General features: G+C 43.0%; 1 protein-coding gene, 1 long non-coding RNA gene and 1 pseudogene across 3 annotated transcripts; 1 reads left to right on the forward strand and 2 right to left on the reverse strand.

Annotated features, from left to right (window-relative positions):
* Window positions 1-21,138: 21,138 nt before the first annotated feature.
* On the reverse strand, window positions 21,139-27,770 carry LOC123427740 (probable ubiquitin-conjugating enzyme E2 25). Of its 2 annotated transcripts, XM_045111869.1 has the most exons (7): window positions 27,661-27,770; window positions 27,477-27,570; window positions 23,717-24,127; window positions 23,581-23,644; window positions 23,081-23,220; window positions 22,688-22,999; window positions 21,139-21,682 (listed from the first exon to the last, which is right to left on the reverse strand). In XM_045111869.1, exons 1-7 carry the CDS (start codon window positions 27,672-27,674, stop codon window positions 21,329-21,331), a joined length of 1,389 nt encoding a protein of 462 aa, XP_044967804.1. In that variant the 5' UTR covers window positions 27,675-27,770; the 3' UTR covers window positions 21,139-21,328. The 2 variants fall into 2 exon arrangements, with proteins under 2 accessions (XP_044967804.1, XP_044967796.1); XM_045111861.1 differs by having other exon boundaries at window positions 27,477-27,689.
* A 1,915-nt stretch (window positions 27,771-29,685) lies between these two features.
* On the forward strand, window positions 29,686-30,720 carry LOC123427757 (annotated as a pseudogene).
* A 5,181-nt stretch (window positions 30,721-35,901) lies between these two features.
* On the reverse strand, window positions 35,902-38,426 carry LOC123427766. The gene is made up of 5 exons (XR_006622433.1): window positions 37,984-38,426; window positions 36,872-36,986; window positions 36,313-36,368; window positions 36,142-36,188; window positions 35,902-36,039 (listed from the first exon to the last, which is right to left on the reverse strand). It is a non-coding gene; the product is annotated as an uncharacterized LOC123427766 (long non-coding RNA).
* Between the last annotated feature and the right edge of the window lie 33,663 nt (window positions 38,427-72,089).

The raw sequence follows: 72,089 nt of genomic DNA on the forward strand, positions 1-72,089 counted from the left end.
CTATAACTGTGAGGAAACCAACCACTTCTCCAACGACTGCCCTTATGAGAAGAGAGAAGACAAACCAAGGTTTCCAAAGACCTTCGTAAACAAGAAGTTACCAAACCCTATGAACTCCAAGTCCAAGAGGACAGATGGAAGAGCAATGGTTGCTCAAGAAGAATCAGATCCAGAAGATGTTGGTGGAGTTGCCGGAGTAGCTCAAGATACACAGAGTACTTTGAGGCTAGTCAACAAAAGTGGTGATGTTGTTCACTACAACTATATGAAGGACTACAAGGGCAACACTCACAAGTGTCTGATGGCAAAGACTGCCATGGGAGATGGGGAAGACCAAAGCTCCCATGATAAGGTTAAGGTAACCCCACGGCTAAACTCTTTTAGTCTAGCTTCTACCCCTTTTGATGAGTATCTTGATGCGGAAGATCATTATGAGGATAATGATTTAGATCATCCCATGTTTGCTAAAATGAACAAATTTATGGGCTCTCTCAAAGGAAAGAAGCTCACTATGTTTCGCATACTTATGGAAATGGTGAGTAAGCACACCAATACCATCAAGGAACTCGAAACCCTCGTCACTGAGGAGAAGGAGAGAAATGAACTCCTTGAGCAGAAAGTCCTTTATGAGGAAGCACAAAATGATGCATTATGTTCAAAAGTAGGTGAAAATCTTGATAAACATGCTAATGATCTTGCCTCCTTGAAAAAGGATGAAAATGTGTGCAGAGAATTACTAAATGATAAAGACCGACTTGTGAACTCTCATGCTTCTCTTTCTAAGGACTCTGAGCGTCTATCCTTGTCTCTCAAAGACAAGGAAGAGAAACTCACTATTCTTACAAAGAGCTTTGAGGCACTTAAGGTCACTTATCTTGACACTCTAGCTAAGGCCTACTCCTCACCTATTATCGATGTTGATACCTGCACTACTAACTCTAGTAGTGAACTGACATCTATCCGTGAGGAAAACTGTTCATTAAGGGCACAGCTAGACAGAGGTCTCATGACATGTGCACAAGGACAAAAGACTCTCAATGAGATCTTAAGTCGACACAGTGGAGGTGTCGCAAAGGAAGGGTTGGGTTCAACCCAAGTACTGCCAAGAAAAGTGCATCTCCTCTGAAGAGTATGTTGGAAATATGCCCTAGAGGCAATAATAAAATAGTTATTATTATATTTCTTAGTTCATGATAATCGTTTATTATCCATGCTATAATTGTATTGATTGGAAACACAATACTTGTGTGGATACATAGACAAAACACTGTCCCTAGTAAGCCTCTAGTTGACTAGCTCGTTGATCAAAGATGGTCAAGGTTTCCTGGCCATAGGCAAGTGTTGTCACTTGATAACGGGATCACATCATTAGGAGAATCATGTGATGGACTAGACCCAAACTAATAGACGTAGCATGTTGATCGTGTCATTTTTTTGCTACTGTTTTCTGCGTGTCAAGTATTTGTTCCTATGACCATGAGATCATATAACTCACGGACACCGGAGGAATGCTTTGTGTGTATCAAACGTCGCAACGTAACTGGGTGACTATAAAGATGCTCTACAGGTATCTCCGAAGGTGTTCGTTGAGTTAGTATGGATCAAGACTGGGATTTGTCACTCCGTGTGACGGAGAGGTATCTCGGGGCCCACTCGGTAATACAACATCACACACAAGCCTTGCAAGCAATGTGACTTACTGTAAGTTGCGGGATCTTGTATTACGGAACGAGTAAAGAGACTTGCCGGTAAACGAGATTGAAATAGGTATGCGGATACTGACGATCGAATCTCGGGCAAGTAACATACCGAAGGACAAGGGGAATGACATACGGGATTATATGAATCCTTGGCACTGAGGTTCAAACGATAAGATCTTCGTAGAATATGTAGGATCCAATATGGGCATCCAGGTCCCGCTATTGGATATTGACCGAGGAGTCTCTCGGGTCATGTCTACATAGTTCTCGAACCCGCAGGGTCTGCACACTTAAGGTTCGACGTTGTTTTATGCGTATTTGAGTTATATGGTTGGTTACCAAATGTTGTTCGGAGTCCCGGATGAGATCACGAACGTCACGAGGGTTTCCGGAATGGTCCAGAAACGAAGATTGATATATAGGATGACCTCATTTGATTACCGGAAGGTTTTCGGAGTTACCGGGAATGTACCGGGAATGACGAATGGGTTCCGGGAGTTCACCGGGGGGGAAACCCACCCTGGGGAAGCCCATAGGCCTTGAGGGTGGCACACCAGCCCTTAGTGAGCTGGTGGGACAGCCCAAGAGGGCCCTATGCGCCTAGAGAAGAAAATCAAGGAGAAAAAAAAAGAGGAGGTGGGAAGGGAAGGAAGGACTCCCTCCCACCAAACCAAGTCCAACTCGGTTTGGGGGGGGAACCTTCCCCCTTGGACTCGGCCGACCCCCTTGGGGCTCTTTGAGCCCCAAGGCAAGGTCCCCTCCCTCCCACCTATATATACGGAGGTTTTAGGGCTGATTTGAGACGACTTTTCCACGGCAGCCCGACCACATACCTCCATGGTTTTTCCTCTAGATCGCGTTTCTGCGGAGCTCGGGCGGAGCCCTGCTGAGACAAGGTCATCACCAACCTCCGGAGCGTCGTCACGCTGCCGGAGAACTCTTCTACCTCTCCGCCTCTCTTGCTGGATCAAGAAGGCCGAGATCATCGTCGAGCTATACATGTGCTGAACGCAGAGGTGCCGTTCGTTCGGTACTAGATCGTGGGACTGATCGCGGGATTCTTCGCGGGGAGGATCGAGGGACGTGAGGACGTTCCACTACATCAACCGCGTTCACTAACGCTTCTGCTATACGATCTACAAGGGTACGTAGATCACTCATCCCCTCTCGTAGATGGACATCACCATGATAGGTCTTCGTGCGCGTAGGAAAATTTTTGTTTCCCAGGCGACGTTCCCCAACAGTGGCATCATGAGCTAGGTTCATGCGTAGATGTCTTCTCGAGTAGAACACAAAAGTTTTTGTGGGCGGTGATGTGCGTTTTGCTAGCCTCCTTAGTCTTTTCTTGATTCCGCGGTATTGTTGGATTGAAGCGGCTTGGACCGACATTACTCGTACGCTTATGAGAGACTGGTTTCATCGCTACGAGTAACCCCGTTGCTCAAAGATGACTGGCAAGTGTCACTTTCTCCAACTTTAGTTGAATCGGATTTGACCGAGGAGGTCCTTGGATGAGATTAAATAGCAATTCATATATCTCCGTTGTGGTGTTTGCGTAAGTAAGATGCGATCCTACTAGATACCCATGGTCACCACGTAAAACATGCAACAACAAAATTAGAGGACGTCTAACTTGTTTTTGCAGGGTATGCTTGTGATGTGATATGGCCAACGATGTGATGTGATATATTGGATGTATGAGATGATCATGTTGTAATAGTTAATATCGACTTGCACGTCGATGGTACGGCAACCGACAGGAGCCATAGGGTTGTCTTTATAACTAACGTTTGTGCTTGCAGATGCGTTTACTATTTTGCTAGGACGTAGCTTTAGTAGTAATAGCATGAGTAGCACGACAACCCCGATGGCGACACGTTGATGGAGATCATGATGATGGAGATCATGGTGTGACGCCGGTGACAAGAAGATCGTGCCGGTGCTTTGGTGATGGAGATCAAGAAGCACGTGATGATGGCCATATCATGTCACTTATGAATTGCATGTGATGTTAATCCTTTTATGCACCTTATTTTGCTTAGAACGACGGTAGCATTATGAGGTGATCTCTCACTAAAATTTCAAGACGAAATTGTGTTCTCCCCGACTGTGCACCGTTGCTACAGTTCGTCGTTTCGAGACACCACGTGATGATCGGGTGTGATAGACTCAACGTTCACATACAACGGGTGCAAAACAGTTGCGCATGCGGAACACTCGGGTTAAGCTTGACGAGCCTAGCATGTGCAGACATGGCCTCGGAACACATGAGACCGAAAGGTCGAGCATGAATCGTATAGTTGATATGATTAGCATAGAGATGCTTACCACTGAAACTATTCTCGACTCACGTGATGATCGGACTTGAGATAGTGGATTTGGATCATGTACCACTCAAATGACTAGAGAGATGTACTTTTTGAGTGGGAGTTCTTAAGTAATATGATTAATTGAACTAATTGTCATGAACATAGTCTAATGGTCTTTGCGAATTACGATGTAGCTTGCGCTATAGCTCTACTGTTTTTATATGTTCCTAGAGAAAATTTAGTTGAAAGTTAATAGTAGCAAACTTTGCAGACTAAGTCTGTAAAACCGAGGATTGTCCTCGTTGCTGCGCAGAAGGCTTATGTCCTTAATGCACCACTCGGTGTGCTGCACCTCGAGCGTCGTCTGTGGATGCTGTGAACATCCGACATACACGTTTCTGATGACTACACGATAGTTCAGTGCAAAATACTTAAATGGCTTAGAAGCAAGGCGCCGAAAACGTTTTAAAACGTCACGGAACATAAGTGATGTTCTAAAGAGATGAAATTTTGATTTCATGCTTGTGCCCTTGTTAAGAGGTACGAGACCTCCGACGAGATTCTTTGTCCACAAAGTAAAGGAGAAAGGCTCAATCGTTGAGCGTGTGCTCAGATTGTCTGAGTACGACAATCGCTTGAATCAAGTGGGAGTTAATCTTCCAGATGAGATAGTGATAGTTCTCCAAAGTCACTGCCACCAAGCTGTGAGAGCTTCGTGATGAACTATAACATATCAAGGATACATACAATGATCCTTGAGTGATTCGCGATGTTTGACACTACGAAAGTAGAAATCAAGAAGGAGCATCAATAGTTGATGGTTTGTAAAACCACTAAGTTTCAAGAAAGGCAAGGGCTAGAAGGGATACTTCGTGAAACGGCAAAACAGTTGATGCACTAATGAAGAGACCCAAGATAAAACCCAAACCCGAGACTAAGTGCTTCTGTAATGAGGGGAACAGTCACTGAGGCGGAGCAACTCTAGATACTTGGTAGATAAGAAGGCTGGCAAAAGTCAAGAGAAGTATATTAGATATACATGATGTTGATGTGTACTTTACTAGTACTTCTAGTAGCATGAGGGTATTGGATACCAGTTCGGTTGCTAAGTGATTAGTAACACGAAATGAAAGCTACGGCATAAATGGAGACTAGCTAAAGGCGAGGTGACGATACGTGTTGGAAGTGTTTCCAAGGTTGATATGATCAAACGTCGCACGCTCCCTCTACCATCGGGATTGGTGTTAAACCTAAATAATTGTTATTTTGTGCTTGCGTTAAGCATGAACATGATTGGATCGTGTTTATTGCAATACGATTATTCATTTAAAGAGAATAATGGTTACTCTATTTTCTTGAATAATCACCTTCAATGGTTTATTGAATCTCGGTCGTAGTGTTACACATGTTCATAATATTGGTGCCAAAAAGATACGAGTTAATGATGATAGTACCACTTACTTGTGGCACTGCCGCTTGAGTCATGTTAGTATAAATTGCATGAAGAGGCTCCATGCTGATGGATCTTTGTACTCACCTGATTTCGAATCACTAGTGACATGAAAACCATACCACATGAGCAAGGCCTTGTTTTCATTGAGATGAAATGAGATAGTAACTTGTTGGAAGTGATACATTTTGATGTATGTAGTCCAATGGGTACTGAGGCACGCAGTGGATATCATTATGTTCTTACTTCACTGACGATTTGAGTAGATACAGGAGTATTTACTTAATGAATCACAAGTCTGAAATGTTGAAAAGTTCAAATCCGTTTCAGAGTGAAGTTCGTCGTAACAAGAGGATAAACTGTCTACGATATGATCATAGAAATGAATATCTGAGTTACGAGTTTTGGTACGCAGTTAAGACAATGTGGAAATTGTTTCGCAGTTGATGCCACCTGGAACATCATGGTGTGATGATGTGTCTGAACGTCATAGCCACGCACTATTTGGTATGGTGCATACTATGATGTCTCTTATCGAATTACCACTATCGTTTATGGGTTATGGATTAGAGACAACCGCACTCACTTTAAATAGGGCACCACGTATTTCCGTTGAGATGACACAGTATAGACTGAGGTTTAGAGAAATCTAAACTGTCGTTTCTTGAAAGTTTGGGGCTTCGACACTTATGTGAAAAAGTTTCAGTCTGATAAGCTCGAACCCAAAGCGGATAAATGCTTCTTCATAGGGTATCCAAAACAGTTGGGTACATCTCCTATCTCAGATCCGAAAGCAAAGTGTTTGTTTCTAGAAATGGATCCTTTCTCGAGGAAAGGTTTCTCTCGAAAGAATTGAGTGGGAGGGTAGTAGAACTTGATGAGGTTATTGAACCATCACTTCAACCAGTGTGTAGCAGGGCGCAGGAAGTTGTTCCTGTGGCGCCTACACCAATTGAAGTGGAAGCTGATGATGGTGATCATCAAGCATCGGATCAAGTTACTACAAGCCTCGTAGGTTGACTAGGTCGCATACTACTACAGAGTGGTACGGTAACCCTGTCTTGGAGGTCATTTTATTGAGCAACAGTGAACCTACGAGTTATGGAGAAAGCGTTGGTGGGCCCAAATTCCAACAAATGGCTGGAAGCCATGAAATCCGAGAGAGGATCCATGTATGAAAACAAAGTGTAGACTTTGGAAAAGAACTACTTGATGGTCATAAGACTATTGAGTAAAAATGGATCTTTAAAAGAAGACAGACGATGATGGTGATAAGTCACTATTAAGAAAAGCTCGACTTGTCGCAAAGATGTTTTCGACAAGATCAAACAGTTGACTATGATGAGACTTTCTCACTCGTAGCGATGCTAAAGGTCTGTTAGAATTATGTTAGTTGTTGATGCATTATTTATGAAATATTGCACGTAGGATGTCAAAACATTGTTTCCTCGACGGTTTCCTTGAGCAAACATTGTATGTGATACAACCAGAAGGTTTTGTCGATCCTAAGGATACTAACAAGTATGCAAACTCCAGCAATCCTTCAATGGACTGGTGCAAGCATCTCGGAGTTGGAATAAGCACTTTGATGAGATGATCAAAGATTTTGGGTGTGTACAAGGTTTATGAGAAACTTGTATTTCCAAAGAAGTGAGTGGGAGCACTATAGAATTTCTGATAAGTATATGTGGTTGACATATTTTGGATCAGAAGTAATGTAGAATTTCTGTAAGGCATACAAGGTTGTTTGAAAGGAGTTTTCAAAGGAATACCTGGATTGCGCTACTTCAACGTTGAGCATAAAAGATCTATGGAGATGGATCAAAAGCGCTTAATGAAAGTTTCAATAAGATGCATGCCTTGACAAGTTTTTGAATGAGTTCAAAATAGATCAGCAAAGGAGTTCTTGGTTGTGTTGTAAGGTGTGAATTTGAGTAAGACTCAAAACCCGACCACGGCAGAATAAAGAGAATAGACGAAGGTCGTCTTCTATGCCTTAGCCGTAGAATCTAAAGTATGCCATGCTATGTACCGCACCTGATGTGTGCCTTGACTCAAAGTCTGTTGAGAGGTACAGAGAGTGATCCATGATTGAATCACTAGCAGCGGTCAAAATTTATCCTTAGTAACTAATGGACTAAGGAATTTTTCTCGATTATGGAGGTGGTTAAAGAGTTCGTCATAAAGGGTTACGTTGATGCAAGCTTTGACACTAATCCGAATAACTATGAGTAGTGAAACGGATTCGTATAGTAGAGTAGATATTTGGAGCATTTGCGAATAGCACGTAGTAGTAGCATCTATAAGATGACATAAAGATTTGTAAACAACACACGGATCTGAATGTTTCAGAACCGTTGACTGAAACCTCTCTCACGAGCAAGACGTGATCAGACCCCATAACTATATGGGTGTTGGATTCGTTGGAATCACATGGTGATGTGAACTAGATTATTGACTCTAGTGCAAGTGGGAGACTGTTGGAAATATGCCCTAGAGGCAATAATAAAATAGTTATTATTATATTTCTTAGTTCATGATAATCGTTTATTATCCATGCTATAATTGTATTGATTGGAAACACAATACTTGTGTGAATACATAGACAAAACACTGTCCCTAGTAAGCCTCTAGTTGACTAGCTCGTTGATCAAAGATGGTCAAGGTTTCCTGGCCATAGGCAAGTGTTGTCACTTGATAACGGGATCACATCATTAGGAGAATCATGTGATGGACTAGACCCAAACTAATAGATGTAGCATGTTGATCGTGTCATTTTTTTGCTACTGTTTTCTGCGTGTCAAGTATTTGTTCCTATGACCATGAGATCATATAACTCACGGACACCGGAGGAATGCTTTGTGTGTATCAAACGTCGCAACGTAACTGGGTGACTATAAAGATGCTCTACAGGTATCTCCGAAGGTGTTCGTTGAGTTAGTATGGATCAAGACTGGGATTTGTCACTCCGTGTGACGGAGAGGTATCTCGGGGCCCACTCGGTAATACAACATCACACACAAGCCTTGCAAGCAATGTGACTTAGTGTAAGTTGCGGGATCTTGTATTACGGAACGAGTAAAGAGACTTGCCGGTAAACGAGATTGAAATAGGTATGCGGATACTGACGATCGAATCTCGGGCAAGTAACATACCGAAGGACAAGGGGAATGACATACGGGATTATATGAATCCTTGGCACTGAGGTTCAAACGATAAGATCTTCGTAGAATATGTAGGATCCAATATGGGCATCCAGGTCCCGCTATTGGATATTGACCGAGGAGTCTCTCGGGTCATGTCTACATAGTTCTCGAACCCGCAGGGTCTGCACACTTAATGTTCGACGTTGTTTTATGCGTATTTGAGTTATATGGTTGGTTACCGAATGTTGTTCGGAGTCCCGGATGAGATGACGGACGTCACGAGGGTTTCTGGAATGGTCCGTAAACGAAGATTTATATATAGGATGACCTCATTTGATTACCGGAAGGTTTTCGGAGTTACCGGGAATGTACCGGGAATGACGAATGGGTTCCGGGAGTTCACCGGGGGGCAACCCACCCTGGGGAAGCCCATAGGCCTTGAGGGTGGCACACCAGCCCTTAGTGGGCTGGTGGGACAGCCCAAGAGGGCCCTATGCACCTAGAGAAGAAAATCAAGGAGAAAAGAAAAAAAAGAGGAGGTGGGAAGGGAAGGAAGGACTCCCTCCCACCAAACCAAGTCCAACTCGGTTTGGGGGGGGGACCTTCTCCCTTGGACTCGGCCGACCCCCTTGGGGCTCCTTGAGCCCCAAGGCAAGGTCCCCTCCCTCCCACCTATATATACGGATGTTTTAGGGCTGATTTGAGACGACTTTTCCACGGCAGCCCGACCAAATACCTCCACGGTTTTTCCTCTAGATCGCGTTTCTGCGGAGCTCGGGCGGAGCCCTGCTGAGACAAGGTCATCACCAACCTCCGGAGCGCCGTCATGCTTCCGAAGAACTCTTCTACCTCTCCGTCTCTCTTGCTGGATCAAGAAGGCCGAGATCATCGTCGAGCTATACGTGTTCTGAACGCGGAGGTGCCGTCCGTTCGGTACTAGATCGTGGGACTGATCGCGGGATTGTTCGCGGGGCGGATCGAGGGACGTGAGGACGTTCCACTACATCAACCGCGTTCACTAACGCTTCTGCTGTACGATCTACAAGGGTACGTAGATCACTCATCCCCTCTCGTAGATGGACATCACCATGATAGGTCTTCGTGCGCGTAGGAAAATTTTTGTTTCCCATGCGACGTTCCCCAACAGTGTACCACTCCTCTTAAGGAAATATTTGTACCAGAGGGACACACGGAGAAAGGTAAGGTTGTGAGTGGATCGGCCACTAGGGGTCCGTCTGCTCACAACAAGACAACCGAATTCATGCCGCCATCCTATGTACTACGCAAATCAAAGGAAGGAGAGGTATATGCTAAATTCGTTGGTCCCCGTAATGCATTTCGATTCTATGCTATTTGGGTCCCTAAGACTCTTGTAACTAATGTGAAAGGCCCCATGACAAAATGGTACCTCAAACCAATTCTTAATTCTTTACAGGCTATTTTCTCCGGTGGAGCAAAATGGGTGATCGACAGTGGATGCACCAATCATATGACCGGAGATAGTAACTTGCTCTATGACTTCATGCAAACCATTCGACCATACATGAGCATTGTATTTGGTGGAGGGTCGAAAGGGCAGGTAATTGGGTTGGGCAAGGTGGCAATCACTAATGACATGTCTATTGCAAATGTCATGCTTGTTCAATCTCTTCAGTATCATTTACTTTCAGTTCGCCAATTGGCTTCCGTCGGTTATGACACACTATTTGGACTAACGGATGTGAAAGTCTTTAAGAGAGACACTCTTGAAGTGGCTTTTGTTGGAGAGTTGGATGGCAACCTTTACACGGTTGATTTCTCGAAAGAGAGCACTTTCCATACAACTTGTCTAATGGCCAAGGCCGACATGGGATGGCTGTGGCATCGCCGGCTCGCCCATGTTGGCATGAAAAATCTTCAAAATCTCTTAAACGGTAATCACATCCTTGGACTAACAAATGTATCTTTTAAGAAAGATCGTGTGTGCGGTGCATGCATAGCTGGGAAGCAACATCAATCAAGACATCCACCCAAGAACGTTGTATCCACTTCGAGGTCGTTAGAGCTCCTTCATGTGGATCTATTCGGGCCTCCTTCATGGGCAAGTCTTGGAGGGAAAAAGTATGGCCTAGTCATTGTTGATGATTACTCAAGATATACATGGGTGTTCTTTCTCAAGTCCAAGGACGAGACAAAGGTCACTTTCATTGATTTTTCCAAACAAGCTCAGTGGAAGTTTGACAAGGACATTAAGGCAGTAAGAAGTGATAATGGCTCTGAGTTCAAGAACTACACCCTAGAAGAATTTCTGAGTGATGAGGGGATTGAACATCAGTACTCCGCACCCTACACTCCCCAACAAAATGGTTTGGCAGAAAGGAAGAACCGGACACTTGTGGAAATGGCAAGGTCCATGTTAGATGAATACAAGTCACCACATAGCTTTTGGGCTGAGGCCGTCAACACAGCATGTCATGCATCAAACCAGCTCTTCCTCCGATCAATATTGGAGAAAACTCTGTATGAGCTCCTAACTGGGAACAAGCCCAATGTTAAGTACTTTCGTGTGTTTGGATGCAAATGCTTCATCCTCAACAAACGGGAACAGTTAGGGAAATTTCAATCCAAAACAACTGAGGGGATTTTTGTTGGCTATGGATCAAACTCTCAAGCCTACAGAGTCTACAACAAATCCACTCGATGTGTTATAGAAACCTGTGACATGACGTTTGATGAATTTAACTGCTCCCATGGGGAGCAAGTTGATCTAAATGATGCAGGTGAAGAAGACTCTCCACAAGATATCTTAAACATGGGTGTAGGTGCACTTTTTCCTATGGAACAAAGACCCCATGATGATGATGAAGATGATGAGAACATCACGCATCCTCAAGACGGTTCACTACCCGTACCTCCACAAGATACTAGCACACCCATCATGCCAGTTGTTGAGGATCAAGTAGGAGATGACACTCAAGAACAAGTTGATCTTCAAGAGGTAGACCAAAGTATGGGTATGCTTGATGATGAACCTCAACAGGTGCAACGCAAAGAGGAATATCTTCCTCCGCACATAAATGATCCATATGTTGAGGACATTGATGATGGAAACGAAGTTGAACCTCGTGAAACCTTGACCTCCATCATGCCACGTGTGGCCGGTCGTGTTGATATTGATCAAATCCTCACAGGCGTATCGGAAGGTAGAGTGACTCGCAAACAATTAACAGACTTTTGTGCTCACTTTTCGTTTGTCTCTAGTACCGTGCCACACAGGATTCAGGATGCACTATGTGACAACGACTGGTTACTTGCTATGCAAGAAGAGCTAAACAGTTTCACACGCAATGAAGTTTGGTCATTGGTAGAACGACCAACTGAAGAACATAATGTTATTGGAACTAAATGGATTTTCAAGAACAAGGAAGATGAGAACGGGACTGTTCTACGGAATAAGGCAAGGTTAGTAGCACAGGGGTACTCCCAAGTTGAAGGTTTGGACTTTGGTGAAACTTTCGCCCCTGTTGCTCGTCTTGAGTCCATTCGCATTTTATTGGCCTATGCTGCTTTCAATGGTTTTACCTTGCATCAAATGGATGTGAAAAGTGCTTTTCTTAACGGTCCTCTACAAGAAGAGGTATATGTATCACAACCACCTGGGTTTGTTGACCCTCATCACAAAGACCATGTATATAAACTTCACAAGGCACTTTATGGTCTTAAACAAGCACCCCGTGCTTGGTACGATCATCTTAAGAAGTTCCTACTAGATGATGGCTTTGTGGTGGGGGTGATTGATCCCACTCTTTTTACTAAGAGGGAAAATGGTGATTTGATCTTATGCCAAATCTATGTAGATGACATCATTTTTGGTTCTCCTAACATCCATTTGTGCAAGAAGTTTGCGGCCTCCATGACCAAGACGTTTGAGATGTCACTCAACACGGACTTGAAGTTCTTTCTTGGTTTTCAAATACAACAATTTCAAGAAGGGATTTTCTTGTCCCAAACTAAGTATCTCAAGGACATTCTTGAGAAATTTGATATGACAAATGCTAAACCAATGAAGACACCCATGGCCACTGATGTGGTTCTAAATGAAGACTCAAACGGTATCCCTTTTGGCCCATCTACTTATCGCTCCATGATTGGTTCGCTGCTTTACCTTTGTGCATCTAGACCGGACATCATGTTAAGTGTAGGAATATGTGCTAGATTTCAAGCTTCCCCTATGGAAAGCCATCACACGGCGGTTAAGCACATTCTTAGATACCTTGTTCACACCCCAAAGTTAGGCTTATGGTACCCTAAGGATGCAAAGTTTGATCTTATTGGGTATTCTGATGCGGATTGGGCCGGTGATAAAGTGGGACGGAAATCCACTTCCGGTGCATGTCAGTTTCTTGGACGCTCTTTGGTTTGTTGGTCCTCGAAGAAGCAGAACTGTGTTTCTCTCTCCACGGCCGAGGCCGAATATATTGCAGCCGCAAGTTGTGCTACTCAATTGCTATGGATGAGACAAACACTGAAGGACTATGGTATCATGTATCGACACGTTCCTCTTCTCTGTCATAATGAAAGTGCCATAAAGATCTTCGTAAACCCCATTGATCATCCTCGCACAAAACATATTGATATTAGGTATCATTTCTTGAGAGACCATGTGCAAAAGGGTGACATTGATATTACCCATGTGGGTACCGACATGCAGTTAGCCGACATTTTCACCAAGCCACTTAGCGTAGCTAGGTTCTGTCAACTTAGGCGTGAACTTGGTATTTTAGAGCTTGACAACATATCTTGAAATCTTGCACACATACATACACTCACATTATGGTTGTGTCTTGATGTGCGCATATATTTAGGGGGAGTGCGTCGTAAGTCTATGTGTTTTTAAGCTTACAACGTACGCACAGATCATTTCATGCATGTAATGCTTCTAGAAAAACACTGCTCAAGTCATCATCATCACAACAAAATTACCAGAACTGCCCCCCCCCCTCCTCTCTCTCTCGGACGTCCGGCTCATCTCGGACGTCCGGCGCCAGAAAACCCTCCGGACGTCTGACGCCTCTCGGACGTCCGGCGCCAGAACATCCACCGGCCGTCCGACACCTCTCGGACGTCCGACCTCCGGACGTCCGAGGCCTCTCGGACGTCCGACGCCTCGGGGCCCCTATATAAAGTTGGGCGCGGGGCTGGGCCTTTTACCCTAATCCCGTGCGCCCCACTTCCCCCAGCCGCCGCCGCCAGCCCTGGGAGCAGCTCGAGGAGCTCCTCCCCAACGCCGCCCTCCTCGAGATCGAACCGATCTCCTCCGTGGATCCCCTTCTCCTCCATCCGTACCCTTCACGGGATCCCTCTCAGGTTGCTCCTCCGTCTTTTCTCGCGTGGATTTGATTTATCCCTTGTCTCTCCTTGTTCGTTCCTCATTTGGGGATTCTTCATCCACGTAGGGCTCCATGGGCAAGACCAAGCACACCGCTCGGAAGACCGTGGACGGCTCATCCTCTCGCATCCCTATGAACACGGGGTCGGAATCGGATGAGCCACACCATCCCTTCAAACGGGCTGCCCGGCGTCCTCCGCCCCGGCAGTCGCCGTCTCCATCACCGTCTGATGATGCTGACCCCGACTTCGAGGAGGAGATTGCCGCCGAGGAACTTCCTCAACCCGTCGCTCGAAGGTCCAAGCTCGGGTCTCGCAGGGCATCCTACATGCCATAACCGCCTCCTGCCCAGCCTGAAGGTGAAGCTCGCCGCATCTCCTTAGAGCCCCCTGCCACGTTAGGTCGTGATATTACCACCTTTACCACTCTTGGGGCAGCTTCCTATTTTACTTTCCGCCGCGACGTAAATCAATACGAGGTTGGCAGTGATTCTACGGATTCACGTTTTCACACAAACGTCCAGGCTGACGTCTTTTCCACGGTCATAGTTCCTAAGGGGTTATCCAATCATCTTTACATTGATATTGAGCACATTCGCAAGCATCCGGTGAAATATCCGGGTGCCTTTGAGCTTATTGAGTCTTCGGGGCTTGCCGCCCCGTTTGCTTTTTATTGCGACTATAATGCTGCTACCATTCACCAGTTCTATGCCACGTGTCATTTTGGCACCGACAACACTGTCACCTGGATGACCTCTGATGTTCGCCTCAAAGCCACTTATGCTACTTTTGTTGCCGCTCTGGGTTTTCCCCATTCCGGTCATAAAATACATAAGGATGATCCTAACCATGCACCTAAGAACATTGAAGTGTGTGGACACCTCCTCAAACCACTAAGTGAGCTTGATGAGGATGAGCACCAGAAGGACCTTAACCAGGTATCTATCTGGCGCTCACCCTTCTTCATTATCTTTCAGTGTGTCATCCGCACAATCTATCCCAAGATGGGTGATAAGGGTTCTTGCAGTGGCTATTGCATGGATATCATGTACCACTTGTTCGAGAACCCCAAGACCAAAATCAATGTGCCCCATTTCCTATGGCATGAGATTCGGCTTGCTAGCTTTCAGTACAAGCGAGCATTTCCTCATGCTCCTTTCATCCAGGCTCTTATTAACCACGTTGTTGATTTCTCTGTGGCTACCACTCACATCCATCGCAAGTGGAAAATTCCCGCTCACATGGCGAATGATTTTGCTCCCAAGGGCGCCCCTTCTTCCTCTACCACCACTCGCCGCACTGTTGCACGGGCCGCCACCCCTTCATCTAGATCCGCGTCTCTCGGTCGCATTGCCAAATTCCTTGGCAAAGCTCACTCTGCCTTGATGAAGGTTGTCTCCTTTCAGTGTGGTCAAACCCATGATGTGGTTTCCCGCTTAGTTTCCTCTCAGAATGCCCTCAAGGCTCGTCTGAGAGCCTCGGGCGATCTTACTGTGAGTGATGATGAGGCCCCTCCTGCTGCTCCTTCCATTGATTTTGGCTTCCCTTCTGGTCCTGAGTGGTCTGAGTTCTTTGACGAGGCTGGGGGCAGTGGTTTGGCTGATGATGTTGATGATGATGATGAGCTCTGAGCTTGGTTGGTGTTATTGATGGCTCCCTTTTTGGTACTTGGTGACAAAGGGGGAGCAATGTATCGTAGTTAAAATTTTATTCTCGTCATTTTTAGTCTTTGGAGATTTAATGTAATGGATACAATTCATGTATGGCTACTTATGAATGGTTGTGATTTGCTATGATATCATCATAGACTATTATGTCTTGCTCTTTTATTTCTATGATGATCTATTATTCTTCCATGTTGATCCATTTGGAGCTTCGATTTCTTTATCATGCATATCCTAAGGGGGAGCTCCGTACTAAAATATCTCCTAGACTATAATGTATGGTTAATATTTTTGAGACCTATGTATATGTTGTCATCAACTACCAAAAAGGGGGAGATTCAAAGTGCATGATATGCCCCTAATTGTCTTTTGGTGTTAATGACAGCACATACATAGGAAACTAATCCTATTTGTTGAGTGTATCTCAGGACGGCAAGTACTTTAGTAGATCAAGATTTCTGTGCCAAAGGTTGCCTGAAAAGATTGGTGAGTTATATTTCGAGAAGACTCGGGATTAAGAAGAGATGTTGTAGAATAGTCTTTTGAGTTTACTGATATTGAGTATAGGGATCCCGCACTATTAAGAGGGGATCACAGGATTTGCGAGAAACTTGCTCATACCACATCTCTACAACCGTATCAAACATCACATATTATCCACTCTCTACAATTCAACATATGTCCAATCTCCTCGGACATCCGGCTCCCTCCGGACGTCCGAGGGCCGGACATCCGGCTAAGCTCCGGAAATCCGGAGGTCAACACCAGTAGTTTGTGTGCACTATATCTCGGAAATCCGGCTCCCTCCGGACGTCCGAGGGCCGGACATCCGGCCAAGCTCCGGAAATCCGGAGGCCAACACCAGTAGGTTGTGTGCACTATATCTCGGAAATCCGGCTCCCTCCGGACGTCCCAGGGTCGGACATCCGGCCAAGCTCCGGAAATCCGGGGGCCAACACCAGTAGGTTGTGTGCACTATATCTCGGAAATCCGGCCCCCTCCGAACGTCCGAGCTCCGGATGTCCGACCCCCGTCGGAAATCCGGAAGCCACCACCAGAATAAATTGTGTTGGATAACACGGACTTCCGGGTCACTCCGGACGTCCGGCTGCTGATGAATTCGAATAGGTTCAGGCTCACCTACAGGCCTCGGACGTCCGACCCCTGTCGGACGTCCGGCCGCTGATAAATTCAGTTGAGCTCCAGTCATGCCTACAGGTCTCGGACGTCCGACTCCCTCCGGACGTCCGGTCCCTCACGGACGCCCGGACTTCCGACAAGTGTCGGACGTCCGGACCCTGTGTGACTTATTGCACCTCCAACGGCTGGATTTCACTCCACACTATATATACTCTTCTCCCACCTCGAGAAAGGGTGTTCAACACAGCTAAGATACATCCAAGAACACCTTTCCTCTCACTCACTCTTGTCTACACTAAATCCTAGATCCCAAGAGCATTTGTGAGTCCTTTAGAGTGTTGTTCCAATCAAAAGAAAGATCGTCTCCCTCTCCTCCTTCCCACCAAAGTGATTTATGATTTGAGCAAGTTTTGAGCAATCCCCGTGATCTTGTTACTCTTGGAGGTTGGAGACTCCTAGGCGGTAGGAGTCTTCGGAGAGGAATCAAACCATTGTGATATCCCCCAGAAAATTTGTGAAGGTTTGGAAGCCACCTCAAGGCTTACCACTAGTGGTTGAGAAACGCCTTCGTGGAGTTATCTCAAAGGGAGAATAGGGTGAGCCTTCGTGGCGTTGGTGTGCCTTCGTGGTAACATCCGCCCCTCTAACGGTGACGTAGCTTCCCTCCAAGGAAGTGAACATCGGGATACATCCTTGTCTCTCTCGGAGTTTCGGTTATTCCTAACCCTAACTCTCTACTTGTGTTAATCCTTATTACATACTTGTATTTGCTTATTGCTTACCGCTTGCCTTGCTTCACTCCTAATAGCTTACTCTTTGTTATAGCAATTATTAGGCTTACACTTATATTCCGCACTTTAGCCTAAAATTGCTAAGTAATTGTTAAAATTTGGATTTATACCTATTCACCCCCCCCCCCTCTAGGTCCATCTCGATCCTTTTCATCCTCCTTCATGGAACGGAAGCACGGCGCTCTCTACGATTCTCTTTATTTGAGTCATAGGAAAGCCGTACTATTAAGAGGGGAACCGTAGTGGAAAGGTTTGGGTGGAATCTATCTTTGCACGCACACACTTCACATATTCTCCCTTACCTTCATCGTTGGAGCGGCCCCCGCCACTTTGTTTCTTTCTTCCTTACAAAATAGTCCCCAGCGGTAGTACCGCTGGCCCTAGCGGTAGTACCGCTGCAGCCAGCGGTAGTACCGCTGGCTAGCGGTAGTACCGCCCCTGGTCAGCGGTAGTACCGCTCCAGGAGCTTAGTACCGCCTGCCTAGCGGTTGTTCGTGGATGGACCTTTTTGCGAAGACTTTCTTGGCGGTGGTAGTGCTTTTGCACTACCAGGGGCCCAGCGGTAGTACCGCTGGGGCGAGCGGTAGTACCGCTGCATCCAGCGGTAGTACCGCTAGTCGGCGGTAGTACCGCCCCTGGTCAGCGGTAGTACCGCTGGAGTGCCAGTGGTAGTACCGCTGCAGCCAGCGGTAGTACCGCTGGAGCTCGGGCAGAGGGTGGGAAAACGGTCTGATTTTTTTCCCCCACTATATAAAGGGTTCTTCTAGCTGTGGAACCTCATCTCTTACCCTCCCAAGCTCCATTGTTGCGTCCTAAGCTCAAAAGTGCCCGATCTCTCTCCCTAGCCAATCAAACTTGTTGATTCTTTAGGGATTGGTTGAAAAGGCCTAGATCCACACTTCCACCAAGAGAAAAGTTGATTCCCCCACCAATCCCTTGCGGATCTTGTTACTCTTGGGTGTTTGAGCATCCTAGACGGTTGAGGTCACCTCGAAGCCATAGTCCATTGTGGTGAAGCTTCGTGGTCTAGTTGGGAGCCTCCAAGCTTTGTGTGGAGTTGCCCCAACCTTGTTTGTAAAGGTTCGGTCGCCGCCTTTAAGGGCACCTATAGTGGAATCCTTGCATCGTGCGAGGGCGTGAGGAGAATACGATGGCCTTAGTGGCTTTTTGGGGAGCATTGTGCCTCCACACCGCTCCAACTGAGACGTACTTCCTGTCAAAGGGAAGGAACTTCGGTAACACATCCTCGTCTCCATCGGTTCCACTTGTGGTTATCTCTATCCTTTACTTTGTATTTGCTTATACTTGTATTAATAGCTCTCGTTGTTAGCTTCTTTAGGGTTCACCTCATTGTCGTATTATTTGTGAACCCGTATGTTGTTTACCTTAACTTGCTAAGATTAATTAAAAGTGGTTGTTGTCTATTCATCACCCCCCCCCCTTCTAGCCAACCATATCGATCCTTTCAATCACCAAATTTAACACTAACTTTCTCCCTACCGCAATTAATTTCAGCATTCACGGTATTCAAGAAAGGTCTACCGAATATAATAGGGCAAAAATCATCTTGCGGTGATCCAAGAACTAGAAAATCGTTGGGGTATTTGATCTGAGCACGCAAGACTTCAATATCTCTCACAATCCTAAGTGGTGAATTAGTATCTCTATTGGTAAGCTTAATAGTAACTTCAATATCTTCCATTTCCACATGCGCAATATCATGCATAACTTCTTAATATAAAGTAAATGGAATAGCACTTACGCTAGCATCCATATAACGTAAACCATGATAGCACTGATATCCAATCTTAACAGAAACAACAAGCATGCCAACCACACGTTTGCTCTTATCTAATTTATCTTGTTTGGTATTGACCTGTTTAGCAATCCTAGTTGCCTCCTTACAGAAATAAATGACATGTCCATCAATATTATCAACAAAGAGATCTTTAACCATTGCAATATTAGGTTCCACTTTAATGGAGGTTTAACATTACTCTTATGCACTACAGTTGTAGCAAGATATGGATGATAAGTGGACTTGGTCATGGGACCCCAAAGGCGAGTTCACTATGAAATCGTTTTACATTTCTCACTTTAGCGCGTCAACCATTTGCAACAGAACTTGGACAATGTGGAGGTCTTGTGCACCTTTAAAATGCAAGTTTTTCCTCTCTTGTGCTCGCGAGAGGGCGTGTTTGGACAGGTGATCGCCTGGCTAAGCGAGGACTTCCACACAATAAGTTTCTATGTTTTTGCAATGTGGTTCAGGAACCGCACACCACTTGTTATGGGACCGCAACGTAATCTTAGTTTTATGGGGTTTGAATGATGCTTCATTGGGCTGGGATAAAGGATTGGACTTCCGCGAGATCGTTGGCAAGTTGCCGGAGCTACAGTTCAGGGAACCAAAAGAAACTCCTTGAAACCTTGGTGGCGTTGGTCACCTAGAGGATATGATGGGGTCTTTGAGAATCATCACACGTCAATGATGAAGATTTTTTTATCAAGTCATTGTCATCAATGAGCATAGGCGAGCATGTGTCGTTTCGTTCTGCACTAGTTGGTGAGTTTTGGTCGTTTGTTGTGTTTGTTGCTTCAGTTCTATTTTGTTGTTGTTTGAATGTTGTAAGCTGGATCATCTTGAGTGTTGGTCGGTTGTATTTTCTCTCTCTATCTCTATTATCTTAATACAATACATAGTCCTTTTGCACGGTTAGAAAAACAAATGAAACCAGCAGTGCCGAGAACAACAAAATAACTCTAAAATTACAAGTATCTTTTTACGGAGTTACGTGGATTAACGGGTCAAATACCATTTAGAACCACAAGTATTATGATATAATACCATTTAGAACCACAAGTATTGTGATATACGACGTGCGAACTAAAACAACCAGCATGTAAATGATGTCGGCTAGTTGTGCTCTTGGTCATTTCAACAAACACCTTGCTTGCGCTTTAGGCTTTGTGGAATTTAGATGCAATTTAACTGCACGGCAACAACAAAAATAGACAAATTTCTCTATAAGTAATAGCTTTAAAAGATATTATCCATACGCGGAATTTTCTATTCCTATCTATTGAAATGTAGATCCAGTATCTGCGAAAACTATTACTCCCTCCCGTCCATATTACTTATCACTCAGAAGATGTATCTAGCAAGCCCTCTTGATTCCTGCATTGGCATCTGCTATTGACTAGCAGGAACCAATGTTTCTATCCTCTTGATTCCTGCATTGGTATCTGCTATTGACTAGCAGGAACCAATGTTCTATCCTTCAAAATGTACTGACATGCCCTCTTGATTCCTGCATTGGTATCTACTCCCTCCGTTTTTAAATATAAAACCTTCTAAAGATTAATACGGACTGCATACGAATGTATATAAATGCATTTTCGAGTGTAGATTCACTCATTTTGCTCCCATTGGGAGGATCTCGTGAACAACTAAATCACGACAGTATGGACATGTAGCCTCACGTACTAGTAGCTCATTAGCAAACGATATCCTCCAGAGCATCTAGGATAAAATGTTAGGATCTCGTGAACAAGGGGGTGGATACTTCAGTTAGCATCTAAAACCATTACTTTTTTTTCCAGTTCCGAGTCCACAGGATCAGTACAGCAAAGGGCGCAAAAAGAAAGAGCTATCTACATAGCATTCCTATAGTTAGGCAAGAAATGAAACCATCATTTTATGGACTTCACTCCTATTTATGGAACCACCACAGATATCTGGTGCTGCAGCCGCGGATCCTTCAAGCAGCAGCAGGCTGACTCTTCTTCAACTTCTCGGCACAGAACTTCTTGGTGTCAGCACCCTTCACATTGAACTCCATCAGGAGTTCTTCAAACAGAACCTCCATGTTGGTCTTGAAGGATGCAGGGCGAACTACACCTGCGCCTGCACGCAAATCTACCTCATTATTCTTTGGCTTCACTGCACTGCTGGAGCTGGATCCTTCTGCATTTGCGGTTTGCAGCTCCTTGTCCTCATCGTCCTCGTCAGGAACTACGGACCCAACTGTGTTACCCTCCATGTAATATTTGCATGCAGCCAGAATGGCACGGCCGCGCTCACGGAAGTGGCCGGCAACGAGATCTTCGAAGTGCTGAAACAAGCAAAGCAACAGCCAACAATAAAGGTTATTCGATTTTCTGGTATGGTGGCTATGTAATCTAAAAGCTACTCGGTGCACTGCACCCTACAGAAGATAATAACAATTTCCATACTACAACCAAATTAAGTGCCAAATTTGTGCTTGTCATACTGAGGTACACTGGGCAAACTAGATACGGAATCAAGCAACCTTTACTGATTCTAGCAAGATTTTGCTGCTATGCTGTCTTTGCTACCAAAAAGAACTGTCATATCAGAAACAGGGAGAAAACAAAATATTTTCAACCTTGAATTCTTGCGTGGATTCAGGATAACACAAAAACAGAGCCCAAGCTAACGTCCAACTGGAGGGTCTTCTACCTTCTAGCCCACAAGAGTAACCTCGTGTCACTCCATCATGGTTCAAATGTTCAAAGTCAAATTGACGATGTTCTCTTCTAGAAAGAAGTCCACCATTCAACTCTGAACGCGGGCACAAGTTCACTTTTGAACAGTAAAACTAAAACCGTCTGGCTCACAAGCTATTGAAATAGTAAAAAAAATCACCCTAGAGTAGTTTCACAAGTAGTTAAGTAGTTTTTGATGACATGCATGTCACATGTGCACCACATCACTGCCATGTCACCAAATTCTGTTTACTGGTCTGTTTTATCAATTTTTCTCTTCCATTTCTAGCGTTTCTTGTGAAAGATATTTATACAAATGGTGGAACTTATTTTAGATTGTTAGGTCCTGGCTGTGACATGGTGGAAATGTGGTATCCACATTAACAAACGGACTATTTGTGAAATCACCCGAGGGCAAAAATCGGATGGTTTCAACAGTTTGATGTTACAGTTCAGTAGATTATTTCTGTTGTCTATCTTTCCCTTCGAACAAAATAGCATCATATACGTCCACATTTAGCAAGTTATATTTTGGACGAATCTTCGGAACTGTGAGTACTTGTGCACCCATGTCCGGAACTGCGAGAGCCTGATAATTAGCAGTATGTTACCTGTGGAGCCCTGCGAAGCGAGTACAACATTGTCCTACATGAGTACTGAAATGTTGTGTCATTATACTCCAAGGCAGTCCTCTGCCCACTAGCATTGTTGGCATATGTTTCATATCCTGGCTCATTGAAGTATGGCTTCTCATTCAATACGAGAGCTTGAATGGAGATTAGCACTTGTAGCATGGTCGAGTGAGCTGAGTTCCACTTCTCACAACCATGACCTTCCCAGGTGCCTAGGAGGCTAAGGCAGACTTTTCCACAAGCATACAAGTTTGGATTAAGCCGAAGTCCTCCAGAATGATAGTACACAGTCTGCAAAAGCACCAGAACGGGTATTTCACTCAAAATATGGAAATACATTACATAAGAAGTTATCAGAATGTCGACACTTACTGGAGGAGTTGCAGGATAACTAGAAGTAAATTGAGCATCAAAGAAGAAAAGGCCATCATGGTAGGGTGTTCCCTGAGGCCCAATCATCACAGCCCTGAGAAGGTCCATTCGATTCTCTGAGACACGGACGTATATGGACACTGCACAGAAGAACAATAATTCATGTAAATAGTACAAGAAAGCGTGTTTCTAAGCTTTAGCAATTTTAAACCAGGATAGTCAGCAGTGAGCTGCAGACTTTGTAAAAAAATGTAGGTGAAAGTATACAATAAGATGATTAATTTAAAACACATTAAAAAACACTATCGATAGAGCTTTCTTCTAGAAGACAACATATGGCCTCAGAAGAACAAAATTTGCACAAAATTCAAAGAAAAACTGAGTAATGTAGAAGTGGGTGGTTCAAATCAGATCCTCAATGTGCTTCAAAATTTATGTCTATCACTTGCGGGGAGAATTTTAAGCACATATTTATATTTTCTTTCTTGGATATAGCTGACCTGGTAAATCGTTCTCCAGGAGTTTCCAGTCGTGCTGAATTCTTTTTGTCCACGCTTTCCCTGCCTAAAGTGGTGTTAAAGAACAAATAAGTATCCGAGTCGAAAAGAACGTACAAAAAAAAGCATAGGGTTTTACCTTTCCAACAGGTTTATTAGCATAATGATGATCAGAGAAATCCTCAACAGTGTCAAACTGTTTAAAAAACTTGTATTTCTTACCAATGTCATCCTCTATTTCTGACATTGACTTAAAATTGCCAGGGCCATCATCAGTTGCAGCTTTCTGCAACCATGGTACAGTAGCCTCCACACCTGGAGGCAGATCTAAATCGTCAAATTTATCAGCCAGCTGCTGGTTGAAATCACTTTCATCAAACTCATAGTCAGATCCTTCATTGTCATCATCGTAGCAGCCTTCGTCTTCATCATCCATATCATAATCTTCTTCTTCAATTTCACCAGAGTCAAAATTCTGTAGCTCAGTTTCAGATGCTTCGAAGGAGTTATTTTCTGTACAGGATCCAACTTTATCACTGGATGATGATCCCTGTAAAATATGCCAATGTAGTTATAATCAAACACAGCTTTTCCACAATAAATACAAACTTCCACAGGTAGTTGTAAATTTAAGTCACATATCATGATCCACTGCTCTTCTCTACCAGCATTAGATATGAAGTATATGGCATGAGGAATCTACAATGTTTTACCAATAGTCTCCACAAGACCTCTTTGGAAACAAAGTAACTAGCAAAAAATGCCCCCAAAAGACAAAACATTGTGGTGCTACTGTCTAGTCGGCGGCATAATTTAAAAACCTTATCCAGTGATTAAACCATTGGGATGGTTCATCGGTTCGCTTATCGTATTATTAGGTGTGATGGTACATAAATCAGGTACGAGTAAGTTATCTTTCCATCCTAAGTAACCAAACAACATCAGTCCAGGTGGTTACAATAGTCTGTCGCTTCACCAAGGAGCCTCGAGGTACTAGGTCCAATCCCAGCCCACGCAAATATATTTTTCCAGCACGGTGACACTGCAGCAAGAATTACGAGTCTAGCCGAGGTTGACACTCATAGACTAATCGTGACTACTGCTGGACTAGTCGGCATGGTACTGTAGTACTCAACTTACAGTACCCAGCTACTAATACATAGCATGTATTATATACTATATATTACCATAAAGTATACAGTAAAAATTGAATGCATTGGAAGTGGATGAAGGACCTGGGACCTGTGCCAACTGTAATATCCAATGGCCAGAGCCTTCATCACATCGCCACGAACCAAGAAGGCAGGGGAGAAATCAAACCCAAGAAGAATGGAAGGAGTTTAGGGAGAGAATAGTAGCTAGAACAGCAGAGGACTGCTTGCTTGTCATCGCCGGCGGATCCACGAGGAGCACAGCAGAAGAAGGGCAGATCCAGTGGAGGAACACAGCAGCAGAGGAGGACAACAAGAGAGGAGCACAAAAGCAGAGGGGCGGATCCAGGGGAGGAGGAGAACAAGCAGAGAGTGGAGCAGAGTGCTCCTGGCCACCGGTGGCGGCAGCCGTGGGCGGCGGTGGCCTGGTCCCAGGTGAGGCTGTCAGGTGCTTGTTGTGGAGGAGCCTGGAAAGCTAGGATTGCAGATTTTCCCTCCCGAGGGCTGCTCACTTATCCCTAAAAGATTGAGCCGATCGGCTCAAACACGATGACTACTGAACTAGTCCACGACTAGTTGCTTCACCCCTCGACTCACAGAGCTAGTCTACACGAAGAACCTAGTAGACAATCCGTCTGAGACTACTAGACTAGTTGCGCGACTAGTCAAGACTAGCTGTTCAACTCATAATCCTTGCACTGCAGGCCAGCTGGACAGAGAAATATGTTTGTTGGAAAACCAGATTCTGGCTGGGTCAGTTGCAGGACGGCCTTCTCACTGAACCAGAGCTGAGCAGGCTGCATTTTTTTTCTTGTTGAACCACCAGTTACCTCTCAATTTTTTAAACTAGGATAAGTGGAATGGTGGTGGTGAGGGTGGGGGGTCCCTGTCTTGTCTCCACAGTGTCCATATTTATTGTAGACTAAAACATCCTATAAAATTGACTTTGCAATAATATACGACCTAAAGTTAATTTGGTAATTTTTAAGTTACTGTTTTGTCCACAAAACAAGCAATGCCCGTTAGAGAGGGTATAAAAAATCACTTGTTCAACAAATAAATAAACAAGTACAAAAGCTCAAGATCATCACAACTTTTCAATTTCTCTCCCTGGCGGACAAACAGCTAGCAGAACACAAGCAATGCCTTCATCCACATCAAACTAAGAAATGTCGAGCATGCTGTAGTATTAATTTAACAGGCAAAGAAGGGCTTCTTTGATTCAAAGGATTCTCAAATGAATTTTGGAGGATTTTAATCCTTAGGAATTTTTCCTCTATGGGTTATTTGATTCATACGATTGTAAACCATAGGATTTTTTCCTTAGATTATTTGCACTAGATTTCATAGGAAATTTTCCATCCACTGCAACCTCCTTGAAATAATCCTACATTTTTCCTGTGCACAAACAAGCATCCTTACGTTTAGAGGTGCTTTGGCAAATACAGTGGCATGCCACTCTATTCCTGTGTTTTTCTATTCCCACATTTTGCAAATCCTGTGAATCAGAGAGGCACAAAGTTCAAACATGCGAAAATTTATTCAGTAATAATTAACACATAAATCTAAAAAGTGCTACGGAAACCATGATACTCCAAAACCTTCTCATTTCCACAATGGTACTAGAATATCCCAAGGGGAATTGCCCTCACGTTCAACATGAGACGTTGTGGCCTGCCACAAGTGTCTTGCGTTGCTAGATCACTGGCCCCCAAAAAAATCATACCTCTATAGCTCACACACCTGCATGCTCTGCTAAAAGTTCATGTGTACAACTGCTCAAACTCCTACCAGCTTACCACTAGAGCATCAAAATTCACGCATAACGAATTTAAGAGACACCTATCATGGCGATACAGTCATAAGATTATACTCCCTCCGTTCCAAAATATAAGACCTTTTAGAGATTTCACTAGAAGACTACATACGGGGCAAAATGAGTGAATCTATATTCTAAAATATGTCTATGTACATCCTTATGTAGTTCATAGTGCAATGTCTAAAAGGTCTTATATTTAGGAACGGAGGGAGTATAAAATATGAGTGAGATGCTCGAGGTAGCTAGATTAGCCACACAGACACTTCCATGGTCAAACAAATGTTTCAAGCTTATTAGCAATACATGGACATTCTAGAGACACGCCATCGATTGAATATGCTAGAATGTATACCTTGCAGTTTTCATTACCATGTATATTTATGTACTCATCCGTGTGTAAACAAGATTTACAAGATCAAAACTTCGGCAAACAACATATACAAGCACAGACCGCAATTCTACGAACACAACGAAACTACAAAGAAACACCAGATATTATTTCTAGTCTCTACAGGCCCACAGACCCACAAAAAAAACGGTAAATAAAAAACATTTTACTGTAAACCCATAGAATGTTAATTCAAGTGCCCAGGAAACCCCAATCCTACCACAATCAATCTCCAGAAACCTAAATACAAAATTGTCCGGCAAACCCTACTACCCTTATATGCTATTAAGATATTTTCCACTTCAAAATCAAAAGCACGCCCCAAATCCACAAACCTAAACCACAAGAAAAAACTGAATTATTATTTAATTATTAAAAAATACAATCACACCCAAGTAGGTCAAAACCCTCGTGTCACGCTCCGCAACAAGGCAACGGCCGCAACATCGGATTGCACGGAAACCGCTCGGGTAGCGAACCAGAAGAAGGGAGGTTACGGACGGAATTTGCGGAGACGCCGAGGTCGCGCTACGACTAGTACCTGGCAGCGCTGGCGTTTCTGCTGCTGCACGGCGTCCCAGGCGGCGGCGTCGGCGGCACGGCAAGACGACGCGCCCCCTTGCATGTGCGGGTACCTGGGATGGATCATGGAGCCGATCAAAAAACTGCTTGGAAACACAATCGACGGCTGATTCTTCGAAGGGGGGGGGGGGGGGGGGGCGCACTCGGAGGCGTCCATGGCGAGGTCCAATGGGTGTCACGGCAAGTGGCGGGGGAGGGGCCGAGTGGGGGGTGCGCGGACGAGGGCGAGGGCGTTGTGCGCGTAGCGGTGCGCAGGGGCGGACGCAGAGTAACATTAGTCGTGTGCCGCCACCGACCGTCGATGACGCGAGCTCCTTGCGGGACCAGCCGGCAGTGAGATCACACGCCGGTGGCCCACGCGTGAAGGGGGCCTTTTCCTTTTTATTTTTGTTTCCGTGCGGCGACGACTACTACCGGGCCTGGGAGGCGGGCTACGGCCACCGAGAAAGCGACCCACGCGCGGGGAAGCCAAGGCCGGAGTCCGGGTTCGGGCCCGAGGTCAGTGAGAGAGTGGTATGAGGATAGGCCTACCGAGGGGAGCTGCTCGTGCTTTCAGGTTGCCCCTCTGTGCGAAGGGCCATCTAGAAGGTTCTTGAACCGGGTTTTTTCCTTTTTTTTTCTGGGCCGGCCCAGTCGGGCGACCCCCTATGCATCCGCTCGGCCGTTGGCCGTAACGAGCGGCGCATAGGAGGTCCCCTCTTTCAGCGCCGGTACGGGATAGTGGCGCTTTAAGCGCCTCGAACTTGGGCCGGCCCAACGCGGGTGCTCGCTCGCTCCACTGCTCGATCGCTCTGTAACCTCCCTGATTCATTTGTTACTTTTTCAGTCACGGTTGAACCATCAACCTTTAACCAGTCAACTGTTGGATTAAAAAAAAATCATGAATTCAAAAATATTCATGAATTTCCAAAAGACGTTTACAAACTTCAAAACACTGACAAATTTAGTCAAAAAACATCAAATTTAAAAAACTTCACAAAATTTATAAAAAATATCGAATTTGAAGAAAAAAGTTCATCAAATTTGAAGAAAAAAGTTAATCAAATTTGAATAAAAAAAAGTTCAACAGATTTTAAAAAAGTTCATCAATTTTTAAAAAAATGAAAATGTAAAAGTTCATCGAATTTGAGCAAAAACAGTTCATTGATTTTGAAAAAAATTCACGAATTTTAAAATATGTTCCCCGATTTTCAAATAAGTTAACTGATTTCAAAAAACGTTCATAGATTTAGAAAAAGTTCACAAATTTTAAAATAATGGAAAAAGTTTTGAAAAGTTAATGGATTTTTAAAAAGTTCATCGGATCTAAAAATAGTTCATCAAATTTGAAAAAAGATTATCAAATTTGAAAAAGTTCATCGAACCTGACAAATATTCAGTGGAATAAAAAAACTGATTTTTAAAAAAAATTATCAAAATTGAAAATAGTTCATCAAGTTTGAAAAAAGGTTCATTGAATTTGAAAAATGTTCATGTATTTTCGACAAAACAATCAATGAATTTGAAAAAAGTTCATCTGATTTGAGAAAAGGTTCACCAAATTTGTATAATAACTCATCAAATTTGAATAAAGTCAAACAATTTTGAAAAAATTCATCAACATTGACAAAAATAATGGATTAAAAAAGTTCTTCGGATCTGAAAATAGTTCACCGAATTTGAAAAAAAGTTCATCGAATTTGGAAAAAGTTCATCGAACTTGAAAAATGTTCAACGAAACTAAAAAAATGATTTTCAAAATTTCATGCAATTTGAAAATAGTTCATCAAGTTTGGAAAAAAATCTTCAAAATTTACGAAAACAAATCATCGAATTTGAAAAAACGTACATCAAATTTGAAAAAAAAAATCATCAATTTTAAAGAAAAAATCATGAATTTGAAACAAAATCATCATACGAGAAAGAAGAAGGAAAAAAAGGAAAGAGAAAAAAACAGAAACGACAAAAAAGGAAAAAGGAAGAAAGGAAAAAAACAAAGGAAGGAATCTTTATCTTTACCTAATAATAAAGAGGCTATTGTTTCTGTCGGAAAACCCGCCGTGATGATTTTACAAAAAAGCCCTTGCTATTTATGACATTCAACCCGCAGTCCCTTTAACTGGATCTGACAAAATGTTTCCCCCCACTCCCCGGCGAAGCGGAGCGACCCACCCACCCATCCCACGGCGATGTCGACGGCGGCGTACACGGTGCTCCGTGGGTGCCGGTCCTTCATGTCCTCGGCGGCGGCGGCTGACGCAAGAAGCCTGCAGCGGCGGCGGCGAAGGGAGGCGGAACGGACGCCGTGAAACCCAAGGCGGTCAAGAAGAAGGGCCCGGTCGATCCGAACAACCTCCGCGGGATCATGCGGCCGGTGCCGGTGTCCGATACCCTGAGCAAATTCGGCGACGCCCCCAACATCTCCTGCTCCGGCGTCCTCGAGATCGTGTGGGACTACGTCAAGGCCAACTCCCTCCAAGTAGTGCCCGTCGACGGAGTCCTAGCTGTCCGTTGATCCTATTTGTGCGGTCTCGCCTGTATTGCGGCGTGTTAATCCTTGGAATGTTGGATTGGGGTGGGGATTTCAAAGAAGTGAACCCCGTTTTGGTTGATTTGGTTGTAGATTCGTTTGTGTTACCAGCGATTAGCGACTGTATTGCCTGAGTTGATGTTGGGCTGGGGCTGGTGGTGGGGCGAAACGCCAATGGTGGCTTTGGGTGTAGTTTTCTTTCAGTTGTTCATCAGGGATCTGCTGCTGTATTCTAGCAGTAACTTGTACATAAAAATTGACAAAAGTTTCATCCAAATTAGAGTTGTTCTCACCCCTGATAAATTTTGTGGGTTCTGCTTAAGATAAAGCATCTTTCATTTGTTTGTGTTGCAAGATTATTTTAGAGGGAAACCCCTCCATGGTGTACTTCATTCCTCGTTCCTGTGTCCTAGGTAGATAGTGTATTAATCTCACTGGGTAGACTGCCTTAACAATATTTTAATTATGCGCCGAGGTTGTTGTGCTGTACATCTATCCAGTGAATTAATTGACAGAAGCATCATTATAGGCAGCTCCATGATATTGATACAATACATCAGAAAATAGTACAGTGTGCAGGCGTCCTCAAATTTCGCTCCAAATGACTCATGTATTCTACAGGAAAAACACTCGCTCTAAATAGCATCACCATCAAATTGTTTGATCTGGCCTCTGATGTGTCGGCTCTGTTTCAGCTGCAATTGAGCTTGTGTTATTACCGCGGAAGAATATTGTTCTTACTTATGGTGACTAGATTAGCTAAATTATATCAATAACTAGCTATTTATGCTAACTCCCTACTTACTTTGGGGAGGGTGGATGACTATCATTGTACGTCTATCGATCATGTTTTGCATAATGAGCTGTGTGCATCCTCTCTTTCCTTTGCTCCAGATTTGATCACGGAAGCTATTCGGTATTTTGGAAATTTGTATAACATGACACTAAGGTTGTATCATGACTTATGAGTCTGTCGACAAAATGATCTCATCACAAAAATAAAACCATTTTATCTCACCATGTTCAGGTATGTATTCAAACATGGAGTGTCGCCACCCACCCGATGATTTACAACAGAATAGGTTTGATGCTTTGTTTTGTTAGTCGTAATTTTCGATGACTTGCATCAATGGTGTTCTTCTTCAGGTATTGTTGGTCAGGAGCTACTTCTCATAAAAGATACAGAGGGTTTGCTTAGTGCAGTCGTCGCTGGAGCTGAGAGGGAGGGAATCTGGCTGTTGGGATTAGCGCAGATGTTGTGACCCTTTTCCCACAAGGCCGTTGCAATACTCCTCGCCTTCCGAGGCACCTGAAGATAAGGTCGAGTCCGCCGCTGCAGCTAAGACCTTCGTCGCGGCTGAAGACATCGCCGAGCGACGCTATGGATGCATATGCTATTCGCTCAGACTCAACATAGCCCTGGCCAACCTGCCATGTCTGATCAACAAGGCCCGCCCCCTACTAGCACACTTGCATCTGCTACTGGAGGTAATTAGCCAGTCACCGAATGCTTCCTCTATTTTAATGGATGTTGCTTCTTTAGGTAAAGATCTGGCCAAATGGGGATATCTAATTTGGATATGGGGATCCTCAGTTTCTTTTTCGCAGTAACCTAAGATTGTTCATCAAATATTTGCTGGCTGCCAAGAAACTTCCTCAGATAAATAATGTACAATCAGAAAATATAGAGTATGTTATTCTTCTAATACATTTCCTGTTATCCATGTGGCAAACCGTTCATGTTTCTACAATGTCACATCCACGCTCAAGCTAGAATGCAGATAGGATTGGACTTCCAGTATACCGCAAAAGTAGAGATGAGTCACGCTATTCAATCATGGTTTGGAGAGGTCAAACTTCATAGCTAGATTTTTTGGTATGCTCAGATATAATAAAACGTGATGGGCCTCTTACAACGCACTGCTGATATGACAGACCAAGCAAAAGAATTAAAGAAGATATTGCTAAAATGAAGACCATTTTAATTGCTATTTCATTTAGAAAAATCCACTCTTGAGCTTATCGCCAATCAATTTCTTCCTTTGCGTACAACTTAACCTTCATTTTCTACTGATGCAGATGTAATATTGCTTCAGGGTTGGTAGCAATAGTTCTTCAGAGCCACTAAGTAAAAATTGACAAGGAAGAAAGTGTTTTTATTAGTCTCTTTGATTTTCTTCTGCTTGGGGAGTTCCTACATGTATTAGTAGCTAATGCTTTATCCTATACTTTAGGATACACTTTACTGCAGATGGGTGTTCACATGCTTCATGCTTTTAAGTATCTACTTTCACATAATAACTCGGTCTCTATGTTTCTTGAGAGGATAGGACTAACTGAAAAATATTATATGGCTCACAACATGAAGAAGCATGCAGTAATTTATAAGTTTTGTGTCTGCTAAACTTCGGTTCTTATTCGAAACTTGGTCAGATTGTAAACTGATGCTGATGCATTTCTAAGATACACGCTCAAGCTGAAGAGTTAATTGTATTAGGTTAAAGAAACCAGCCAACTACATTATATGTCACATCAGCTTGGACTCGGGGAGTTGTTAAAACGTAGGCTTTATGGTTTTTACTCTAGGTATGCAACTAGAGTCATCTTCACTTGCTTTTGGTGTGCTGTGCTTGACAGGAGACTAAGATGGTTAGTTTGCAAAATTCATGGATAAATTAGGAAGATATTGTAATTGTTTTTGCACATGTTGGACTATCTTATGCTTCTAAAGGAGTCCTGTCATGTTGTTCTTATCTTGGTGTACATATAAATTGTTCTCCGAGACTGACTGAATAGTCTTCGTTACCATAAATGTTGTTCCTTTCGTTGGTATATACAATTGCTTGATGTTGTTTGCGAAAATTAAATAAGTGAAGTTCTGATGAAGGTTATGCGGTAAGTATTATCAATCTGTGTGAAGTATGTAAAATTAGCCCACTCCATTTGTGTGAAAGCTTCTATGTTTGTGTTGTCTACTGGTCATGTATGGTCAGTGTTTGTGTGCGACCAGAGGTGCAGACGAAGATCTCATTTGACTTGATGTTATCCGTCACCGACTCACAGAAGGAAGGACCAAGTGTTTGCTCCGTAGCGAACCTGTTGCAACGCACGAGCTGTTTTGCTAGATAAGGCTCACGTGGCTATCTAATTCACTTGCTATATGTCATGTTCGAGCTCTGAAGAACATAGTGAATTTGTTTGTTTAGAAGAACAGATGTCATTGTTTGAACTCTCTTGTTGTACCATCTTTATATCTGAGAACTAAAGGATCTACTTTTTTAATTAGGAACCAATTTAAGTAGCAAGTCTATTTTTCCTTGGTTAGTTGTATCATTGTTTTCCAAGACTGAGCACTAATTGACAACCATGATCATCCGCCCATCGATTAGTTTGCTTTTCATTTTTTTACTAATTTTCTAGCTAAGTGAATTCTATCAGAAGCTATGAACCTTACCAACGCCCGCGATTGGACTCTTGGTGTTTCTGAATTCTGAATGAACTACAAGAAGCCAATTTCTGAATGAATTTGTTGAGGATTTGCATGGTTATTCTTCAACCAGAGTGCATGGCTATTCTTGGGTTTGAGCCTTAGCCATGCAACAATGAGATCTTAATGCGCTGTTTTGTGAGCCCTTTAAACTAAAATCAGTCATCCATTTTGTTTCGAAATTTTATCCCAGTACTTTTGATCACAATTGTACTTCTATTTCTGCAACAGAATTTGTTTCAATTTGCCATAGGACAGTTCACTATCAGTGCAGATACTATGCAACTTGAAACATCAAGTAAGAGCATATCCATGTTTACTTGTTATATTTATTTATTTCGTACTCAGTGCAACGCACGGGCACTTTTACTAGTTAATAAAAAAAGGCGGAAAAGGTCCGTGCCCGGTGGCGAGGTCGCTGGTTCGAGCCCCGGCATTCTCTCCTTTTTTTTAGCTTGGAAAAACGCTAAGATGGACCGGCCCGATGCGGGAGCGCTATAAGCGCCCGTTTGCAAAAATGCACAGGAAACGCGCCTCTACCGAGTGCTAACCCGCATGCGCTTTTTGGACACTAGTAAACTTGCATGTGTACATTAATTCTAGGCAAAGGATTTCTACCCGGTCGACCGGCTAAGTAAGCCGATCGCGCACGGGGTGTTGGATCGTGAGAGATCATGTGTCTGACGTCATCTCCCAATTAACCATATCTCTCGTCCTCTTGTTTTACTTGCTCTCATCATATTATCCGCTGATTTGCCCGTTCTCTTACCCTGGCTCAATGTCCCCTTGATGTACTCCGGCGAGGCTGATTTGCCCGTTCTCTTACCCTGGCTCAATGTCCCCTTGATGTACTCCGGCGAGGCAGCCACTGCACCCACCAGGCACGAACCCTACTCTCTTCCTCCACTGGCTCCACGTCGGCAAGAAGCTCCTCCTCTTATCCATGCCCTTCTCCACCTCCTCAACCTATCCCTCATGAGCGATGGTCGCTGCTACGAGGAGAAGTCGACTGCTGCGAAGCTGTCCTGCAAAAGGCTGATGCCATGACCTAAGTGCGACTGGCGACCGTGTGGTTGTGGACTATGGCATGCCGCGTGACACTGGAACTTCATTTTTTTGGAATCACTTTTGATTTTTCCTTGAACCAGCTTTCGATTTGCTGCAAATGAGGATGGTGGTGCCGTTGTCTAGACACATTAATTTTTTGTTGGAACCAACTTTTGAATTTGCTGCAAACTGAGAGGATGGTGGTGTCGATGCGGCCATGATTTTTGTTACATTATTGTTGGAACCACTTTTGGTTTTTGTTGGAACCAGCTTTTGGTTTTGCTACAAATTGAGAGGATGGTGTTGGGGCAGTGACGGACGGTGACCGCCATGTTTTGCTGGAACCAGCAATCGTTTTTGCTACAATCAACCTAAGCAGAGCTGGAACTATCAACTAGCGGGGCTTCTATCGACAGGGAGCGGTAGGTGCACGTGTCGCTAAATGTTGTGGCCGGCGAGAGCCGATGCTTTAACCATGTGTCACAAATACTGGAACTGGCACGAAAGCGTTGCACCCAGGCGCGACAGCGTGGATGGCGAGTGGTGTCCACCGGAGTTGAAAGAAGGCAGGGCGAGGGTGCATGGGGAGGCGGAGGCGGGGGTAGAGTCAATCTGTGTTGGGGGAGGTGAACAAAATAGGGACACGAATTCCAATGGTTGTATGCTCAAAAAAAATTCCAATGGCTGCATTGAAATCGGGCGGGTGCACGCTTGGGACGGTCGGCCGAAGCCTAGCTCGGTCTTTAGTTCTATCATTAAATAAACCTAATTTTTTGAAGAAAAAAATCTCATGTAAAGTCAGTATAATTCCTAATTCCGGAGTCATAAAAATGATTGGAAATGTTGTGTTTAAGAATTAAGATGCCCACGTCCATTTCTCAACAACTATAAAGAGCATTGGCCAATTGTTACAATATCAATTCCATATTTTAGGAGGCAGTATACGACATCATAAAGCTATGAGCCAATCTATTTAGGTCCTGTTTGGAACCACTCCGGTTATATAATCCATTCTGTCTCCAAACAGGACAGATTATGATGTAGATTATAAAAACTAGATGGACAGATTATTAAAAACTCACAATCTACTCTACCCCAGCTAAAATCAGATTATGGATTGCTAATGACCCATTACCCTTGTAAAGTTGGAGATAATTACATTCCTGCCACCGCCATCCTCCTCTTTTTTAAAATAAACAAAGGGCAGACAGGTCATTATGCAATGTAAAACCTGGATTACAGTTTATATAATCTGGCCTCCAAACATGTCCACCTAGATTATTTTTATAAACCAGATTATATAATCTATCTTCATAATCCAGATTATCATAATCTATTGTGATTCCAAACAGGGCCTTAGATGTCAAACTGCAATTCAAGTACATACAAATATTTTACATAGGCGGATCAAGGAACATAATCCAAATATGAGTGCTCGTTATGCTCTAACTATAAATTGTGCGGCTAAAACTATATGATCTGCATGCCAAAAAAAGTACATGATCTCAAGGAATGGACTACAAACTGTAAAAAACTATGAACGATACTTGAACAAAGACATAACGGGAACGAAAGGTTTACCTTAATGGGAAAGTATGAATCTGGTTGAGCGCAAGATGGTTCCTTGCCTGCAGAAGAAGAAATCAAAGGAAAAAATGGGTTTCCTCGGCTGAGCTATACATCTAAATTTTATTTCACTTTTGTATGTGTTGCAACTAAAAAGCATGAAGGTGGTTAAATTGGGCAGCAAACCTTTTGATAGCTCTTGACAAATCAATATCACTCCACAGATGAGAGGTTTACCAATCCTACAATTGATAGAGATAGATTGGGCCTTCAGTCATTCACCAAAATCATCACCAAAATATTTTACAGCCATTAATTGAGTCTTAAGCTGACTAGGTAGCTGACATGGAGAAAAGCACGATGTTTATGAAACCATATGCAAAATGTGCAGGGTAGAAGATTATTAAATCATGCTTTGCATCATCACAACAAAATCTTTTGTAGTACCTGATAAATACACATTACACAATGCATAAAAATAATGAAACACGTGAGAATACAGCGAGTAATTTTATTTGAAAAAAAAAATATCCCCAACATGCACTATGGTTCCAAACATAGAAGTCCCAAAGAGGAAGATTTTGGCTCAATCCTCCACCTCCTATGCAAAACCGATTTGACTAGGAACTGAAGTACTGTATCTCTAGCACAATCAAATGCTAATACCAAATTTTGAACTACAGAGTCAGAGTGCTAAATCACAAATTGGTGCATATCTACAGCTGCACAATTTTTAATGATTTACCTTCTTGCTGCTGAACTCTGCGTAGTTGTTCACGAAGCATTGTAGCAGCTTTCTGTCCCATCTGTGCTTCCCAATCCCCAGCTTGAGGTGTGTATATGGAGGAAAAGCATGGAAACTGAAGTGGAGAACCAAAGGTATATAAATCAAAAGGATAAATAGTTCACCTGGGTTTGGGGAAACGATGGCATGGCCATGAAGAAGGGACCTAGCAATAGGCCCTAAAAATCGCATATATTTACATGAAAATGTGACCAGGCTAGATCCATTCTCTTGGAAAAGATCTCTTGATTTGGTGAAGCAATGAATTGACATCATAATATTTTGAACTAAAATCAGAAATCATTTTCCTCTCTTGGCTAAGAGAAAGGAAGCTTCTATATAAAATAGTTGTTTCCCAAATAACTGATATCAGCAAGATACCTTTGTTTCTACCGTGTTTTCACCTACGTAAGTGATGCATAGCAGTACCCCATTACATAAGAACCAGAGCTCGAATTTACACGACTCCATTACTTTTCAGATCTAAGACATTACACGATAATGACTCACACACAAAACCTTTAAATTGCATCAACAAAAGAAGTCATAGTACCCGACCATTACACCACAATCGTTGGGATGTCATCATCAGAAATTTGGTTCAAAGTTGATAAGAGCATCTTTACCACGCATGTCAATAGCTGCATCATAGTATAAGTGTTTATTGTTTCATCCCTAATTTGTAGATAAAGAAAGCAAAAAAGATCATTGGTTGGTATGGAAGCGGGGTTCAGGTAAGGCAGGGCAGGCTCACGCCGAAACATATGTTTTGAAGAGAGGACGAAATTTCAAGAGAAGACTGATTGAAGGAAACACTTCTAGGAGCTAACGTGTATATCAGAGTTCGACATGGCCCATGTAAGTGTGCAATTCCTACAGTGCAGTTATATTCAAGACAAGGCCCTGATAAAAAAACTTGAACACTACCAGGATAAGAAGGTGATAATGATTAAAAATAGAAGGAGCTAGTGATTTCTTATTTCTGAACTAAAATACAAAGGTTGAAACAACAATTTCCAGTCAGGCATTGACGCAAACACTTTTCGAGCGTACATACAAGAACATCTGAGTACCTGAGTCAACACACACGTAGAGCACACATGCCAGCCGACCGGCCAGCCGCGCATGCCCTCGATGATTCATCCAACACGCACAGCACGCTGGCAGCATCATGGACGCACGTCAGAATTTGCAGGGGACATTGAATAAACGATTACAACACTGATTGAATAAAGGATTACAACCATCACTATCGCGAGCGCAATTAGCCGCTGCTCGTGCTCTGCGTTGTCCTCATGACCAATCCACCACCCCCACTGCTCAGCTTCGCTCGTTTCGGTGCCGCCGCCCGCCGGCCGGAGACCCGCGCTCACGTCCATCAGGGAGGAGAGGAGGAGCAAGGGGCGTTGACGGCGACCCACGGCCGCGTCGGTTGAGCAGAAGGTGTGCCAGGGGCTGGGCATGGCGGCGGCGGAGCAGGGCTGGGCGTGGCGGTGCAGGGGTGGGCGGCGGCGGCGGTTGCACGGGCTGGGCGAGTGTCTTAAAAGGGATCTGCGGTCCTCGTGATGGTTCGACCTCCTTCGTTCCCCCCTCCTAACGCGAGCTTTTTTCCCACCCACCTCCAATAGATTTTCTTTCAACCCTCTAAAAACCAATTGATTTAATAAAAAAAACCATACGATAAGAAGCCCCTCTACCTCCCCGTCCCGTTCCCTGACTCACTCCTTTTCATCCAACGTAAAAAAAAAAGAAAAAAAAAAGGAAAAAGAAACACCCATGATCCCACGATCCAATCTTCCCCGACCCCCTCGCCCTTGTTGCCGTCTCTTCCGAGAGAAATCTCCCCGCTCCGCCCTACACTCTACCGTCCAGCCCAAACCGCCGCGCCGCCGCAGGAGCCCACGTTGAGGAGTCCCTCGATCCAATTCTTTCCCTCGCCGGCGTTGGCGGCCCCGTCCCATCTCCAGAGAAAATTACATCACCCATCCAACCTCGTCCAGAGGAGGCGATGGAGTTTGGAGGCGAGGAAGCTGGAGGAGCCACCGGAGGGGCCTTGTCGCCGGCGAAGTGGAGCGCTCGGGGCGGGCGGGTGGAGGCGGAGAGGGCCGGGGCATGGCAACGCGGACGGCCGGGCCGACGCGGGGAAACGCAGGAGGCCAGCGGGCAGGGGCGGCCCAGCGACCCAGATGGCCGGGCCGGAGTGGAGCATGCTGTGACACGGCCGTGGGGAGAGTGGCACGCGGGGTGGGCGGAGTGGTGAAGCTGGCCGGGGTGTCGCCCACGATGCAGGCGAGACCGTCACGACCTTGATGGATCGGTTTAAACATCGCCATGAACTTTGGCAGTGGTGGAGGCGAGACCGCCGTAGGCCGCGGCAACTCTGGATATCGGTCGTAAGCTGGTGAGTAATGTCGTCTCTGTCTTAGGACGTCGTAGGCCGCGTCAACTCTGGATATCGATCGTAAGCTGGTGAGTAATGTCGTCTCTGTCTTAGGACGTCTTCTTCAAGGACAACCCCAGCTTGATTACTCATCTCTTGATTGGTCATCTATCCGAGTTACTACGATGTGGCATGGCGTGCACGCTAGATGTTTGCTCATTATTTCTGTTGTCTATGGTAGGTTCTGACCAATTTTTACACATGCGACTCTCCTCCCCCAGGACAATCCCCACCAGCATTGCCACCTTCTCTCCCTGCGCTGCTGCATCCTCTCAGGCTTCGCATGCAGGCGGTGGCTGCACGAGTCACCGGTGGTGCTTGGCAAAATTCCACATGTTGTGGTGGCGACGATGAACATGCCTACATATGCACGAGAGACATCTTCTAGCCCCTTATCAGGGCAAGTCACAACCTAAGACTGGATCTTCGATCTTGGACTGGTGTTTGTTCTGTAGGTAATTGTTTGTATGATGGATTACGTGCAGGACATGGAGTAAATTGATTTTTTTGTACAACCTGGCTTCTTCTCGAAGGGGTTTTGGTTCAGTTTATGGTTGGTCCCGTCGTTGGGGTGTTGGATGATACGCAGGCACAAGTGAGAGGTGACCGATGCTTTCTACTATCCATGGCTCGATAGTGACTGTCTCATTCACAATGGATGAATTTTGAATTGATAGAATATGATCCAGTAATGTATCCAAAATTTTGCAAGATAATCAGTGGAGATTCTTTTTTGAATCACTTACCCATGACCAGCCTATGTATCCAAGATTATGTAGTTTTGTTGTTTATGTGCCAACAATTTAGAATAAAATGCCTCCATGTCCAGCATGCATCAATTGAATATTAATTTTAACCAATATTTTTTGGCATATATTATTCAAAAATATAGTAGCCAAATCAATTACGAAGGTCACATGCTTCACTCAAGCATCTATCGTTAATATTGATTTGTCAACTAGAGCTACCTCGAAGTGTTGTATTTTTAACCAAGATATCTGTTTTGTTCCATTACCAACTGAGCATAGTTTCGTATTTTTTTAGGAAACAAAGATGCAGCTGAAAAAAATGAAACAAAGATGGATTCAGATATCGTGAGGCATATATTGTGATGTTTTGTATATTTATTAGGACTCCATGCATCCCGTTATATATATGATTGCTTATGTATTTTCACCAAATGGTTTCATGATGTTCTTGTCAAGAGATTGCTACTAGGTCATCTGCCGCATGTGATTTTGAGGACTACAATACAGGGGGCATATAGGTTGCACGTGTTGTTCCTTATATCGATGTATGCCTACTTCTACGAGTGCCCTTCTATCCATAGCTGAGTCTGAAGGATACATGAAGTGAGAATGATGGTAACTGGTATTCATGAATAAAGTTACCTTATCAAACATAAATAGGTATGCAAGTCTTCCCCATATCGTCGCATGACCATATTGAATCCAGCGTCGAACGGGTACATAAAAATTCACAGTATCCATGCATGCTTCTGCTGAATCCAGTGTCATTAATTTTGCATCCTAGCCGGATTAAATTGTTCTAAGGCATAGGCTCCTAAGTTGTTGTTGAGAGATGTCGCACTACTGGTTTTAAAGTTAGATGCACTTTTCATGTTGTAAATCCCAATTTAGTTTCACCAGCAGTATAAATTTTGACATATATTATGATTTTCTTTTCCATAAATCACCGCAAGGATGAGTTGTATATGGACTTCCATTAGAAATTGACACCATGACAATGGATTTATTTAGTTCATCAAAGCTACGTAACACTTTTGTTCAATAACAATTTATTTAGGAATTTCAATCTAAAATATTTTTAAATATATATTTTCACTCAGAGTTAATGTTGCATCAGTTTCTAGACCTCAAGTTATAACACTCTCAATAGACTTGTTAAATGTGGGATTTAGTGTTTATGATATTGGGATTTCCAGAATGTTTGAATCTAAATCAGAAAATGTGTGATGTGAACACAAAAAAATGTTACAATTTTGATATTCACACATCTCTTACTATTAGCATCACCTTGAATAAATTATTTCAAGTCAGCAGCTATGTGCAATTGTGGGTTGAGTGTTTCATTGACCGGTTTAAATCAATATAGATATTAGAATCTGTCTGGACTTGATCATAATGGGAGACCAGGAAATATCCTTCCCATCCGTCGGAATACTTATTGTGGACATTACTGTCAATATTTGCTACTACGTATACCAATATATATTGTTTGTAGGAGCTGCAAGGCAGCAGTCATTCTGAAATATGTCTTGTATGTAGATTGTACTTTTAATTAAAGAGGCAACACCTGGACTGGTCATGTATCGTGTTAGCAGTTATCTGTAGGTAAGACTGTAAATTAAAGATGTATACTTTCTTTTTGCCTCAATGAGGCTTAAGTTTTTGTCCCTGTGACTCATGATTGTTGTAGCAGCCATTTGTAGATCAAAATACAAAATTAAGATGCTCTATTTTATTTGTGATTCTTATCCTAACTGGACAAATTATCTTGTCGCTGCTCGGCAATTCAAACCTATGATATGGCATCAAAATGGAAAATTCTTAACAAATTGTACGATTTCTTTTCCTTGGCTTGATTGGCAATAACACATTTGTATGTTTATTATTGGTATAATGTGCTAGCGATACAACACATAGGTTTTTCCTTTCGCTTTAAGAAAAGATAGGTTCCTCTAGATTTACGGGTCTATAGGTTGAACCAAATTGTGCAAAGCCTATTGGTATGGTGTAGCTGCTCATCCCCGTTGAATGGTGCCAAAAGGCACTTAGCAGTTTGAGAAAGGAAGCAAATAAAGTGTAAAGAAGTTTGAGAAAGTAGGACATGCACATCTGGATGGGGATATATAGGATGTGATGAAAAATTGCATGGGAGCAAGCAAGATGTGCACGGTGGGATGGGGATATATAGGCCGTGTTACAAAATTGCATGCTATATCTGAGAAACGGGTGACAAGTCAAATGGTGAGTGGAGGTGAGATGTAAGATCATGAAGATTTGCAATGAAAAATAACAAGACATGATTTGAAGTGGAACGTGCATGGAGTGAAAAATGCAAAAAAAAAATTGATTATATTTTATTATCCTTGCGATGGAGCCTGAGTATCTATATTATTAGGGGGGACATGTAGAGTATTGGAGGGGGCCAAACCTATAACTATAGAGATTAACTCCACAAATCGATGTATTATATAGGGTGGCTTGAGAGAAAAATTCAGCATGGTGAAACCATGGACCAACTAGCCCATGTTCGCTCCGTAAGTGGCATTATTGCGGATCTTAAAGGTATATAAGGTATATATTGAACGGATTCGATGTTTATCCCCCGTTGCAACGCACGGGTATTTAGCTAGTAGGAAGGAGATGCGGGAGCAGTTGGCATTTGGCAGGGCGAAGCCGTGCTGTGAGATGGATAGAAAGAGGTGTTTAGGCCCTGTTTGTTTGAGAAGTTTCACTTTTTTTAGTCTCAACTAAAAAGCTTTATACATTTGTTTTGATGGATTAAACAAGGACTAGAGATCATTAAATGACATGTGAAAAGACCATGTTATCTCTAGTAATGTAATACTCCCTCCGTTCCTAAATATAAGACCTTTTAGAGATTGCACTATAAACTATATACGGATGTATATAGACATATTTTAGAGTGTACATTCACTCATTTTGCTCTGTATGTAGTCTCCTAATTAAAATCTCTAGAAGGTCTTATATTTGGGAACGGAAGGAGTAGAAGTTATTAAATAACATACTAAAAGTAGGGGCACTGTTGGAAAAAGTACCAAAAAAGTCCCAAAAAGACTCTTTCATATGAACTTTTACTTTAGTCCCAAATACCCTCTTTTAGTCCCTAAAAGTTCCTCATGTTTGTTTCACATGGGACTAAAAGGGACTTTTTTAGTCCCTACACCAAAAAGTCCGTGAAAACAAACACCCCCTTAAAATAAGGGTGAATAGACTATTTGCATAAATTAAAATCCTAGTCTTTTCTTAATTTAAAGATTGGCGGGTTTTAGCGATTTTAACAAGTCTAGCGCATCCTAGACATGCTAGTCAACAAGTATGTCAGCGGAAAGTAAAGACTTTGCACATGTAGTAAGGAGTAGAGTTTAGGAAGATCAAACATGAAAAAGTTGACACAATGATTTTTTGCATGGTTCTCATAGGTGGCGCTATTGTACGTCCATGTTAGTGGAGACTTCAACCTACGAAGGGTAACGACTGCATGAGTCTAAGGATGGCTCCACCCACAAGGGGCCACGAAGAAGCGGCCTTGTCTATTCCACCACGGCTTCCGTCCACACACGACTAACCTCACTTACGGTAGATCTTCACGAAGTAGGCGATCTCCTTGCCCTTACAAGCATCTTGGTTCAACGCCACAACACGAAGTAGGCGGCTCCCAAGCGACACCTAACCAATCTAGGAGGCACCATCCTCCAAAAGGTAACAGGTGTGGTAGAACAATGAACTTCTTGCTATTGTGTTTCTAAAGATAGTATCCTCAACACTCAATCACTCTCTCTCAAATTTGGCAGGGTTAGGAGAGATTGATCTTGTGGAAAGCAACTTGGGAGGCTAGAAATCGAGGTTCAAATGGTTGGAATAGAATCTCTTGATCTCAACACATGAGTAGGTGGCTCTCTCTCAGCAAAATGAATCTGGCAATGAAGTGTATGTTTTGAGCGCTTCCTCTACGAGTGAGAGGTAGGTGGAAGGGTAAATATACGCAGCACACAAAATTCAACCGTTACACCATGATTGATCAACTCGGTGACACCAAAGTTACAAACTTGATGGTACCGACTTGCTCAAAAGGTAGCAACTTTGAATCTTGATGGAACCGATATACACAACTCGGTGGCACCGAAAAGATGACTAACGGTTAGATGACACAACTCGGTGACACCGATACTCAAACTCGGAAATTTCGATTTTGTATACCGAGGCAAGAGAAAGTTGGTCACCTGAACTCGGTAGCACCGATGCAATTTCAGTTGCACTGAAAAGGTAGGGTTTGGATGGGATTTGTCTAAGTCTGAAATCGGTAGGGCCGAGTGATAAATGTTGGTGGCACCAATTTTGGATATTTGGCTTGGGACACATATATTTTGTGGAAGAGTGGCTGAGTATTTTTGGTGGTTAACTCTAAGCACTTGAGCAACCAATTCATCATAACACCTCATCCTCTTTTAATAGTATTGGCTTCCCTATGGACTCAAATATGATTTCTCACAAAGTGTAAAATGAAGAGTCTTCTTGCTTGAAACGTTAGCCAATCTTATTCCTTCCTTCATCAAGGGGCATATCCACTCAATCATATAGCCAAAGCTCTTTTGTGGACTAAACCTGAAATATACTAGGTAAAAGTGTTAGTCCAAAAGACAATGTATGTTGTCATGAATTATCAAAACCACCAAGGGAGCATATGTGCTTTCAATCTCCCCTTTTTGGTAATTGATGACAACATACAATCAAAGCTTCAAATAAAGATATGCATTAGAATATGATGGCTTTGAAAGATACTTCCTTTGTTCCTAAATATAAGTCTTTCAAGAGATTTTATAGGTGTCTACATACGAAGCAAAATGAATGAATTTATACTGTAAAACATGTCTATATACATTCATATGTAGTTCACTAGTGAAATCTCTAGAAATACTTATATTTAGGAACAGATGGAGTACATGACTAGTACAAGCTCCCCCTAAATGTGTGCAATCCCTTTTAAAAGGATAGTTGCTTTGGAATGCATGGGCACATACAAGGTAGAAGGACAAGACAAGTCATAGATCTTGGTTATATGCATCAAACATATATGAAGGAGGAACTCCCATGTTCGTTACTCACTCTTGCAAACAATATGTGCAAGAGATAAGAGATCATCATGAACAAGGATATGATGCATATACTTACCTTGAGGTTCTTGAACGTCTTAGCAGTAGAAGTACACTTGGGAAAACAAATGTTAGATAACACAAGAGTACTCTATTGTAAAGATGCAAAGAGTTTCAAAAGTACCAAGATATGGAGAACATATTGAAAATAGCATTTGATGATAGATATGTCTCCAAGAGAATTTAGAACTTTCTCCCCTAAGGATGAATATGTAAGATTACCTCTCCCCTTGAATCATAGCATTTAGATATTGGGAGTAGGTAGGATAAGACAAGTTCAATCCAATAGCAATGATATCTGAAACAATTTTATCTCTCTCGCCCTTAATATGTAAGGTTTGATACACTTCCCTTTTGGTAGATCTCCCCTTAGGTAGACCTTCCCTTAGGAACATATATCTCCCCTTATTAATATTTCTCCCTCTTTTGTGTAAGCTTGTTAGTGATATTTATCCCCTTTATATAGGTTTATTGGAAGCTTTGATATTGCCCCCATTTGGCATTAATTGCCAAAAAGGTCAGAGGGTAAGGGCTCATTGAGAGAAATGGATCCTTGATACTTCTCTCTTTGATAATGGTTCCTTGAACATGAAATAAGAGTTTATTTAATTTTCTCCCCCTTAGATGGTAGGGAAGGGTTCATTGAATCTTCTCCCTTTAATATGGATAAGAGTTCCTTGAACTATCTCCCCTATGATAGGGATCCTAGATGAATCTCCCTCTATTTTGTGTGGGATCGCCGAGGTTTTCTCCCCCAAGATAAGTTTTCTCCCCTAGAAAATATGTAATCGGATTTTGCTTCCAAAAAATGTTCAATAAAATCTTAGAAGGAAATGAAACATGGCATCATTGATAATCTTTCTCCCCCTAAGGCAAAAGTCCAGAAAATATCAAAAAAACAAAGGCAGTGATAATATCGGAGTCACTGAGGCAAAATGATTCAGTAGAACCGAGAATGAAAATAAGGCGTGTGGGAGAACTCTGTTGGACCGAGTTTCCCAGATCGGTGAAACCGAGTTGCATTGAAAATCAAATCCTTAACTGAAAATAGGCAGAAAATACTAAAGATTGTTATAAGATACCAATTGAGAAACAGAACATAAAACAACACCAAATAATAAGTTTTTTTTAAATATACATACATATAGATGAGATTTGAATTGTTACAAGGAAGTATGCAATGAAAAATATGAACCATACAAGAATCTCCATCTAGATGTGGGGCAGTGACTAGGTCACCTATATTAGAGTATTTGACTTGAGGAGTCAAGCAAGAATGCTTGATCATAGGTCATACTCATCATTAAGCATTTTTAATGTCTTCATATCACTTTAGTTGCTTTACCTCATGACTTGGTGCAAAGCTTTATCAAGGATATGAGTACATACCTTTGAATGATGTTGATGGTGTGGCATGTAGGTGAACTTGTTGCAGATGCTCAAAGTTGATGAATATCATCTTGAGTTGGGAGCTATCCATGTCGTTTTGGTTCACTTTTCAGCAAGGAAGAATATAATATATCCAAATGATATGAGTGAATTTCATCATCATATAATTGTCAAGGATATGATTTTGTTGTCTTATTCCTCCATCTTCGAAGGAGGGGCTGTTGATACTTGGCCATGACAAGATTGCTTTTGATTTGGGTTGATGGCAATCTTGTGAAGTGTATTTCTTGCAAATACCTAGAAAAAGTTAGATGCAATACAAGGGATCATAGTTTTCAAATATATAAGATAGTGTCATATCAATGGCATCATGGAATAGTCAGTCAAGCTCATGCCCTTGCATGCATCCGAGTGAGTCTAGCTCAAGTTTGAAGCAATGTTCAACTCACTCCTCAAATGACATAATACTTTCTCATCAAGTTGTTTGGTAAATATATCAGCTAATTGTTTGTCGTTATGAACATGCTTAAGATCTATATCTCCTTTACCAACATGGTCACAAATGAAATGATGTCGCACTTGAATATGTTTTGTTCAAGAATGTTGCATAGGATTATAGGCAATTTTAATAGCACTTTCATTGTCACACAACAATGGAACATTTCTAACATGAATGCCATAATCCTTAAGAGTTTGAGTCATCCATAGTAATTGTGCACATCATGATCCATCAACTATATATTCAACTTTGGCAATAGATAAAGATACTGAGTTTTGTTTCTTGGATGACTAAGACACAAGAGATCTCCCAATAAATTTACATGTACCCGAGGTGGATTTTTCATCAACCTTGTCTCCGGCATAGTCCGAGTCAGAATAGCCAACAAGATTAAAAGAAGACCCCTTGGGATACCATATGCCAAAGTTTGGTGTATGTATCAAGTATCTCACGATTCTTTTAACAACCGATAGATGAAACTCTTTAGGTGCCGCTTGGTATCGGGCACACATGCAAACACTCAACATGATATCACGAGGGGAGGCACATATATATAGCAATGAACCAATCATTGATTGATAAACTCTTTGATCAACTGGTTTGTCCTCTTTAGTGAGGTCAATATGTCCACTAGTAGGCATTGGGGTTCTCATACCTTTACACTCTTGCATATTGAACTTCCTAATTAAGTCCTTGGTGTACTTGGTTTGAGATATAAATGTACCTTCTCTCGATTGTTTGATTTTCAATCCAAGGAAGAATTTTTGCTCGCACATCATTGACTCATATTTCTATGACATCAACTTTCCAAAATTTTCACTAAAATGTGGGTTAGTAGAACCAAAGATAATATCATCCACATATATTTGGCATACAAATAGTTCGTCATTAACTCTTTAAGTGAATAAGGTTGCATCAGTTTTACCAATTTCAAAACCCTTTTCTATAAGAAACTTTGTTAGGTATTTGTACCAAGCTCTAGGGGCTTGTTTAAGACCATATAAAGCTTTACGAAGTTTGTAAACGTGATTAGCTTTCTTAGGGTTCACAAATCTGGGAGGTTGTTTGACATAAACATCCTCCTCAATTTCACCATTTAGAAAAGCACTTTTGATATCCATTTGGTAAAGAGTAATATCATGGTGATTGGCATAAGCGAGAAGAATATGAATGGATTCAAGTCTAGCAATGGGGGCATAAGTCTCACCATAGTCCATACCTTCGACTTACGTGTATCCTTGGGCTATGAGACGCGCCTTGTTGCGTACGACTTGTCCATCTTCATCTTGCTTGTTCCAAAACACCCATCTTGTACCAATGATGTTTTGCTCGCCTTCGGACTTTTCAACCAGTGTTCACACTTGATTCCTCTCGAAGTTGTGTAGCTATTAGTGCATGGCATTCACCCAATCCGGGTCTTGAAGGGCTTCTTATACCTTCAAAGGCTCAATGCTATAGATGAAATAATAATGCTCACAAAAGTTAGCTAAACGAGATTTAGAGCGAGTGATTCTCCCGGTTTTATGTCACCAAATATTTGATTCAGCGGATGATCTTTGTCCACTCTTTATTGAACTGGTGATAACTTCTTCTTTTTGGATGGTGGAGCATCTTCATCACCATCTTCTTAAACATTGTCGTTGACGGTGTCATCTCCTTGGGGTGGTGGTGAGGAAGGTTGAGGTGGATCATCATGATGTACTTCTTCTTTTTCATCATGTCGTCTACCGCTTGTGGATGCTTCCATGGTGTTTTGTTGTTCTCCTCGACGAGAAGTAGGAGCTTCCACTTGAATTTATGAAGTAATTTCCTTCACCTCCATGGGACGAATCTTGTCGATAGGTAAATCTTGGATGGCTTCTGAAGGTTCCTTATCTCCTACATCATATGTCAATTGTTTGACTTGTGAACCGTTAGATTCATCAAACTTCACATCTATCGTCTCTTCAACTTCACGAGTGAAGCTATTGTAGACACGGTAAGTGTGAGAGTTCGATCTGTAACCAAGTAGGAAACCTTCATGAGATTTAGGAGCAAATTTAGTGCAACGATGCTTATCGAGAATGTAACACTTAGAGCCGAATGCTTGAAAGTGTCCAACTTGGGGTTTGTTACCGGTGAGTAGCTTGTATGCCGTTTTACTGAGAAGCTTGTGTAAGTAGAGTTGGTTTATGGCATGACAAGCTGTTTCCACGGCTTCTGCCCAAAAGTGTCTTGGCGTCTTGTATTCGTCAAGCATCGTTCTAGCCATCTCTATGAGAGTCCGGTTCTTCCTCTCAACAACTCCACTTTGTTGAGGTGTGTACGTCGCCGAGAACTCATGTGAGATAACTTCTTCGTCAAGAAAACACATTAGTGTTCTTGAACGTTGTTCCATTATCGCTCCGAACTTTCTTGATCTGCACTTTAAACTGATTTTGGGCTTTATGAGCGAAACTCTTGAAGATCTTTTATACCTGCGACTTATCATCAAGAAAGAATACCCACGTAAATCTGGAAAAATCATCAACAATGACTAAACCATAAGAATTTCCACCGAGGCTCTTGTAAGCACTGGGACCAAAAAGATCCATGTGAAGCAGCTCGAGTGGCCTTCTTGTAGTCATGATGTTCTTCACATGATGACTTCCACCAACTTGCTTTCCTGCTTGACAAGCACTACAAAGTCTATCTTTGTCAAAGATAACATCTCTAACACCAAGAATATGATCACCTTTGATAAGCCTATCAAGGTTACGCATACCTACATGTCCTAACCTTTTATGCCATAACCAACCTTTAGAAGATTTTACAATAAGACATGTACGGGGTTTGTTTTTTTAGGGAAATTGACAATGTATAGATCACCTCTAGGGATACCAGTAAAGACCATGTTATAATTGTCACTACGAAATACTTGCCAATCAACTTTCGTAAATAGCACATTTAAACAAAAGTCTGCTAGTCTAGATATGGAAACAAGATTGTAGCCAAGGGATTCAACAAGCATGACATTTTGAATGGAACTATCATGAGATATGTCCACGTTACTAAGACCAAGTACCATACCCTTGGAGTTGTCTCCATAGGTCACATACCTTAGAGTTCCACGATTTGGTGTGATCTCACACAACATGTCTTTATCACCGGTCATGTGATCAGTGCATCCACTGTCGAGACCCACTTCTTTCCTCTGGCCATCTAGTCTTTAAGGTTCGTCATAAGACTAAGGTTCCTCATGGTCTTCTCATACTCGATGTCAAACTCTTCAACTTCATCGTAGTAGCCATTTCCACATTGTCATCGTCGGACAAAATACCCTCGTCATAAGAAACAAGAGTTTCATTAGAATTTTGAATATGACAATGTTCATATTTATGCATTCGAATGGCTTCAACAATGACATTGTTAATGGTAATTACATCTCCTTTAGCACGCATGAGGTCATGAAGCTCAAATAGGCATTTATCAAAATTAGGATCGGTTGGCTTCATTTTGTGAAACGCAATGCATTTATGGAAAATGATCTCAAGATTTTTCAGTGAATAGTCGGGATATCTTTTCTCTAAGTCTTTCCACATAGTGTGAGCACACTCAAAATTTTGTAATTGATTAAGCATATTTCTTGGTAGTCCTCTAGTGATTAGATTTACAGTTTTAAGATTACCAAGCATATCAAGTTATTCATCATGAGAAGGACGGAAAGGATCGATGGGAGGCTCATAGGTATATTCAACATACTTGCGCAAATGGAATTTATCAAATACATCAAGAATTTCATCTTTCCGTTGTCTAAAATATTCCCCATAAAGAATATGCACTATACAACTAATACTCCCCAAACTAGGCACACCCATGTTCCTACAATGGTGTTTAAACCAAGGTTTTGGAGACCTTGCTCTCATATCAATTGAATATACTACTTGCATAAATTAAAATCCTAGCCTTTTCCCAATTTAATGGTTGGCAGGTTTTAGCGATTCTAACAAGTCTAGTTCACCCTACACATGCTAGTCAACAAGTATGGCATCGGAAAGTAAATATTTTGCACATGTAGTAAGGAGTGGAGTTTAGGAAGATCAAACACGAAGAAGTTGACATGACGATTTTTGGCTTGGTTCCGATAGGTGGCGCTATTGTACATCCATGTTAGTGGAGACTTCAACCAGTGGAGGGAACGGCTGCAAGAGTCCACGGAGTGCTCCACCCACAAGGGGTCCATGAAGAAGCAGCCTTGTCTATTCCACCACGGCTTCCATCCACACAGGACTAGCCTCACTCATGGTAGATCTTCACGAAGTAGGCGATCTTCTTGCCCTTAGAAACATCTTGGTTCAACTCTACAACACGAAGTAGGAAGCTCCCAAGCGACACTAACCAATCTAGGAGGCACCACCCTCCAAAAGGTAATAGATGTGGTAGAACGATGAACTCCTTGCTCTTATGCTTCTAAAGATAGTATCCTCAACACTCAATCACTCTGTCTCAGATTTGGCAGGGGTAGGACAGATTGATCTTGTGGAAATCAACTTGGGGAGGCTAGAAATCAAGGTTTAAATGGTTGGAATGGAATCTCTTGATCTCAACACATTAGTAGGTGGCTCTCTCTCAGAAAAATGAATCTGGCGATGAAGTGTGTGTTCTGAGTCCTTCCTCTACGAGTCAGAGGTAGGTGGAGGGGCATATATGGCCAGCACACAAAATCCAACTGTTACACCATGATTGACCAACTCGGTGACACCGAAGTAACAAACTCGGTGGTACCGACTTGCTCAAAAGGTAGCAACTTTGAATCTTGGTGGAACCAATATACACAACTTGGTGGCACCGAAAAGGCGACTAACGATCATATGACACAACTCGGTGACACTGATACTCAAACTCGGAAATTCCGATTTTGTGTATCGAGGCAACAAAAAGTTGGTCACCTGAACTCGTTAGCACTGATGCAGTTTTGATTGCACCGAAAAGGTAGGGTTTGGCTTGGATCTGTCTAAGTCTGAAAACAATAGGGCTGAGTGATAAATGTTGGTGGCAGCGATTTTGTATATTTGGCTTGGGACGCATATATTTTTTGGAAGAGTGGTTGAGTATTTTTGGTGGATAACTCTAAGCACTTGAGCAACCAATTCATCATAACACCTCATCCACTTTTAATAGTATTGGCTTCCCTATGGATTCAAATGTGATTTCTCACAAAGTGTACAATGAAGAGTCTTCTTGCTTGAAGCTTTAGCCAATCTTATTCCTTCCTTCATCAAGGGGCATCTCCACTCAATCCTATAGCAAAAGTTCTCTGTGGACTAACCTGAAATATGCTAGGTAAAAGTGTTAGTCCAAGAGACAATGTATGTTGCCATTAATTATCAAAACCACCAAGGGAGCATATGTGCTTTCACGTGCGCAACGACTTAACAACCAAGTCGGGATATGTGGTGGGTTAGCGTTTCGTTTGTTAACGAAGGCCTTCGTTAATAGCGTATTTAGACCATTGATGATGAGATTAGATGTTTCAGATTTTAAATTGGATTTGCCCTTTCTTTATTTTATATTATAGAAGATTTGTGGATGCTCTGCGCAATGAGGATCTGTGGGATTGTGTGTGGCTCACGGCTCCCGCTCGCCGGAGTAGGACATGTTGAGTGGGAGATGCCATCAAGTGGAACAACATGGTCCGATTCCATCTCTGAGGTCCATCTTGCATTTGGATAGTCAAAGGAACGAGAACCACCTGATTCCAGAAACAACATATTCCCTATTTATGTCGTCCCACGCGGTTCCTCCAAATCGAGTGGACCACGCGAAATCGCTCATACAACCTCTCTTCGCACGAAGCCTCTCACTTCTCCTTTTCTCGGACGAACCTTGGCTCCCTTCGAGAATCCGCACCGTCAGTTGCTCCTCCCTGGATCTACCCCGTCGGCTGCTCCTCCCTAGATCCTCCCAGTCGGTTCCTCCTCCCTGGATCCGCACCGCCGATTGCTCCCCTCATTCATCCGCTTCGCCGGCCGCTCCCCTCCTTCATCCGCGGCACGACCACTCCCCTCCTTCAATCGCGCCGCCGACAGCTCGCTCCTCTCATTCATGCACTTCGATGGCTGTTCGATCCTCTCTCTCAATCGCATCGACGACCAGGTAGACGAGCACCAGTGCCCAGCGCTCAACCGACAACCATGGAATGGTGGGTGCGTGAATTGTGGATGCGGGGCTAGCAGGGGGACGACGGATGTCGGGCTAGCAGGGGGATGACGGATGCGGGACTCATGGCCGGGAAGAGGCGCTTGGCTCGTAGCCTGGGAGGCGATCGACGCGGGTGGCACCAGCGGTTGCGAGGTCATTCCATTCCACCAACTAAACATTGAGGCGGAACCATTCCATTCCACCTCATTATTCAAACCATACATAGAGATGGAAACTGTTCCATTCTGGTGGAATGGAACAATGACATCCCATTCCACTTGGTTCCTCAACCAAACACACCCTAGGGGTGCGCTTCTTTTGGGGAGCTGGATCCTCTAAGAACCTGTTCGACAGTCCTGTGCTCCACAACTCTACTCTGGGAGCGGGCTGAGCGGCATCAGACACCCTAACTTTGTGAATCTCTAATCTTGGAGTGGAGCGACACGTAGTATATTTTCCCGGAGTAGCTGAAGTGATGCTTCGTGAACTCCGCCTGGCCTTTGCGTAAGAAACTACCTTGAAGAAAAGAGCGTCTCGTCCCCAACTATTAGGGAACCAATTGTAGATACACTTGATCTACTAACTGACCTCACGAATTCAAGTCATAGGCAGCGATTATAGGCGTATTATACGAATTGGACAAGGGGATCGGGGGTAGGAGGAAGAACGGGTAGCCGTCTTCGCCGGGTCCATGATCCACTGGATGTCGTTCCCCTTCTGCGCGTGGCTTCAAGTGGTGTTGTGGCTGGCTTCAGTTGGCCCACACAAGTCCATGGCAGCGTAGGTTGGGTCATCTAGGCCGTGCGGGTTGTTGGACAGCGTTGGAGTAGTGGTCATCACTGCCATGTGGATCCCCCATGCCACGTACGCTAACATCCCCTCCTCTTGGGATGAGGCTTGCCCCCAAGCCTATGCATGCGGGAAGCGAGTGATACGTCCATTTTGCATCATGTTTTTCTACTGTTATTTATATTGTTTTATTGTATAATAATGCTTTTTGGAGTAATTCTAATGCCTTTTCTCTCATAATATGCAAGGTATACATAAAGGGGGAGAATTCTGGCAGCTGGAAATCTGGACCTGAAAAAGCTACGCCAGGCTACCTATTCTGCACAACTCCAACTGAGCTAAAACTTTACGAGGATTTTTATGGAATATTTTAGGAATATTGGAGCAAATAAGTAGCAGAGGGGCCCCACCAGGTGGGCACAACCCACCTGGGCGAGCCAAGGAGCCCAGGCGCGCCCCGGTGGATTGTGCTCACCCAGGCCCACCTTTGGTGCCCCTCTTCTGGTATATAAGTCATTTTGACCTAGAAAAAGGGAGGAGAGGACTTTCGGGACGAAGCACCGCCGTCTCGAGGCGGAACTTGGGCAGGAGCACTTTTTCTCTCCGACAGAGCGATTCCGCCGGGGGAACTTCCCTCCCGGAGGGGGAAATCATCGTCATCATCATCACCAGCAACTCTCCCATATTGGGGAGGGCTATACTCATCAACATCTTCAACAACACCAACTCCTCTCAAACCCTAGTTCATCTTTTGTGTTCAATCTTTGTACCGGAACTATATATTGGTGCTTGTGGGTGACTAGTAGTGTTGATTACATCTTGTAGTTGATTACTATATGGTTTATTTGGTGGAAGGTTATATGTTCAGATCCATTATGCTATTTAATACCCCTCTGATCTTGAGCATGATTATCATTTGTGAGTAGTTATTTTTGTTCTTGAGGTCACGGGAGAAATCATGTTGCAAGTAATCATGTGAACTTGATATGTGTTCGATATTTTGATGATATGTATGTTGTGATTCCCTTAGTGGTGTCATGTGAACGTCGACTACATGACACTTCACCATATTTGGTCCTAAGGTAATGCATTGTGGAATAGTTATTAGATGATGGGTTGCGAGAGTGACAGAAGCTTAAGCCCTAGTTTATGCGCTATTCCGTAAGGAACAGATTGGATCCAAAAGTTTAATGCTGTGGTTAGAATTTATTCTTAATACTTTTCTCGTAGTTGCGGATGCTTGCGATGGTTAATCATAAGTAGGAGGTTTGTTCAAGTAAGAACATCACCTAAGCACCAGTCCACCCACATACCAAATTATCAAAGTAGCGAACATGAATTAAGCCAACATGATGAAAGTGACTAGATGAAATTCCCGTGTACCCTCAAGAACACTTTGCTTATCATAAGAGACCGTTCTCGCTTGTCCTTTTCCTCAAAAGGATTGGGCTACCTTGCTGCACTTTTTTACTACTATCGTTACTTGCTCGTTACAAATTATCTCGCAATCAAACTACTCCGCTACTTACAATTTTAGCACTTGCACACATTACCTTGCTGAAAACCACTTGTCATTTCCTTCTGCTCCTCGTTGGGTTCGACACTCTTACTTATCGAAAAGGCTATAATTGACCCCATATACTTGTGGATCATCAAGGCTATTTTCTGGCACCGTTTCCGGGGAGTTAAGCGCTCTTGGTAAGTGGAAATTGGTAAGGAAACATTATTACTACGTGCTGAAATTTATTGTCGCTTGATACCTGCTAGCTCTTGAGCTTGCGTTGGTTTTTCCCTTGAAGAGGAAAGGGTGATGCAGCACAGTAGCAGTAAGTATTTCCCTCAGTTTGAGAACCAAGGTATCAATCCCTTCAATAGGAGTATCAAGGCAAGTCACCAATGTACCTGCACAAAAACAAACAAACTTGCACCCAACGCTATAAAGGGGTTGTCAATCCCTTCACGATTAACTGCAAGGTGAGATCTGAAGGTGGAAAGTGCAACAAAGTAAATGTGTAGAGCTGAAAATATGATGTGAAGTACACCCGGGGGCCATAGTTTTCACTAGAGGCTTCTCTCATGATAGCAAGTATTACGGTGGGTGAACGAATTACTGTTGAGCAATTGATAGAACCGCGCAAAGTCATGATGATATCTAAGGCAATGATCATACATATAGGCATCACGTCCAAGACAAGTACACCGATATTGTCTGCATCTACTACTATTACTCCACACATCGACCGCTATCCAGCATGCATCTAGTGTATTGAGTTCATTACAAACAGAATAACACCTTAAGCAAGATGACATGATGTAGAGGGATAAATTCATGCAATAGATATAAACCCCATCTTTTTACCCTTGATGGCAACAACACGATGTGTGCCTCACTACCCCTTCTATCACTGGGCAAGGACACCACACGGTATGAACCCAAAACCAAGCACTTCTCCCATTGCAAGAATTATAGATCAAGTTGGCCAAACAAAACCCACAACTCGAAGAGAATTACAAGGATACGGAATCATGCATATAAGAGATTAGAGGAAACTCAAATAGTATTCATAGATAATCTGATAATAACTCCACAATTCATCGGATCTCGACAACCACACCACAAAAGAAGATTACATCGGATAGATCTCCATGAAGATCATGGAGAACTTTGTATTGAAGATCCAAGAGAGAGAAGAAGCCATCTAGCTACTAGCTATGGACCCGAAGGTCTGTGGTGAACTACTCACGCATCATCGGAGAGGCAATGGTGTTGATGAAGAAGCCCTCCGTGTCCGAATCCCCCTCCGCCAGGGCACCAGAACGGTCCCCATATGGGATCTTGCAGAGACAGAAGCTTGCGGCGGCGGAAAAGTATTTTCGTGGCTCTCTCTGGCAGTTTCAGATTTTTAGGGAATTTATAGGCGGAAGAAGTAGGGAAAAGGAGCCACGGGGGGCCCACAAGCCTGGTAGGTGCGCCCCCAGGCCGCGGCTAGGGAGCTTGTGGCCTCCCCTGGGATCCTTTGCCTTGGTTCTCAAGTTCCCTGCGTATCTTCTGTTACAGAAAAAATCATTCCGAAGATTTTATTCCGTTTGGACTCCGTTTAATATTCTTCTCTGAAAAGGGTCAAAAACACGGAAAAAACAGGAACTGGCACTTGGCACTGAGTTAATAGGTTAGTCCCCAAAAAGATATAAAATAGCATAATCATGCATACAAAACATCCAAAGTTGACAAGATAATAGCATGGAACCATCAAAAATTATGGATACGTTGGAGACGTATCAAGCATCCCCAAGCTTAACTCCTGCTCGTCCTCGAGTAGGGAAGTGATAAAGACTGAATTTTTGATGTGGAATGCTACCTAACATATTTGTCCTTCGTAACTTCTTTCTTGTGGCATGAATGTTCAGATCCGTAAGATTCAAAACAATGGTTTACTATCGACATGAAAAGAATAATACTTCAAGCATACTAGCAAAGTGATCACTAACTTTTTAAGTAACAAGGCCAAAGAAAGTTATCCCTACAAAATCATATAGTCTGGCTATGCTCCATATTCCCCACACAACGAATTTAAATCATGCACAACCCCGATATTGGCCAAGTAATTGTTTTCGCACTCTTAATTTCTCAACCTTTTTCAACTCTCACGCAATACACGAGCACGAGCCATGGATATAGCACTATAGGTGGAATAGAGTGTGGTGGAGGTTGTGAGGCAAAAAGGAGGAGATGGTCACATCGACTCGGGGTATCAACGGGCTATGGAGATGCCCATCAATAGATATCAATGTGAATGAGTAGGGGTTAGCATGCAACGGATGCACTTAGAGTTATAAGTGTGTGAAAGCTCAAAAGGAGAACTAGTGGGTGTGCACCCAACTTGCTTGCTCACGAAGACCTAGGGCAATTTTGAGGAAGCCCATCATTGGAATACACAAGCCAAGTTATATAATGAAAATTCCCACTAGTATATGGAAGTGTCAAAACAAGAGACTCTCAATCATGAAGAACATGGTGCTATTGTGAAGCACAAGTGTGGAAAAAGATAGTAGCATTGTGATACGTTCATTTTGCATCATGCTTTCATGTTGATATTTATTGCTTTTTGGGCTGTTATATTACTTGTGGTACCATATTTATGCCTTTTCTCTCTTATTTTGCAAGGATTATTTGAATAGGGAGAATTCAGGCAGCTGGAATTCTGGACTGGAAAAGGAGCAAATCCTAGTCCACTATTCTACACATCTCCAAATGCCCTGAAAATTTACGTGGATTTTTTCTGGAATATATTAAAAATACTAGGTGAAAGAACTACCGGAGGGGGGCCACCAGGGCCCCACAAGCCCCCACTCCGCCACCACCCCCCTAGTGGCGGTGGGCAAGCTTGTGGGCTGCCTGAAGGCCCACTAGCCCCTCTCTTTTGCTATATGATGCGTCCTGACCTGGAAAAAATCAACCGGGAGCTTTTTCGTGGTTTCGCCGCCGCCACGGGGCGAAACTTGAGCAGATCCAATCTAGAGCTCCGGCAGGACGATCCTGCCGGGGAAATTTCCCTCCCGGAGGGGGGAATCGTCGCCATCATCATCACCAACACTCCTCTCGTCGGAGGGGAGGCATCTTCATCAACATCTTCATCAGCACCATCTCCTCTCCAATCCCTAGTTCATATCTTGTAACCAATCTCCGTCTCGCAACTCTGATTGGTACTTGTAAGGTTGCTAGTAGTGTTGATTACTCTTTGTAGTTGATGCTTGTTGGATTATTTGGTGGAAGAGTTTATGTTCAGATCCTTGATGCTATTCATTACACCTCTGGTCATGATTATGATTATGTCTTGTGAGTAGTTACTTTTGTTCCTGAGGACATGGGATAAGTCATGCTGATAATAGTCATGTGAATTTGATATTCGTTCGGTATTTTGATATGATGTATGTTGTTTTTCCTCTAGTGGTGTTATGTGAACGTCGACTACATAACACTTCACCGTATTTGGGCCTAGAGGAATGCATTGGGAAGTAGTAAGTAGATGATGGGTTGCTGGAGTGACAGAAGCTTAAACCCCAGTTTATGCGCTGCTTCGTGAGGGGCTGATTTGGATCCACTAGTTTAATGCTATGGTTAGAATTTGTCTTAATTCTTATTTTGTAGGTGCGGATGCTTGCGAAAGAGGTTAATCATAAGTGGGATGCTTGTCCAAGTAAGGGCAGTACCCAAGTGCCGGTCCACCCACATATCAAACTATCAAACTAACGAACGTGAATCATATGAACATGATGAAACTAGCATGACAGAAATTCCCGTGTGTCCTCGGGAGCGTTTTTCCTCCTATAAAACTTTGTTCAGGCTTGTCCCTTGCTACAAAAGGGATTGGGCCACTTGCTGCACCGTTGCTACTACTTTTTACTTGTTACTCTTTGCTTGCTACGTTTCACCTCGCTACACAATCACTTGTTACCGCTACTTTCAGTGCTTTCAGTTATTACCTTGCTGAAATCCATCTATCAGAGCCTTCTGCTCCTCGTTGGGTTCGACACTCTTACTTATCGAAAGGACTATGATTGATCCCCTATACTTGTGGGTCATCAAGACTCTTTTCTGGCGCCGATGCTGGGAGTGAAGCGCCTTTGGTAAGTGGAAATTGGTAAGGAAACATTTTTATATTGTGCTGAAATTTATTGTAAGTTGTCACTATGGAAACTCTTCCTTTGAGGAGTTTGTTCGGGGTATCTTCACCACGAACGGAAGCACGAGGATTTGCTCCTCGACCTGAGGTACCTACTGAAAATATCTTTTATGAAATTCCTTTGGGTATGCTTGAGAAACTGCTGGCTAATCCTTTTACAGGAGATGGATCTTCACATCCAGACTTTCATCTAATTTATGTAGATGAAGTTTGTGGTTTATTTAAGCTTGCAGGTTTGCTCGAGTATGAGGTAAAGAAGAAAGTCTTTCCTTTATCTTTGAAGGATAAGGCGTTGACATGGTATAGGCTATGTGATGATGCTGGATCATGGGGCTACAATCGTTTGAAATTGGAATTTCATCAAAAGTTCTATCCTATGCATTTAGTACATCGTGATCGGAACTTTATTTATAACTTTTTGCCTCGTGACAGGGAAAGCATAGCTCAATCTTGGGGGAGGCTTAAATCAATGCTATATCCATGCCCCAATCGTGAGCTCTCGAGAGAAATCATCACTCAAAACTTTTATGCTCGGCTTTCTACTGAAGATCGTACCATGCTTGACACTTCTTGTGCCGGTTCTTTTATGGAGAAGGATATTGATCACAAGTGGAATTTATTGGAGAGAATCAAACACAACTCTGAAGATTGGGAGCTGGAGGAAGGTAAGGACTCAGGTATGAATTTCCAGTTTGATTGCATTAAATCTTTTGTTGAGACAAACACTTCTAGAGATTTTAGCGCTAAGTATGGACTTGACTCTGAGATAGTAGCTTATCTATGTGAATCTTTTGCTGCTCATGATGAACTTCCCAAAGAGAAGTGGTTTAAATATCATCCTCCAGTAGAAAGCAACATAGCCAAAACCAATCTAGTTGAGGAGAAAATAATAGCTTTTAGTGATCCTGTTGTTCCTTGTGCTTACATTGAGAAACCACCATACCCTGCTAGAATGAAGGATTATTCTAAAGCTCCAACTGTGATACGTAGGGGTTACATTAGACCACTTGCACCCCCTGAGGAGATTAGAGTTGAACCTAGTGTTGCTATTATCAAAGATCTCTTAGCCGAAGACATAGACGGGCATGTTATTAAATTCTATGAGGACTCCGCTAGAATTGCTAAACCTCACGCGAAAGACAAGCACGGACATGTAGTTGGCCTGCCCGTTGTTTCTGTTAAGATAGGAGATCACTGTTACCATGGTTTATGTGATATGGGAGCTAGTGTTAGTGCAATACCCCGTTCTCTCTATGATGAAATCAAAGATGAGATTGCACCTGCTGAGATAGAACCCATTGATGTCACTATCACGCTAGCTAATAGAGACACTATCTGCCCTCTGGGAATTGTGAGAGACGTAGAAGTCCTGTGTGGTAAGACAAAGTATCCTACTGATTTCCTCGTCCTTGGTACTGCACAAGATAGCTTTTGTCCCATCATATTCGGTAGACCCTTTCTCAACACTGTCAATGCTCACATTGATTGCATTAAGCAGACTGTCACAGTAAGTTTCGAGGGTGTGTCTCATGAATTTAACTTCTCCAAGTTTGAAAGACAACCCCATGAAAGAGAGTCGTCTGGCAGAGATGAAATCATTGCTCTTGCCTCTATTGCCGTACCTCCTACGGACCCTTTAGAGCAATATCTGCTTGAGCATGAAAATGATATGCATATGGAGGAGAGAGATGAGATATATAGAATTGTCTTAGAACAACATCCTATTCTCAAGAATAATCTGCCTGTTGAACTACTTGGGGATCCTCCCCCACCAAAGGGTGATCTTGTGTTCGAGCTTAAACAGTTGCCTGATACTCTTAAGTATGCCTATCTTGATGAGAAGGAGATATATCCTGTCATTATTAGTGCTCTCCTCTCAGAGCGTGAAGAGAAGAAGTTACTAAAAACTCTGAGGAAGCACCGCGCTGCTATTGGATATACTCTTGATGATCTTAAGGGTATTAGTCCTACTCTATGTCAGCACAAGATTAAAACCGATCCTGACTTTAAACCAGTTGCTGATCATCAAAGGAGATTAAATCCTAAGATGAAAGAGGTCGTTAGAAAAGAAATATTAAAGCTTTTGGAAGCAGGAATCATTTATCATGTCGCTCATAGTGATTGGGTAAGTTCAGTACATTGCTTACCTAAGAAGGGAGGTATCTGTTGGAAATATGCCCTAGAGGCAATAATAATATGGTTATTATCATATTTCCTTGTTCATGATAATCGTCTATTGTTCATGCTATAATTGTATTAACAGGAAACAGTAATACATGTGTGAATAAATAGATTACAATGTGTCCCTAGCAAGCCTCTAGTTGGCTAGCTTGTTAGTCAATAGATGATCATGGTTTCCTGATCATGGGCAATAGATGTCATTGATAACGGGATCACATCATTGGGAGAATGATGTGATGGACAAGACCCAATCCTAAGCCTAGCACTAGATCGTATTGTTCGTATGCTAATGCTTTTCTAATGTCAAGTATCTTTTCCTTCGATCGTGAGATTGTGCAACTCCCGGATACCGTAGGAGTGCTTTGGGTGTATCAAACGTCACAACGTAACTGGGTGACTATAAAGGTGCACTACGGGTACCTCCGAAAGTGTTTGTTGGGTTGGTACGAATCGAGATCGGGATTTGTCACTCCGTGTGACGGAGAGGTATCTCTGGGCCCACTCGGTAGAACATCATCATGAGCTCAATGTGACTAAGGAGTTAGTCACACGATGACGTGCTACGGAATGAGTAAAGAGACTTACCGGTAACGAGATTGAACAAGGTATAGGTATACCGACGATCGAATCTCGGGCAAGTTCTATACCGACAGACAAAGGGAATCGTATACGGGATTGATTGAATCCTTGACATCGTGGTTCATCCGATGAGATCATCGTGGAGCAAGTGGGAGCCACCATGGGTATCCAGACCCCGCTGATGGTTATTGGCCAGAGAGGTGTCTCGGTCATGTCTGCCTGTCTCCCAAACCCGTAGGGTCTACACACTTAAGGTTCGGTGACGCTAGGGTTATAGGGAATTGTTATACGAGGTTACCGAAAGTTGTTTGGAGTCTCGGATGAGATCCCGGACGTCACGAGGAGCTCCGGAATGGTCCGGAGGTAAAGATTGATATATAGGACGGATGGTTTCGGATACCGGAAGTGTTTCGGGCATCACCGGTAACGTACCGGGACCACCGGAGGTGGCCTCGGGGGACCACCGAAGGGGGGCAACGACCCCGGGAGGTAAGGTGGGCCAAGTGAGGGTGGGAACCAGCCCCTAGGTGGGCTGGTGCGCCTCCCCACTCAGCCCATTGCGCAAGGGAGAGAAAAGGGGGGCAAACCCTAAGCCAGGTGGGCCTAAGGGCCACCAGTTGGTGCGCCACCCCCTCCTCCCCCCTCTGGCCGCCGCACCTCCCATCTGGGGGGCTGCCGCACCCCCTAGGGTGGGAACCCTAGGGGTGGCACCCCCTCTCCCCTTCCCCTATATATAGTGGGCACTTTTGGCCATTGGAGATTAGACTTTTCCCTCTCCCTCGGCGCAGCCCTGCTATTCTTTCTCCTCCTCTCTGCCGGTGCTTGGCGAAGCCCTGCCGGGAGAGCTCGTCTCTCCATCGACACCACACCGTCGTGCTGCTGGAGTTCTTCCCCAACCTCTCCCTCCTCCTTGCTGGATCAAGGTGCGGGAGACGTCACCGGGCCGCACGTGTGTTGAACGCAGAGGTGCCGTAGTTCGGCACTAGATCGGAATCGCTGCGAGTACGACTCCATCAACCGCGTTCTAGCAACGCTTCCGCTTAGCAATTTTCAAAGGTATGAAGATGCTTTTACCCCTCTCTCGTTGCTGGTCTCTCCATAGGAAGATCTGAATATGCGTAGGAAAATTTTGAATTTATGCTACGTTACCCAACAGTATCACCGTCGTTCCTAATGATAAGGATGAACTAAACCTACAAAGGATTATTACCGGCTATAGAATGGTGATAGACTTCCGAAAACTGAACAAGGCAACCAGGAAAGATCATTATCCTTTGTCGTTCATCGACCAAATGCTAGAAAGGCTATCAAAACACACACACTTATGCTTTCTAGACGGTTATTCAGGTTTCTCGCAAATACATGTTGCACAATCTGATCAAGAGAAAACCACTTTCACGTGTCCTTTCGGTACCTTTGCCTATAGACGTATGCCTTTTGGCTCATGTAATGCACCTGCCACCTTCCAAAGATGTATGATGGCTATATTCTCTGACTTTTGTGAAAAGATTGTCGAGGTTTTCATGGATGACTTCTCTGTTTACGGGTCTTCCTTTGATGATTGCCTCAGCAACCTTGATCGAGTCTTACAGAGACGCGAAGAAACCAACCTCGTCTTGAATTGGGAGAAGTGCCACTTTATGGTTAATGAAGGTATCGTCTTAGGACACAAAATTTCTGAGAGAGGCATTGAAGTTGATAAGGCTAAGGTTGATGCAATTGATAAAATGCCTTGCCCCACATATATCAGAGGTATACGAAGTTTCCTAGGTCATGCTGGTTTCTATAGAAGGTTCATTAAAGATTTCTCTAAGATTTCTAGGCCTCTTACCAACCTCTTGCAGAAGGATGTTCCTTTTGTTTTTGATGAGGATTGTGAGGAAGCTTTCGAAATACTTAAGAAGGTTTTGATAACCGCACCTATTTGTTCAACCACCTGACTGGAACTTGCCCTTTGAAATCATGTGTGACGCTAGTGATTATGCCGTTGGTGCTGTTCTAGGACAAAGAGTTGACAAGAAGTTGAATGTCATTCACTACGCTAGTAAAACTCTAGACAATGCCCAAAGAAACTATGCCACTACGGAGAAGGAATTTTTAGCGGTCGTGTTTGCATGTGAAAAGTTCAGATCTTACATAGTTTACTCCAAAGTCACTATTCACTCTAATCATGCTGCTATTAAGTACCTTATGCAGAAGAAGGACGCTAAGCCTAGGCTGATCAGATGGGTTCTCCTGCTACAGGAATTTGATTTGCACATCGTTGACCGAAAGGGTGCTGATAACCCTCTAGCAGATAACTTGTCTAGGCTAGAGAATGTCCTTGATGACCCACTACCAATTGATGACAGCTTTCCTGATGAGCAATTAAGTGTCGTCCGCACTTCACTTAGTGCATCATGGTATGCCAATTATGCAAACTATATCGTAGCCAAATACATACCACCCAGTTTCACCTATCAACAAAAGAAGAAATTCTTCTTTGATTTGAGACACTACTTTTGGGATGATCCTCACCTTTATAAGGAAGGAGTAGATGGTGTTATTATATGTTGTGTGCCTGAACATGAACAGGGACAGATCCTGCAGAAGTGTCATTCCTAAGCCTACGGAGGACACCATGCTGGAGATAGAACTGCCCATAAGGTATTGCAATCAGGTTTCTATTGGCCCACTCTCCTCAAGGATGCTCGTAAGTTTGTCTTGTCTTGTGATGAATGCCAAAGGATAGGGAACATCAGTAAGCATCAAGAGATGCTTATGAACTATTCACTTGTCATTGAACCATTTGATGTCTGGGGCTTTGATTATATGGGACCCTTCCCGAGTTCCAATGGGTACACACACATCTTAGTTGCTGTGGATTATGTTACTAAGTGGGTAGAAGCTATCCCCACTAAAAATGCTGATCACCACACCTCTATTAAGATGCTTAAAGAAGTCATATTCCCAAGATTTGGAGTCCCTAGAAACTTGATGACTGATGGCGGTTCACACTTTATTCATGGTGTTTTCCGCAAGATGCTAGCTAAGTATGATGTCAACCATAGAGTTGCATCTCCTTATCATCCTCAGTCGAGTGGTCAATTTGAGTTGAGTAATAGGGAGATCAAGTTGATCCTACAACAGACCGTCAATAGATCTCGAAAGAATTGGGCTAGCAAACTTGACGATGCACTATGGGCTTATAGGACTGCTTATAAGAATCCCATGGGCATGTCACCGTATAAAATGGTTTACGGTAAGGCCTACCATTTACCTCTTGAGCTGTAACACAAAGCTTATTGGGCAATCAAAGAGCTCAACTTTGATTTCAAACTTGCCGGTGAGAAGCGGTTGTTTGATATGAGCTCGTTAGATTAATGGAGAGCCCAGGCATACGAGAATGCCAGGTTGTTCAAGGAAAAGGTTAAGAGATGGCACGACAAACGGATACAGAAACGAGAGTTAATTGTGGGTGATTATGTCTTGCTATACAATTCTCGTTTGAGATTCTTTGCAGGCAAGCTTCTCTCTAAATGGGAAGGTCCCTATGTTGTCGAGGAAGTATATCGTTCCGGTGCCATCAAAATCAATAACACGGAAGAAATTTTTCCTATAGTGGTAAATGGGCAAAGAATCAAGCATTACATCTCTGGTACTCCCATAAATGTTGAGACCAATATCATCAATGTCATAACTCGAGAGGAGTACATAAGGGATGTTTATCACCCTGTTTCAGACCTTGAAAACAAAGATGTATCTATTTTGGCAAGAAATTGTACTCCGATGCTTTTCCAATAGGAAATTTCCTCAATTTTGGAATTTTTGGAAAATTAGAAAAATAAAAAGCAGTCCGGAGAGCAAACGAGGAAGCCACAAGGGCCCACTCTGCCACCACCCCCCTGGTGGCGGTGGGCAAGCTTGTGGGCACCTCGTGTGCCTCCCGGACTCCGTTTTCTTGCGGAGGACTCCTTCTGGCCCAGAAAAAAATTAATATATAGTCGCCCGAAGGTTTTGATCTCCATATCGCGCAGTTTTCCTCTGTTTTTGTTTCGAGCTTGTTTCTGACGCAGATCTAGGTCAAGATGTCTTCTCAAGATCCAGAGGGAGAGAGCTATGTGGCTGAATACCTTGCTAACCCCAAGGTCTATGGGGACTTGGAACCATATGGCTGGACCACTGATGAGGAAGAGGACTATGAGCCCAAAGGGAAGGAGCAAACGAGTTCCGATGAAGAGGAGGCTCCTCTACCTCAACCTGCAAACACCCATGTGGAGTTCAAGAAGTCAAGCCTCCCTGACCATAGGAAGAAGCCTAAGACCTTGTTTATCCCTTCTCGTTTCTTGCAGGGGAGTAAGCAGGAGCTTTGCCACAGAGTTTTGACACTTGAGGAGGAAAATGACGATCTAAGGGAGCAAAACTTTTTGCTCAAGTGGAAATTAGACAAGCTCAAGACTACTCCAACAACAACAACACCATCACCACCAAAGGAAGACAATTAAGCATTGGTATGGGAAATCCCCTTGGCTTCTGCCAAACTTGGGGGAGTTGCCCTGGTATCGTATCACCTTTATATCTTTTGCTTTTACCTTTATTTTAGTTCTTTCCTTTTCAGTTTTTATTTCTTCTTTTAGAGGAATAAGTCTTTAGTTTTTAGTTTGAGGTTTTTTGCTTTTGTCTCTCCCCCAATGTATTCGAGCTTACGAGCTATATAATAAAGAGTGTCGTAGTCAAGGGCTTTGCTTTGTGCCATGATCAAAAGTATGAAAAGAACGATAGCATGAAAGATCATGAGACGATCTTATGGAAAGTGATAACTTCATTTGGGACATGTATGATGATTGAAACTTGTTGAGAATAAATCAACATAGACATTAGTCATTGTTGCAATTAATAAGAAGTGATAAGGAAAGAGAGGTTCACATATAAATATATCATCTTAGACACTTTTTACAATTGTGAGCACTCACCAAACTATTACATGCCTAGGAGTAGATATTGGAAAAGGAAGACAACATAATGAATTGTGTTTGCTTAGTTCCAAACAATGTTATATGATTAGAGATCCCTTAGCATGTGACGATTACTTCCACCTCATATTAGCCAAAACTCCCGCACCAAGTAGAGATACTACTTGTGCATCCATAAACCTCCAACCAGTTTTGCCATGAGAGTCCACCATACCTACCTATGGATTGAATAAGATCCTTCAAGTAAGTTGTCATCGGTGCAAGCAATGAAAATTGCTCTCTAATATGTATGATCTATTAGTGTGTGGAAAATAAGCTTTGTACGAACCTGCGGTGAGGAAGACATAAAAGCGACAGACTGCATAATAAAGTTCTTTATCATAGGAGGCAATATAAAGTGACGTTCCTCCGCACTAAGAGGACACGCATCCAAACCTCAAAAGCGCGTGACAACCTCTGCTTCCCTCTACGAAGGGCCTATCTTGTACCTTTACTTTTTACCCTTGTAAGAGTCATGGTGATCATCACCAATTCGCTTTTTGTTGTCTTGGCTACCGTCGCATGTTTAGGAAAGATCTATATTCCTATATCAACTTGGAGTTGAGTACTTATGCTTTATTGTTGTTGACTTTACCCTTGAGGTAAACCGATGGGAGGCAAAACTATAAGCCCCTATCTTCCTTTGTGTCCAGCTGAAACTTTGACACCATGAGTACCACGTGAGTTATAACAATTGTGGAAAACAAAAGAGATGATTGAGTATGTGGGTTTGCCTTACAAGCTCTTATTTGACTCTTTCTGAGGTTGTGATAAATTGCGGACTATTGTTGGTTACTTCTCGGTAAGGTTTTTTGCTTCATGCTTTGCTTTGTGAAGGCATTGTTACTTTCCCATAAGAATCTTTATGTAGCGACCCGACTCAAGACGAGTCAAGCCTCTGTGTTTCTGTGCCATCCCTGGATCAGTATGCTGGCACACACAGTACATCAATGTATATATCAAAGTGCAATCACATGTAAATAACGTAAAACTGATATATACCTTAAATATCTCAGCAGAAGCAGTCAAGGGAGTGGAGTCCCAATAAACACCAACGGCAAGTTGAGTGTAGACCGTAACCCTGAATCGTACTCTTACTCGTCGAAGAAAAATATCTGCAACATAAGACGTTGCAGCCGTGTAGGTCAGCATATTGAATATGCCGGCAAGTCACATAAGAGAGGAGTAAAATAATAACCAACTATCTCTACATGCATATTTGGCAGGTGGGGCTATAAGTTTTAGCGTAAAGCAAATTTTCTCCTACATCAAGAGAGGGCTAAAAGCAAAATATTACTACGTAGTTGGTTGTTAATGAGATGGTTCCGCCAACCAGTTCTCGTACCCGAGTTGTCAATAATTACCCACATCAAATATATTTAATGGTGTTGAGAAATCCAGATAACTTCAGTTCCTTTGGCTCAAGTCGTCCATGACCGTGGATACGGCTAATCGATTAGGTTTGAGTACTCTGCAGAGTTTTGCACACGTTCCCCACAAGATTTGATCGCCTCCGTGTTTGTCCTCGCACTTCAGGGTGTTTGAAGACCGGATGATCAAAACATGGTCTTTCAACGGGTCCCTCTGAATCCTTGTCGGTGCCCATCCATTCCTACCGTTCTTCTACATCTGCTAGCACCGCCTGTCCAGAGTCGCCGCGTTGTCCAACCAAGCCAGAGCCCATAATGACTTGTGGCTGTGCAGGTAAGCCTTGGGTCTTGAAAATATCCGTCCGTCTCTTTGAGCCTGGGTGAAGCTTTCCGCAGGATGTCATGGCCGTCCCCAGCATCCCGGGTCATCCACTGGGTTCTCCAGGGAGCCGATCAACCGTCCTTCACCCAGAGTTGCATTGCGTCCGAGGTCTTGAAAATCTTGTCTTGACCGGTCTTGATTATTTAATCAACCTCGCATCACTCGTGTTATGCACTCAACCGAAATCCCGTCTACTCAAGCATAGCAATATGAAATTTGTCGTCCCGGGGCCAAGTATCGGGGTTGTTGTGTGCCTACCACATGATACTACAATCTATACTAAAATTTCCAAGTACCTAAGCAGCATGCAATTGGGCATAGGATGGTAGAACTACGATGCATAAAACATAGGTGATAGTATGATCAAAGTGACTTGCCTGGTGATGTTGACGAAGAAGAATTTCTCGAGAAATAACTTGATAGACTACTCGTCACTCTCCGATGAAATCTATATAACAAACATATCATTCACATAAGCACTCATACTAGCAATCATTCTAGCAATCAAAACCAAAGAGAGAGCGAATAGGAAACCGAAAGAAACTTCAAATAAGACTAGGGAGTCTTCTACTACGTCAAACACTAAATAGTTTTTGTCTAACAGAAAATAATAACAAGGAACTAAGATATAAGTTTAACTAAGATAAAATAAAATATTTTTCACCAAACTTTTTTGAAAGTATTCCCAAACGGGATTTGAAACAGTGGTGAAACCAATTGCAAGTTACTAAGGAACTAGAATTGATTTCATGATAACAAATAAAATAAAATAAAAACTTGTTGCAAAACTACTGTTAACTAACATAAACAAAACAATAATGTTTCTGAAATAATAAAGAAAATATTTTAAAACAAAAATAGAAAAGGAATTAGCCGCAATCCTAAAAGAGGTGAAACAGAAATTGTTTCACATGAAACAGTGAGCTAAAATACTTAAACAAATCTGACATTTTTACCACTGATACATAAGATCACTAGTGATCAGTACCAAAAGGAATCAAATTAAAAGCTATTTTTAAACTCCTGGAATAAGCAAAACAAGGTTTAAACTAAATCTGATCTAACTTATATTTGAAAATTTCAAACATAGACAAATTATATGTTTTTACAAACTATAGTAAATTTGTGAGCTACTGGAAAAAGAATCAACTCTATTGGACTTCGGGATCAAATGTTATGGCCAAAACAAGATTGAAACTTTGTTGTTTTGGAATTAAAACAGAAAAAGGAAAAAACTGATTTGTGGACAGGGGTCCACGTGGCATTTTCTAATTGGCTAAGGGGGTGAGTGCTGCGGGGTTAACTAACAAACTGCCGCTATTTAACTAGTTCGTTTCGGCTAATCTTAAGTGAAGGAAAAACCGATCGGTTTTATCTAAAAGACCGAAGGGGTAAGTACTTCCTAATCTACACCGTTGGAAATAGATCTAAGGGCTAAAACTAAAAAAAACAAAACAAGTAAAAAAAAGAAAGGAGGGAGGGGAGGTTACCTCGGCTGGGACTCCCGTGCTGCAATGGTGGCCGAGGTGGTGGAGTTCTGGTGGGGTGGGTCGCCGGTGGGGAAGGGGGCACTCCGGTGGGGGTGGGGAAGGAGTGGGGCAACGAGGTGGAGGTGGAGAGGGTGCAGGGGGAGGGGCCGACGTGGGAGACTCCTGGCGATGGGGAGGGGAAGTAGCAATGGCGGGGTGCAAGGCGAGGGATGGGGTGGGGCGGTGGAGGTTCCTGGGGGGAGGGAGGCAAGGTGGAGGGGGTTTGCAGGGGGGGCCGAAGGGTGAGAAGCTCCTGGCGATGGGGAGGAGTGTAGGGTGGTGGCGAGGTGGAGCTCCTGTGATGTTCTGTGGTGGTCAACTCCGGCGAGGTGGTGCGCGAGCTAGGGGCGAGGAGAGGCGGCGGTTTCAACGGGAATGGAACGAGGAGGCGCAGGGGGTTCTTATAGAGGCGACGGGAGGCGCTAGGAAGGAATGAGCTTCACGAATCCCGGAGGTGAAGATCTCTCTCTCCATGGAAGGAAAACTTCCTGTGACGTGAGGGAGAGAGGAGGAAGAAGATGATCTTCTTGGGCCAGTGAAAGGAAAGTCTTAATGGGCCACCTGGAGTTTCCTAATAAAAACGATTCCTTTCCTATTTTTAAAACTAGGAAACTAAAACAATAAAAAGGAAATCAAATCAATTCGGAATAAAGAGTTTTTATATACTAAAATTATCAGAAAAATAAAATATAAATGATGGGCATTTTTCCACGGCAAAAATAAAAACTTCAGAAAAAATTATTTTCACAAAATTGCCTAAAAGGTTTATTTTCTTTTGCAAATAATTTTCAAATGACCCTCTAAGTTTGAGGGTCAAAATAACTTACAAAATGCCCGTGGGTTCGAGGGTCCTGTTCCTCCTCTCTAGAATGTATTTCCCGGCATTTTGTTGCACGAAGAAAACGAATGGAAATGCAAAAGAATTCAATGCAAATATCTCCGTTCGAATTCTTTATAGTTGAAGAAGTCATGTCATCTTCTCTCATTGTTTTTAAAAGATTGAATTTGAATTCACCGAAGAAGGGGAAAGTCATTTTATTCCCTCTCATTCAAAAGTTTCAAAAAGTTTCAAATTTCACACAAGTTTCAATCACTCAGCAAACAAACAAACAATCAATATAATAATTATATTAACATTCCAAAATTTATAATTTTGGGATGTTACACTTTATGATATATTGTTGTTCTATGTGTGATCATGATGCCCTCATGTACGTATTATGTTTTATCGACACCTTCGTCCCCAAACATGTGGACATGTTTATGG

This window comes from Hordeum vulgare, chromosome 1H (genome assembly GCF_904849725.1).
Source record: "Hordeum vulgare subsp. vulgare chromosome 1H, MorexV3_pseudomolecules_assembly, whole genome shotgun sequence".
Lineage (NCBI taxonomy): Eukaryota > Viridiplantae > Streptophyta > Magnoliopsida > Poales > Poaceae > Hordeum > Hordeum vulgare.

Coding starts and splice junctions, on each gene's coding strand:
- LOC123427740 (XM_045111861.1), bottom strand. CDS start 27,674: ATGGACGCCTCCGAGTGCGCCCCCCCCCCCCCCCCCCCTTCGAAGAAT. Junction 23,645..23,716: donor CTAATAAACCTGTTGGAAAG/GTAAAACCCTAT, acceptor ACACCACTTTAG/GCAGGGAAAGCGTGGACAAA. Junction 23,000..23,080: donor GTTATCCTGCAACTCCTCCA/GTAAGTGTCGAC, acceptor GTGCTTTTGCAG/ACTGTGTACTATCATTCTGG.